Here is a 60948-nt window from a genome sequence, read left to right as displayed (position 1 = left end):
TGTACTAATTAAGAATGGGTGGTAGGGCATTCAAGGTATAGCTCTCGTGGGGGTGAACATAAAAGATTTTAAAATATTTAAAAATAATGGAAATAGGTGGGAAAAGAAAAATCTATATAATTTATTGGAAAGAACAAAAGGAAGGGGGAAGAAACAGAAAGGGGCTGGGGATGGAGGAGCGAGTTCAATACCTAAAGTTGTTGAATTCAATATTCAGTCCGGAAGGCTGTAAAGTGCCTAGTCGGAAGATGAGGTGTTGTTCCTCCAGTTTGCGTTGGGCTTCACTGGAACAATGCAGCAAGCCAAGGACAGACATGTGGGCAAGAGAGCAGGGTGGAGTGTTAAAATGGCAAGCGACAGGGAAGTTTGGGCCATTCTTGTGGACAGACCGCAGGTGTTCTGCAAAGCGGTCGCCCAGTTTACGTTTGGTCTCTCCAATGTAGAGGAGACCGCATTGGGAGCAACGAATACAGTAGACTAAAGTTGGGGGAAATGCAAGTGAAATGCTGCTTCACTTGAAAGGAGTGTTTGGGCCCTTTGACGGTGAGGAGAGAGGAAGTGAAGGGGCAGGTGTTACATCTTTTGGGGTTGAGGAGTAGGGGGTGATGGAGGAGTGGACCAGGTTGTCCCGGAGGGAACGATCCCTAAGGAATGCCGACAGTGGGGGTGAAGGGAAGATGTGTTTGGTGGTGGCATCATGCTGGAGTTGGCGGAAATGGCGGAGGATGATCCTTTGAATGCGGAGGCTGGTGGGGTGATAAGTGAGGACAAGGAGGACCCTATCATGTTTCTGGGAGGGAGGAGAAGGTGTGAGGGTGGATGCGCGGGAGATGGGCCGGACCCGGTTGAGGGCCCTGTCAACGACCATGGGTGGAAAACCTCGGTTAAGGAAGAAGGAGGACATGTCAGAGGAACTGTTTTTGAAGGTAGCATCATTGGAACAGATGCGACGGAGGCGAAGGAACTGAGAGAATGGGATGGAGTCCTTACAGGAAGCGGGGTGTGAGGAGCTGTAGTCGAGGTAGCTGTGGGAGTCGGTAGGCTTGTAATGGATATTGGTGGACAGTCTATCACCAGAGATTGAGACAGAGAGGTCAAGGAAGGGAAGGGAAGGGAAGTGTCAGAGATGGACCACGTGAAAATGATGGAGAGGTGGAGATTGGAAGCAAAATTAATAATTTTTTCCAAGTCCTGACGAGAGGAGGTGGACTGGAACAAGGAATGTTCCACATACCCCATAAAGAGACAGGCATAGCTGGGGCCCATGCTGGTACCCATAGCCACACTTTTTATTTGGAGGAAGTGAGAGGAGTTGAAGGAGAAATTGTTCAGTGTGAGAACAAGTTCAGCCAGACGGAGGAGAGTAGTGTTGGATGGGGATTGTTCGGGCCTCTGTTCGAGGAAGAAGCTAAGGGCCCTCAGACCATCCTGGTGGGGGATGGAGGTGTAGAGGGATTGGACGTCCATGGTGAAGAGGAAGCGGTTGGGGCCAGGGAACTGGAAATTGTTGATGTGACGTAAGGTGTCAGAGGAATCATGGATGCAGGTGGGAAGGGACTGGACAAAGGGAGAGAGAAGGGAGTCAAGATAATGAGAAATGAGTTCTGTGGGGCAGGAGCAAGCTGACATGATTGGTCTACAGGGACAGTTCTGTTTGTGGATTTTGGGTAGGAGGTAGAAGCGGGCCGTCCGAGGTTGGGCGACCATCAGGTTGGAAGCTGTGGGAGGAAGATCCCCAGAGGAGATGAGGTTAGTGACAGTCCTGGAAACAGGACTTTTGTGTTTTTTTGTCTTTTGTTTTTGTTTTGGATTTCCAGCATCCGCAGTTTTTTGTTTTTATTAATACTTATCTGTCTCTGTACACAGCTGTAAACAGCTAATAAATGTTTGGAATTTCCTGGATGCCTCATTTCCAGTAGTCTCTGTTAAATACACCCTGGGTCTGTTACTGGTATTACTTCATGGTGGCAACAGTAAACTAATCGAATCGCAAGAATCCCTGATGGAACTGCTGGTGGTAGGTAAGTAAAAGCCATTGAGAATACAGCAACAAATGAACGACTGCAGCAAGGAATTGGGATAGAAAGTATCAATGGACTCCCAGGACGCAAAACACCCTGCCTCTTCCCGACTTCTTTGACCATGTGGAACGCCCCGACAAAGCAGCACACTGGAAAAACTGGTGTCGTAGATTCAAGAGATATAGGGCCCTCAGTGCTTCTTCTGGTGGCGTTCAATATGGAGGAGTATTGATTCATCTGCTGAGCAGGGTGAAGGTGGGCACGGTAGGTGGTAATAAGCAGAGATTTCCTTGCTCATGTTTGATCTGATGCCATGAGGCTTCATGGGGTCCGGAGTCAATGTTGAGGTCTCCTAGGGTAGCTTCCTCCCAACTGTATGCCACTGTGCCATCACCTCTCCTGGGTCTGTCCTGCTGTTGGGACAGGAAATACCCAGGGATGGTGATGGTGGTGTCTGGGACGTGGTCAAACTCACCAAATCATACCTGACAGACAATGTCAGACTGTTGCTTGGCTAATCTGTGGGACAGCTTTCCCAATTTTGGCCCAAGACCCCAGATGTTAGTAAGGATTTTGCAAGACAGGGTTGGGTGTGCCATTGTCATTTCTGGTGACTCGGTCGATGCCAGGTGGTCTGATTGGTTTCATTCCTATTGACTCATCTCGAGCAGTTTGATACAACTAAGTGGCTTGCTAGGCCATTCAGAGTCAACCACGTTGCTGTGGGTCTGGAGTCACATGTAGGCCAGACTAGGTAAGGACAGCAGATTTCCTTCCCCAAATTCCCTTAAGTGCATTAATGAACCAGATAGGCATTTACAACAATTGACAATGGTTTCATGGACACCATTACTGAGGCTAGCTTTTAATTCCAGATTTATTAATTGAACTTAAATTCTGCCGGCTTCCATGGTGGGAATTGAACCCATTTCCAAGAGCATTAGCCTGGGCTTCTGGATTACTAGTCCAGTGACTTTACCACTACACCTCGCTTCCACTTTCCATAAATGTGAACTGATCCAAAGCTCTATTGCCCCACATTTGAACTCACATCAATGCCTAATGACCCATCACCCTTGTGATTGCCAATCTACATTGGCTCTTTGTCTGGCAAGTTCTAAAATTCTCATCTTTGTTTTCAAATCTCTCAATGGCTTCGCTCTTCCCTTTCACTGTAACCTACTTCAGTCCTATAAACGTCAGGGATCTCTGCACTCCTCTAATTATAGCCTTTTGTGCGTCCCTGATTTATATCGCTCCATCATTAGCTGTTCTGCCTTCAGCTGCCTGGACCCTAAGCTCTGGATTCCCACAGTAATCCTCTCTGATTGTCTAAACCACTTTAAGCTGCTCCGTAAAACCTACCTCATTGACCAAGTTTTTGGTCTATTGTCCTAGTATCTCCTTAAGTGGCTCAGTGTGAAATTTTGTTTGATAGCACTCCTGTAAAGTGCCTCATGATGTTTTACTATGTTAAAAGGCACTATATAAAGCCAAATAAGGCAGATTTCCTTCCCCAAATTCCCTAAAGTGCATTAGTGAACCAGATAAGCATTTACAACAAACAACAATGGTTTCACGGACACCATTACCGAGGCTAGCTTTTAATTCCAGATTTATTAATTGAATTTAAACTCTGCCGGCTTCCATGGTGGGAGTTGAACCCATTTCCAAGAGCATTAGCCTGTTTTGCCCCAAGAAAATGGAGGTGGCCAGGGACTTATCAATTGATAGAGAAAAGCAAATGTTGCTGCACTGGAATTTTCTCTGCTTTGTATCACAACATCAAAGGCCTTTGTGTGGGATGTATGGCATTCCAGCGGGTGGAAACAACACATCATACAGGAGATTGAAAGAAAGAAAAAGGGACTGAAGTAATAATTCCATACCAAAAAAGGACAGAAGGTGACTACTGACTTTGACTCAGGTACAGCAGTAGACATCAGCAAACTATCACTTCAACTGTTAAGGAGAACCAAGGACTGGGAAAGTGTTCTCCAAAATTACTCAATTAGTTAAAAACATCTTTGATTTTACTATATAGGGTAATTTTCAAATGAATTGTACTTATATTTTATCAGTCTCAACTCAGTAACATGGTCATTTTTATAAAAACTTTCTTCCATTTTACTTTTTCTTTGCGCTCTTATTAATCGTTCTATGACAATCCATGCAAGAAACCTTTGAGTGGGATATCAAAATTGTTTTGCTTTCATATGCATTGTACTTCACCCCTGTTTCTATATTGCTCTAAAGCATTTAAAAAGAATAATTAGTCCCTATCGAGTGGCAGCAAGTTAGTTTGGAATAAATGGCGAAAGTAAAAAGACAGGAAGATTGGACATCCCATTTATTAGATATTGCCTCATTGTATTTTCTTTCAACTGATCAATTTAAAAAAAAACAGGATTTTTATCCCTTTTTTGAACAAGGGTGTAATGTTTACAATTCTCCAATCCTCTGGGACCACCCATGAATCTAAGGATGACTGAAAAATTATGGCAAGTGCCTCTGCAATTTCCACTCACTTCCCTCAGTACCCTTGGATGTACTGGTTTCTTCTCAAATGCAACACAAAGGAAAGCATTTAAAAAAAAAATTAAGATTTACCACTTTACTCAAAACTGACATCTAACTTGGCAGTCCAGTTTAGAGAGAAGGTTGAAGACACCAACCAATCCCATAAGCAGGTACCTTCAAGTTTATGTTACAAAGATGCATTGTTTGAAAGCTAGTGGAGCTTGTAACAGAAATTAGTCTTCTGATAATTGAAGCTTATAGAATCATTGAATGGCTACAACACAGAAGATGGCCATGTTTTCTCTCTTTAAGAGCACTTTAGCTAAAACCTTGCCCCTTTCCTCGTAACTCAATTTCTTTTCCTGTTTGGGTGCTTATGAGAGCCATTATTGGATCTGCCTCTACCACCCTTTCAAGCATTGCATTCCAGATTGTAACCACTCACTGCATAAAAACAACCTGTTCCCCCATGTCACCTTTGGTTCTTTTACCAATCACCTTCATCTTAAGTCTATGTCCTCAACCTTTTAATCCTTGACCCTTCCACAAATGGGAACAAATATCTATACCCCATTACGATCTTGAACGCCTCCATCAAACTCTTCTTAACCTTCTCTTCTCTAAGGTGAAGAATCTCAGGTTCTTCAATCTATCCGTGTAACTAAAGCCCCTCACCCATGGAACTATCCTCATAAATCTTTCTGCGCCCTGTTTAAAGCCTCAACATCCTTCCAGACCCTCCAGTGAGGGTCCAGAATTAGACACAATACTTCAGTTGAGGCTGAACCAGTGTTACATAAATGTTCATTATAACTTCTCTGATTTTGTACTCTATGGCTCTACTTATAAAGCCCAGGATCCCATATGCCTTACTAACCATTTTCGCAACCTGCCCTGTCACATTCAATGATTACACATATACACCCAGGTCTCCCTGTTCCTGTACCCACTTTAAAATTGTACCCTTTGTTTTATATTGTTCCCCATTCTTCCTATCAAAATATATCACTTCACACTTATCTGCATTAAACTTCACCTGTCACACGTCCACTCATTCTGGATTATAAACAACTTCTTTATACAGTGCCTTCAACATAATAAAACATTCCAAAGTGCTTTACAGGAGTGTTATAGAACAAAATTTTACACTGAGCCACCTAAGGAGATATTAGGGCAGATAGTCAAAAACTTGGTCAATGAGATAGTGTCCTAAAGGTGGAAAGAGTGGTAGACAGGCAGAAAGATTTGAGGAGGGAATCCTGGAGTTTAGGGCCTGGGCAACTGATGGTATGGCCATCAATGATGGGACACTAAAATCAGAGATAATCCAAAGGCTAAAATTAGATGTGTGAAAATATTTCAGAAGGCTTGGGGCTGAAAGAGATTACAGAGTTAGGGAGGGGCAAGGCCACAGAAGGATTTGAAAACAGGGAAAAGAATTTTAAAATCGAGACAATGTTTAACAAGGAGCTAACCTAAGTCAAAGAGCACAAGGAAGATGGGTGAACGGGACTTGATAGAAGAAAGAACATGAGCAGAATTTTAGAGGGCATACTACGGGAGGCTGTTCAGGGATGCATTGGAATAGTCAAGTCTAGGAGTAACAAAGGTATAGATGAGGGTATCAGCAGCAAATGATCTGAGGTGGGGTCTGAATCACACGATGATACAGAGGTTGAAATAGACATTCTTAATAATGATGTGGATGTTTGGCCAGAAGCTTATCTCATGGTTAATTTTCACACAAAGCTGGCTAGCAGTCTGGTTCAGTCTCAAGATAGTTGGCAGAGAGAGGCCTGGAGATGGTAGCTAGGGAACAGTGTTTGTAGCAAGGTCCAAAGACAATGACTTCAGTCTTTCCATTATTTAATTGGTGGAAATTTCTGCTCATCCAGTAATGGGTCACTCAGCTTCTGACCTCATTACAGCCTTGGTTCAAAAATAGACAAAAGAGTTGAACTCCAGAGGTGAGACGAGTGAGTACCCTTAACATCAAGGCAACATTTGACAAGAGTGTGACATCAAGGGGCCCAAGCAAAACTGGAGTCAATGGGAATCAAGTGGAAAAATCTCCACTGGTTGGAGTCATTCCTAGCACAAAGGAAGATGGTTGTGGTTGTTGGAGGTCAATCATCTCAGTTCCAGGACATCACTGCAGGAGTTCCTCAGGATAGTGCCTGTGGCCCAACCATCTTCAGTTGATTCAATTATAAAGTTGAAAGTGGGTATATTCACTGATGATTGCACAATGTTGAGCACCATTCTTGACTCCTTATATACTGAAGCAGTCCAAGTCGAACTGCAGCAAGACCTGGACAATATCCAGGCTTGGGCTGACAAGTGACAAGTAATGTTCACGCCACACAAGTGGACCATCTCCAACAAGTGAGAATCTAACCATTGCCCCATGATGTTCAATGGCATTACCATCATTGAATCCCCTACTATCAACATCCTGGGGGGGTTACCATTGACCAGAAACTGAACTGGACTAACTGGACTACTGTGCCTGCAAGAGCAGGTCAGAGGCTAAGAATCTTATGGCGAGTTACTCACCTTCTGACTCCCCAAAGCCTGTCCACCATCTACAAGGCACAAGTCAGGAGTGTGATGGAACACTCTCCACTTGCCTAGATGAGTGCAGCTCCAACAACACTAGAAGCTTGACACCATCCAGAACAAACCAGCCCACCTGATTGGCACCCCTTCCACAAACATTCACTCCCTCCACCACTGAAATAGTACCAGTAGTGTGCACCATCTACAAGATGCACTGCAGAAACTCAGCAAGACTGCTTAGGCAACAGCTTTCAAACCGATGACTGCTACCATCTAGAAGGACAAGGGCAGTAGATGCATGGAAACACCACCACCTGGAAGTTCACCTCCAAACCACTCACCATCCTGACTTGGAAATATATCGCCGTTCCTTCACTGTCGTTGGGTCAAAATCCTGGAACTCCCTCCCTAACAAGACTGTGGGTGTACCTACACCATAGGGGCGGTAGTAGTTCAGTGAGGCAGCTCACCACCATCTTCTCAAGGGAAATTAGGGATGGGCAATCAATGCTAGCCCAGCCAGCAACGCCGACACCTTGTAAAATGAATACAAAAAAAGCAGGGCCCCATGTGTTAATATATGTAGCTTCTAGTAGACTGGGCACTTTCCAGGGCCGAAAGTGACATTCTTGGGCCTGTTCAAGAGTTTGCACAATATACAGCACAAAATGATCTGATCAGAGTAGTTATTATCCTGCAGGATGGCTTTGGTGCACCTATTTCAGCACTAAGCTCGCATGGTGAGCAAATAGCTCAGGCCCTATTTACGAGGTTGCAGCTAAAGCCGTTATGGTGGCACTTGGCACTATAAGAATCCCAGCATGTGTATTGACCAATGAAGGTAGGCTTGTCGTAGACTGTGGTAGAGAACCCCCCGGCAGATCTCTCAACTAGTGCGTCGAGTAAAGGGAATTCATTTGACTGCTTCATTTCAAAGGTAAATTTGAGTGCGGGATGGAGCCCATTAAAGACATGTTATTATTACATGTAGCTGTGGATTTAAACATAGCCAACATATCATCCACATAACATAAATATGCAAGGGGTAGGTGGTTAGGTGTCATTCCATCAAAGACATTTCTCATGGAACCCAACAAAGATGTTTGAGAGAGCTGGAACTAGAGGGCTCATCTGGCATTATCATCTATTTGGACATACATGGTGTCATGAAAGCTGAACTCAGCTGCACATTTTGCTGAGTTCATAAGCTCAATGAATATTGATTTACGCAATGGTGGTGGGTCTAGATCGCCATGATATAATGCTGCAGCGCAAATACGTTTGGCTTCCTTATGAGGAACATTGGTGAATAGGCTAGCAATGTCAAATGAGCACATGGACACAGCATTTCTATAGATGTGCAAGTTCTGTATTGTCTTCACAAACGTGAAAGAATCCTACACCGTGTGTCCAAAAAACAGGGCCCAAGATTGTCACTTTCAGCCCTGAAAAGCGCCCAGCCTACCTTGGATTACCCTGGAAGGGCAAGGTATCTCAAATTTGAGCAATAGGTGAAGCTAGCCATTTCACTCTGCTACTATGCAGTAGCAACACGAGTGGCATTCACCAATAACAAGATGCTGCCATCAAGCCAAAAAGACGTTCAGCCTATTGCACAAATGAGAATGTGGTATATGAATTTCAGTGTCAATGTGATGCTAGATATGCATGTCGTCCCAAAGACTGGCAGATCATTTCAACACAATGTCTCTTCCAATGTTCACAACGGGCTTAGTACAGACCATACCAAACTAGCCCATGCTTGCAAAACCCAAAACACAATGTCCAACATTAGATGTGATTCCACAATTGGACATTCGCTAAATAATCCTCAGTGTGCTAAGAACTGCACTGACAACCAATTTAAGATTGGCAGTCCAGCTCACATTATGGCGCATCTGCATGTACTGGAAACTACATATATTAATGCACAGGTCCCTGTTCTTTGCAGACAAATAACATGTACCCACATTGCACTGGTTCATTCCCCAGGGTAATGTCTTGACCAGAGTCAAGCTGCCCAGTTTAAATTTCAAACAATGTTTGGAAGTTAGCTGACAGTCACTATCAACTAGTGCATTCTCCATGGCAATACCTCTAACAGAATCCACTTGCCAACCAATCAGCACTCTCTTCATATACAGTATAAATTTGTTTCTCCTGACTGGCATTTTGTTGCAAGTGACCCTGAGTGCAAGATGAAAAACTTCAACAAAGTCTTTTTTCAGCAATACTCAAGTTCTGTACTACCAAACTATGAAGTTATTTAACACAACAATCATATCCTTCGGGTTACCAAGCCAACATAGTCTGACGATTGTATTACAGGCACCAAGTCAGCCCAAGTCAGGTTATCTGACACTGGTGAATTTCAACACCCACGCACCACAGTTCTAGCCCTAGATTTAAAGTTTACAGCCCTTCACTTTCATGCAATCATAAGGTATCCTCCTGACTAGACAAATATTATCATTCCACCGAGCTGCAGATTCCCCCCCACCTTTAAACATGGAATTATCAGCAGCTTCCCAAACGATGAAGCACAATCTTATCTGCATCTTCTGGATTTAATTCATTTTCCTTTTAATCATTGCACACTTATTAACAGGAATAATCTTGGCTCATTCAACTTGTCCCTTTGGCCTGAGCAGATTTCAGAGAATCTTCTCTGTTCCAATTTTCTTAAACATTCAAAGTGTTAAGCTCAATCATTAATGTATTCAATGCTTATCACATCCCTGAGCTAGTACTCCATGCTTTTGGCAAAGATTCCAACATTGCTTTGCATTAATTGTAAGCTTGCACTGCCAGCATTCAAGCAGCAGTATTTATACTTGAACAGCTGAAAGAGTACACTTTGTGCACATGGATAAGGTTGGGGCAGTTGAAAACAGTATTTGTTATCAAGTAGTTTGGCTTCTTGCTTTGAGCACTTAATCAAAAGGACAAACAATGCAACAAAATCATCTTAAATAAATTGATGTACGAGTGCACCGCACATTACAGAAAATCTCCCCATAGCAACTCACTATCCCTGCGATGGCTATCTTACAATCCTGCTTTATGCAAGATTTGCCTTACTGTAGAGAAACATGGCTTCCTCTTCATCATTCCCAAATCAGTGACAATTGATAGCAATGTCCATAGTGGACAAATATTTGCAGCACAAACTTTTTGGAAAATTGAATATTCACCACCTAAGTACAGATGTAGATCGAAAGCAATGGTTTCCAGTTTCTCTTTCTCAGCAGACTCAAAAAAAAGCCTTCAAAATGCCAATTCCAAGCTCAAATTTAGTGCACTGAATATCGCAATTTCTATCTACCATTATTTTACCCACAAGGAAGAAGGCAAATTAGACGCTTTCCATTCAACCAGTAACATTTCTGGCATTTTAATCCCGTTAACTCATTTGGATAATTCCCATTCTGGTCAGCAACTGTTACTTACCTGCCTACCACTACCAGAAATGTACAGGTAAAAACATCAGCTCCAATTTCTAAATACACCTTTATCATGGAAGCTAAGGTGGCAGAGTCCGGATGTCAAACTTGTGATGAAAAATTTGGATTCAATTGAAAATGACTGTAAATGCCTTACGTGAAGTTACATATTGAGCCATTGCACTAAACTGCTCATAATTCAACGACAGAACTGGTCACTCTTGACTTCAAACAATAGCTGGTTCCTTATCTTACCAATATTAACTGCACAAAGTTTAAATAGCTTTCATTCGGAGAAGTGGAAATTCATCATCTAAAGTACAAGGTCCAAAGATAAACAATTGTCAGGCGAGCTCTCTGATCATCAGTTGATGCTTTTTAAGTGGAGGGATTGTTTTGTAACAAACAAGGACAGGAACAGAGAACGCTATTCAGATATATGTGGTATATGCAGGTAAACGACAATGGATAGAGGTGGTAGTCAATGATTCTGAAGATTTTCCATGATTTTAATCAATAAAAAGCACCCAATTTATTCTTCACTAATGTCTAACCAACAAAATTCTTGCTCTGAAGGCAAGAAATTCATGGATGCATTTAATGAGTGCCAATATCATCTACAACAATTCCTACATTTCCTAAACACCAACTTTAGCACTAAATTCCAAAACTCAAACTGTGTCTATAGCACCATGCAGGGCCAGCTGGCCTTTCAATAGTCAGTCTGGAACTTGTGAAGCTTCAGAAGTGACCATCATCTTTTCACCAACGTTCCTCCTCTTCACAACTAAAAAGCAGTTCCCATCATTACCCCAGCTTTTACAGGTTCACTCAGCATGGACTAAGTAAGAGACCATATACCATACTTTGTCTGGTCCACATTCTCTCAATCTCTCATCAGTGTGCTATCCACTCAGCCATTAGCCAGCCCAAATCCAAATTTTCTTTGTACACATATACGGATGTTATATTTTTGCCCAACATAGACCCAGGGAGCTTACATCACTGGAGGCCATCTAACCTGCTATATGCCTGTGGCAGCTCTGAAAGTTTCCATTCATTGCAATTCCTCCAGTCTTATCCTGAAGCCTTTAAAGGGAGTCAGATATTTATACGCTTCCCTTTTATAATGGATTTTGCTATTCCCCAACTATTTTTAGTTGGGCATGTCCTGTCCCAACAACCTTCTGCGCAAATAAATTCTCACTACCTCTCCCTCTGTTTTTCTGATTTTAAATTGATGTTCTCTGGTTATCATTTCATCAACCAACGGAAAACAGCTCCCACCCCCACAAATCAAGAAGCCTCAATTTTTAGTTCTGAAGTATTTCCTTTCAGTTTGGGTTATTATTCACACCACTCCCAATAATCTTAAAAAAAATTGTTACTGTCAAGTTTCCAATATTTCTGCATAACCCTTCCCCTCATCTCTATTGCAAAACCTTGAAATCAGTTTTGGTGAAGGAAGTAACTGTTGTCAGTTAGTTTCTGTTCTACTTTGATTCTAGTTTCTGGTTATGTCAATTGAGGAACAGGGAAGAATAAAGTACCAGAAAACAAAGTCTTCAAACATTTGTGATCCTGGTACTACACTGAGTGCTGCATTTTAAAAAAGCATAATACAATGTTGTTTTTAACATAAGCAAGTTCAGCAGATCAATTCATGCCCTACAAATTGAAAACTGCTAAATATAACTAATTCCCAATGGACAGAAAACTTTTCATATTCTAAAAGCAAACTCAGCTGAAGCTCAGTTGAAAACATGGTATAAAATCCATTTTATTCAAAGAACGGAACAAACATTGCTTCGCAAGCAATTGAAACAGAAACAACATACAATGCATGTGTGGAGTAAGCTCCTACAAAAGCAATGGAAGAACTACTATGACCTATACAAGCTGCTTATCAGCAGTTATTGCTGTTTGTTACAGGACTATTGTTACGTAAAACTGCCAACACAGCAAAGTGCCAAATGCTGCTACATGACTTGGGTTTCATGTTCATGACCTGTGCTTGCCATTCCAGTGTATTTAAAAAAAAAATTTGTAAACCAGGTTTCTTTTGCAACAGCCAAATATTATATACAAACCATTTAAGGGTTAAGGCTATTAAGGAACTTTGGTTTGCACAGTTTAAAAAGTAACTGAATTAAGAACCAATGCAGCCCAGTTTAAGGCTTCCCAGCTTTTAATATTTTCACTACAGATTTACTCAGTCAGCCAGCCAAACACCCATCCCAAATGGTCACCTTCCCTGAACAAACACCACAAAGCCGTGCATATTGAATAAAGCAATCTACATTTATTTGTACAACTTTGCCAAGATTGGAATGAGAGATAAATAGAAGGCACAACCATACGCTTTACAATACAAACTAAACCAGAAAAGTTTTCTGCAATTTACAGTTTTAAAAAAAATTCACAATTCCAGAGGAAACGTGTCTTGATGTCAAGTATGCCAGAGTTGAATGTTTTTTTAAAAGTCCCACTGTAAAAGAGATTCTTCCAATGATGAAAACAAAAAAATTAAAAGAAAAGAAGTTGAAGACTTACATCTATTGTATTAGTCCACTCCTGATCTTAATAGCACAGCAGTTCTGCACAGGAACTGATAACTTTCTCCAGTTTACAGCATTGCAGCTTATTACCAACCATTTAGTGATCACCTCGGCTCCGTTCCAAATACAGATAGCACTGTGCTCCCTTTGTTGAATTGGAGAACACTGTGCCAAGTAGACAGGGTGCTTTAAAAATTGCTGAGTGCTACGTTTTTCCGAAGATGGATGTCTGTGCAAAACAAAAAGCAACCTGGTTTCCAATTTAAAAAATCTGCACCAAATTTCAGTCAATAAGGGCCAACACGTTCCTGGGAGGCAGCAGGTACTAAAATCCAGTTCATTGCTGTTAGTCACCCCAATCCACTGGAGTCAGAATCTGTCTTCAATAAAGAGATTCTGGTTTTAAAATCCATTTTTCTTAAACAAATAAAAATTTCAGACAGGATGTTTCGTGGGACGACGACTACTACACAAGTCGAGAACAAAAAAAAGGCCATTTTCTGTACTGAAAAAAATGATAATCTGTACAGGTCGAAATCACATTCCAAAAACAAAGCTGAATCACAAGAGCATGAGAGAGAACATCTGTACCATCAGCTCACACCAATAACCAGTGAGGATACTTTCAGTGGCGTGGCCCTGAGAACCGAGGCTCTCCTTGTCCACCTCCTCTTCCAGCTCCTGGTCCGGGTTTCTGTGTTAGCCCTCCTCTAGAAAGACCACCCCGGCCCTCCCGATCACGCATCATGCCACCACCAAGACCACCACGGGGTCCACCAGGTCCTCTTGGTCTATTTTCTCGGCGGTCATCGCCCCTACGTTCACCTTCACGAATAGGTCGGGTTTTCTTCTCCTCCACATTTAGTCGGAGCTCTCCTCGAAACTTTATGGGCTATAGGGAAGGAGAGAGAAAAAAAGTAGTTTTGGCAAAATGCTTCCCAGTCTCCTTCATGCAATCTACTTGGCTGTGAATTTTTAAAAATCAGTCGACAAATTCTCTCACAAGTATGAAATACTGATAATCTTCAACCCAATTTCAGTGCAGCACAGCAGTATAAATGTGGGGCTTCAGAGGAGTCATGCACTTTCTAATTAACTAGGTGTAAATCAGCAAGATCGGACTTTCTAGGTTTTATTAAGCAAAATGATGTTTACATTCTCAAATCACAAAATGTTAAGTTTAATGGGATAGGTTTCCCTCAATTGTATTTCACATTTTATGATGAATGATAAATAGGAAAACAAATCCTATTTCGAAAGTGACCATGGCTAAGGAGATGAAGGAAATGCTCCAGCCATATTAAACTCAAAAATAATCAACAGTAAAGAAATTGACAAACAGCATGTATTCCTGGAGTACAAGAGTGCTCTCTATTATACATTACCTTGCTGCTCAGGATCTTCTGAACTGGCTCTGGATCATCAAAAACCACAAAGCCAAAGTTGGGCAGTTTTCCACCACTACTCTTGGTGTTAATACGGAGTTCCACCACATTGCCATATCCTGCGAGAAAGGAATTGCCACATCATGAGACCCAATACCATTTCAACTTTATTATGCATGTCATAGCTTCAAAGGTACTTAGTTGATGTCCTGCACTGTGTGATGTGATTAGCTATACAATGACAAACTGTCCACATCCAGTTTTCTCCAAGCAGCTGTTTATAACCTTAAGTACACAGCTTTCACCTTTAAACTAGCCGGAGATCCTGTTATTCTACATATTCTAACAAGATGAATGTTATTGTCATGGCAAACAATTCAACAATAGGAGCAAGTATTCAATAGACATGTTAGTAGTATTCACTTCAATACGAGTTTGCAGTGCAAAAAATGTTGCTGTTTAGTTCATTTAGAGATAAAACAAATCCAGTTTAAATTCTAATCAATGTACAGTTAAAACAATAAATAAATATGAAGTCACCTCTTCAGGCATTTATCTTTTAAGAATCGCAAATAAATGTATATCATGCCATTATCTAAAAATAAGAGGCTGAGCCTGGAGATCCAATAAACTTCTGAGACAAGAACCAAGATCCCAAACTCAAGATCTCACCTACAATATCACTGAACATCTTAATGCCTGAAGTAGTCAACAATTACAAGCCAACACTTATCAGATTAATACACAGTGGACACGGAATTTTCCTGTCAATCAGCTCAGAAAATAAGAGGCATACATTTTAACCCATGTAAACATTGCACAAGAGTGCAGGCAAACAAAGCTGAAGAAACCAATAGGTGCTGACAACGCACGGTAACTTAAGACAATTAAATTCCCTAAATAAAATGGTTTCCTTGGTGGCTTCAATGATGCACCATGTGACCAACAGTCAACACATAACACAACAGTCGTTAGTGGTTATGGTACTGGGCTTGTAACACCAAGATCAAGAGTTCAAATCTCACAATGGCAAACTATGAAACAATGTAACTTCATCTGAAACAGATGGAAACAGGTTTACTCAAAAGAGTATCAAGAGTTCAAATCTCAAAATGGCAAACTATGAAACAATGTAACGTCATCTGAATAGGAACAGATGGAAACGTGTTTGTACTCAAAAGAGTTACAGCATTTAGCTTTAAGACACATGAACCAGAAGGTTGCAAGTATTGCCTTCAGCCTGTCCTTAATTAACTGATCTCAGCTAGTACAACACCTGCAGTGTGATAATTGCCCTGCATACTCCTGTGCATGTAGATCTCAGTTAAGAACAGGATCAGACTCAATTGCAATGTTCTCACATGACTAGCTTGATGGCAATAACTAGGTTCACATTTGAAGAATGGACAATTGGGTATGGTATTGGAAGGCTGCGTGACAGTGCAGCTTAACAACAGTGTCTTTAAAGGAAGTTTAAAAAAAAGGAAAAATAAATTAACAGGCTGTGACTGAAGTCTGCAATCTAATCTTGATGCTGTGAATACAATATTGAATTATATGTTAAAGTAAAAATCCAAACTAAAGAGTGATGCGACTTTAAAAAGCATGTCCTGCTTCTTAATACACTATAATCACCTACAATAAAAAAAAATTCAACAAACCTGTGAAAAATTCTTTCAGCTCTGTCTCATCAATATCATGAGGCAGGTTCCCGACAAATAACTGATGACTGTCTGGGTATCGAATTGTCCGCCGTGTTTCCGTATCCCCCGGTTCATTTTCACTGCGACCTGAAACAAAAAAACCTACTTTCAAGATCCTCCAGCGTGTCCTTGAGCACCAACTACAATAGCATGTTATCAAACTGTGGTGTTTAACCTGTTCTTGTGAATGCTATATATTTCTTGAAGATTGCAAACTTCCACAAACCAGCTGTATTTCTGTCTCCATTAGTTAGTTAACTAAAAATCACTTCATCTAACCTGTTCAGCATTTTGACACAGTGATAAAACTCAATTCACTAAATTAAGCTTTGAAATATAGAAGTGCACTCCATACCACAAGACAGTACTGTAACCAACTAGGAAAATATGGTGGATACTTTCACTGTTCAGTCATATCCATAACGTCTTCCTCAAGAATGCTTTCTTAAGATTATCCTGGGCCCATTTCTCTTAGAGCATTAAAAGATACTTCTGAATTAACAGTTCAAAATCATTTTTCGGAAAAATTCTAACATCACCTAACTTTTTGATCAGCTCTTCAACTCTCATAGCTCCACTTCTTTATTCTTTTACTTAATCCCCCATCACGTAAAATACTCAGGACAATAATAAGTTAAATGGTGCTGTACATATTACTTTTGTTATAATAAATTCATATTTTACTTGAAAAAGTGCCTTTAAAACTACTGTTTCATAAAAATTGAGACTCAGAGCGTAAACCTGGAGAATTCTGCATCTCAACTTGCACAATGTTCCATTTGAGGGATACTTTATTGGCCCATACAGGTAGGAATTCCCAGACAATCAGCAGGAAGCAGGTACAGTAAGCTGTGTAGTTTTAGGCTTGGTTCCTTCTACCTGTTCCTAACTCACTTCTAAGAATCCAAAGAGCTTATGTGCACAGTATACCAGACAAAATAGAAATCCTACATGTTTATTTTCATTTTCTTTATAATTAACAATTATCAGGTGTCAGGAGCTACTGTAGGCCCATCCCTCGCTATCCTGGGAAGCTGGTGATTGTACCACTTCAAGGACATGACAGTGTGAAAGTATTTTTCCACAATGCTGTCGGAGTTTTCCATGATTTTGACTGAGCAACGAAGGAACAGTACATTTACCTTAGGATAGTGTCCAACTGGAGGAGAAGAAAGGCAACAGCATTTTAATGTACCTGCTACCCTTCTTACATGTGTTGGAGGTTGCCATGGCACGTTGCCACTATGCATCTTCTAGTGTGTAGATGAAAGGGAGTTTACATTTAGACCAGTACACCATGTACCAATGAAGCAGATTGCTATGACCTCAAATATGCCCAGCTTTTTAACTATTATTGCAGCCACATCCATTTAAGCAAGTGGACTGCATTCCCTTCACACATTATGCATTAGGATGTTAGATAGTGAAGGTCTCGTGACAGAACACACAGCCATTGACCTGCTGTAGCCAGCACAGCTGAGATTCTGGTCAATAGCAAAGCACAGGTTGATGGCAGGTGACACTACAAATGTCAAGAGAAGGTGGTTAAGTTCCCTTGTGTTGGAGATGGTTACTGCCTGGCATTTACATGACAAATATCAATTGCCTCATCAGTCCAAGCCCGCATGTCATCAGGGGTGGCAGTGAAGTAGTGCTATTGTCACTGGACTAGTAATCCAGAGGCCCAGGCAAATGCTCCGGAGGAACAGGTTCAATTTCCACCATGGCAGCTGGTGGAAATTAAATTCAACTAGTAAATAAATCTGAAATTAAAAGCCCCTGTAATGGTGACCAAGACTGTCGTAAAAATTCACCCTGTTTGCTTATGTCCTTTACGGAAGGAAATCTGCCGTCCATTCCTAGTCAGGCCTACACATGACACACGGCAAGGTGGCCGACTCTTAAAATGTCCTCTAAAATGCCTAGTAAGCTCCACAGTTGTGCCAAACTTACTACAAAGTCAAAAAGGAATGAAACCTGATAGACCTCCCAGCATTGACTTAGGCACCAGAAATGCCAACGGCATTTCCAGCCCTGTCACAGTATTTTTTTTTAAAAACAGTGGAGGCCGTTCAGCCCATCGAGTCTGCACTGGCTCTCTGAAAGAGCATTCCATCTAGTTCCACTCCCCTATCTTATTCCCATAACCTTGCACATTTTCTCTTTTCGGGTAGCAATCCAATTCCCTTTTGAATACCTTTATTGAACCCACCTCCACCACCCTTTCAGGAATTATGTTCCAGACTCCAACCACCCTCTGGGTGAAAAACAATTTCCTCATATCACATTTACTCCTTTTGCCAATTATTTTGAATCTGTGCCCTCTAGTTCTTGATGTTCTTGAGTGGGAACAGTTTCTCACTATTTGGTGTCTATACCCCTCAGCCCGGGAATCATTCTTGTTAATCTCCTCTGTACTCTCTCCAAAGCCTTCACGTCCTTCCTCAAATATGGCGCCCAGAACTGGATGCAGTATTCCAGATGAGGCCTAACTACTATCTTATACAAGTTCAACATGACCTCCTTACTCTTGTACTCAATGCCTCTACTAACGAAGCCTAAGATACTATATGCTTTATCTCTCAACATGCCCTGTCATCTTCAATGACCTATGTACACATACACAGAGGTCCCTCTCTTCCTACACCTCCTTTAGAGGCTCTCCCTTTATTTTATACTGTCTCACCATATCTTTCCTGCCAAAACGAATCACCTCACACTTCTCTGCATTGAACTTCATCTGCCACTTGTCTGCCCAGTGCACCAACATGTCCTTTTGAAGTTCACAACTACCCTCCATCACAGTTAACAATATAGCCAATCTTCACATCATCTGCAAGTTTTGAAATCACACCCTGCACACCACAGTCTAGGTCATTAATATATAATCAGGAAAAGCAAGGGTCCTAACACTGGCCCGAGGAACTTCTCTGCAAACCTTCCTCCAGTCTGAAAAACAATCATTTATCACTATTCTGTTTCCTGACAGCCAATTTCTTATCCATGTGCCTACTTTCTCTTTTATTCCATGACCTAGAATTTTGCTCACAAGTCTATTGTGTGGCACTGTGTCAGATACCCTTTGAAAATCCATATACACATCAACAGCGTTTCCTTATCAACTTTCTCTGTTACCTCCTCAAAAAATTCCAGCAAGTTAGTTAAACATGATTTTTCCTTGATGAATCATTGCTGGCTTTCCTTAATTATCCTGCACTTGTCTAAATGATTATTGATTTTATCCGGTACTATAGTTTCCAGAAGTTTCCCTACCACTGTGGTCAAACTGATTGGCCTGTGGATGCCAGCTTTATCCTTGCACCCCTTTTTGGACAAGAGTGTAACATTCACAGTTCTCTAGTTCTCTGGCACCTCCCGTGTCTAAGGAAGACTGGAAGGTTATCACTAGTGCCTCTGAAATTTCCACACTCACTTCCCTCAGCACCCTTGGATGCATCTCATCCAGTCCTGGTACCTTATCTATTTTAAATAAAGATAGCCTTTCCAACACCACCTTCCTCTTGATTGTGAGTTCTTCTAGTGTACGAGTTACTTCCTTTCACCCCTCACCCTAGATAGCAAGTTTTCCCTTTGTAAAGGCAGGTGCAAAGTGCTTGTTCAACACTTTCAATATTTCTCCAGCCTCCACATACAAGTGCCCTTTTCTGCCCCCAATCCTACCTTTTCTTTTAGCACCTTATTATTTACATGCATATAGAAGACCTTGGGGTTCCCTTTCTTGTTCACTACCAGCCTCTTTTCATGCTTTTATTAGTTTCTTCACTTCCCCTCTGGTCTGTCTATATTCAGCCTGATTCTCCGTTGTATTTTCTACCTGACATGCCATATGTGCACTTCTTCCTTTTCACCTTTACCACTATCTCTCTCGTCATCCAGGGCATTCTGGATTGATTTGTCCTACCTTTCCCCTTCAAGGGAATATACCTCGATATTGGCTGAAGTACTTTTTCTTTGAAGGTGGCCCATTGTTCAGCCATTGTCTTTTCTGCCAACATTTGATTCCAACTCACTCAACTCAGATGCAAACCCATCCCATTGAAGTTGGTTTCACCCAATTAATTATCGCTGCTCTGGATTATTCCCTGCCCTCTTCCATGTTTAACCTAAACCTTATGTTGTAATGGTCACTGTCCTCTAGAGACTCCCACTGATATTTGATCCACTTGGGCCAACTCATTCCTCAGAACCAGGTCCAAAGGTGCATGTCCTCTCGTTGGAGTGGAAACATACTGCTGTAGAAAATTATCTTCTACACATTCCAGGAGCTCTCTCCCCTCGTCCTTTTGCACTATCCCTATCCCAGTCCATATTTGGATAATTGAAGTCCCCCATTATGATTACTCTATAACTCTTGTACCTCTTGTAACTTCTTTGCTAATTTGTTTCTTCACATCCCTTCAATATGGTGGTCCATATACACCAGTTATTGCACATTTCCTACTCCTTACCTCTCGTCAGAGAGATTCTGTCCTTGACCCCTCTGGAACATCCTCTCTTTCCAGTACTGTAATGCCATCTTTAACCAATACCGCCATCCCCTTCCCCACTTTTCTTCCTTTCCTGTCTCCCATAAACACCTTGTACCCAAGAATATTTAACACCCAGTCCTGCCTTTCTGAGCCAGGTCTCTGTTATAGCAATATCATAATTCCATTTGTCAACCTGTGCCTGCAGTTCACCAATCTTACTAATCACACTTCGTGCATTTGCATACATGCACATTAGCTCCGATTTAGGCTTTTTTAATTACCCGCTTATTCTGACCCCATCTAATGACCTACTGTTGCCTATTCCAATTCCAACAAACTTTCTAAGTATTCTGTCTTGATGCAACTCTGATATATCCTCGTTATCAGTTAATATTTTACTACTTCGCACTGCCAGTTTTTCTTCTCTGCACTCTGAACTTCTCCCTAGGTTCCCATCACCCTGCCATTGCAGTTTAAACCCTCCCCAACAGCACTAGGAAACCTCCCCGCGAGGACAGGTCCTGCCTGCCCCAGAACCGATCCCAATGCCTCAAAAATATAAAGCTCCCTCCTACTCCATTCTCCAGCCACGTGTTGAACTGCTCAATCTTCCTATTCTTATGTTCACAAGCACGTGGCACTGAGAGTAATCCTGAGATTACTACTCGCGAGGTCCTGCTTTTTAAACTCCTTTCCCAACTCTCTAAAATCTGCTTTCAGGACCTCATCCCTTTTCCTACCTACGTCATTGGTCCCGATGTGGACTACGACCTCTGGCTCTTCACCCTTGCTCAAAAGAACATCCTGCAGCCACTTTGTGACATCCTTGACTCTGGCACCAGGGAGGCAACATACCACCCAGGAGTCACGTCCACGGCCACAGAAACACCTGTCTGCTCCCCGAACTATGGGACCGCCTACTACTATAGCACTTGCACACTTCCTCCTCCCCTCCTATGCAACTGAACCACCTGTGGTGCCACGTGCTTGGCTTTTGCTACAGTCCTCCGAGGAACCATCTCACTCACCAATATCCAAAATGAAAAAGCCTGTAAAGTCCTCCCAACATCTGGAGGATTGTACCAAAATTGGGAAAGCTGTCCCACAGACTAGTCAAGCGACAGCCTGACATTGTCTGTCAGGTATGATTCAGTGAGTATGACTATGTCCTGTCCCACTGGCAGAGCAGGCCCATCAGACTGGCAACACAATGATATACAGTCAGGAAGGAGTTACCCTGGGAATCCTCAACAACATTGACTCCAGACCCCATTAACTCTCATGGCATGAGCTCAATCATGGGCAAGGAAACCTCCTGCAGATTATCACCTACCGCCCACCCTCAGTTGATGAATCAGTACTCCTCCATGCTGAACACCACTTGGAAGAAGCATCAAGAGTGGCAAGACATTGAGAGTGGCAGACTACAATGTCCGTCACCAGGAGTGGCTCAGTAGCACCACTACTAAGCAAGCTGGCTGAGTCCTGAAGAGCATTAACAGCTAGACTGGGCCTTCGGCAGGTTGTGAGAGAACCAACAAGAGGGTGAAAACCCACTTGACCTTGTGCTCACCAATCTACTTATTGCTGATGCATCTGTCCATGACAGTTTTGGTAGGCGTGACCATTGCACAGTCCTTATGGAGGTAAAGTCCCAGCTTCATACACAGGATAGTCTCCATTGTGTTATGTGGCACCACCATGCTAAATGGCAGATTTCAAACAGATCTAGCAACTGAAAACTAGGCATCCTCAAGGCACTGTGGGCCATCAGAATTGTATTCAACCACAATCTGTAACCTCATGCCCTGCATATCCCTCACTCTAGCAATACCATCAAGGCAGGGAATCAACCCTGGTTCAACAAAGATTGCAGGAGGGCATGCCAGGAGCAGCACCAGGCATACCTAAAACTAAGTATCAACTTGATGAAGCTACAACACAGGACTATTTGAATGACAGACAGTGGAAATATGCAATAGGAGAGCTAAGCAATCCCACAAGCAATGGATTAGATCAAAAGATCAACAGGCATGTGAATGGTGGAGGACAATTAAACTAACCAGAGGATGCTCCACAAATATCTCCATCAATGATGGTGGAACCCAGTACATCAGTGCAAAAGACAAAGTTGAAGCATTTGCAACCATCTTCCAGAAGTGCCAAGTGGATGATCTAAACCGGTCTCCTCCCAAGATCTCCAGCATCAAAGATGGCAGTCTTCTGCCAATTCAATTCATGTGATATCAATAAATAGCTAAAGGCACTGGATACTACAAAGGCTTTGCACCCTGACAACATCCCAGTAGTACTGAAGACCTGTGTTCCAGAACTAGCCACATCCCCCTAGCCAGGCTGTTCCTGTACAGCTACAACACCGACATCTACCTGACAATGTGGAAACAATTTGTCCTACCCATAAAAGCAGGACAAATCCAACTTGGCCAATCACCATCACATCAGTTTACTCTCGATCATCAGCAAAATGATGCAAGGTACCTCTGACAGTAATATCAAGAGCATTTACACAGCACTGCTCACTGGCAGTCAGTTTGGGTTTCACCAGGACCACTCAGCTCCTGAACTCACTACAGCCTTGTCCAAACAAGAGGTGACGTGAAAGTGACTGCCCTTGACGTCCAAGGCAGCATTTGACTGAGTGTGGCATCAAGGAGCACAAGCAAAACTGAAGTCAGTTGGAATTGGAGGGAAAATTCTCCATTGGAGCCGTACGTAGCGCAAAGAAACATGGTTTTTATGGCTGTTGGAGATCAAACATCTCAGTCCCAGAACATCACTGCACGTAGTATCTCAGGACCAAGCATCTTCAGCTGCTTCAGCAATGACCATCCGACTATCATAAGGTCAGAAGTAGGGGTGCTTGCTGATGATTGCACAATGTTCAGCACCATTTGAGTCTCCTCAAAACTTGAGCAGCAAGGCCTGGACAATATACAGGGTTGGGATGACAAGTGGAAAGTAACATTCGTGTCACACAAGTGCTGGGCAATGACCATCTTCAACAGGAGAAAATCTAATCACCTTCCCTTGACATTCAATGGTATTACACCATTGTCAACATCTGAGGTGGGGGGGGTTTAAATCATTGACCAGAATCTGAATTGGACCAATCATACAAATACAGTGGTTACCAGAGCAGGTCAGAGGCAGGGAATTATGCAGCGAGTAACTCACCTGACTACATAAAACCTGTCCATGATCCACAAGGCACAAATCAGGAGTGTGATGCAATCACTTGCCTGGACAAGTGCAGCTCCAACAATACTCAAGAAGTTCGACACCATTCAAGACAACACCTTAAACATTCGCTCTCCATCACTGACACACAGTGGCAGCAGTGTCACCACATACAAGATGCAGTGTAACAACACAAGGTTCCTTCGACATCATATTCCAAAACAACAACCTCTACCACCTAAAAGGACAAGGGCAGATGTATGGGAATGCAACCACCAGCAATTCCCCTCCAAGCCACACACCATCCTAACTTGGAACTATATCGCCATTCCTTCATTGTCACCAGGTCACAATCTTGGAACTCCCTTCCTAACAGCACTGTGGGGGCATGTACACCTCATGGACTACAGTGGTTCAAAAAGTTGTCTCAAACACCACTTCTCAAAGGGAATTAAGAATGGGAAACAAATGCTGGCCTAGCCAGCAACATGCACATCCTGTGAAAGCATTAAGTGATAGTAATACCATTGAATGTCAAGGGAAGATGATTAGATTTTCTTCTGTTGGAGGTGGCTATTGCCCAGCACTTGTGTGGCACGAATGTTACTTGCTACTTGTCAGCCCAACCTTGTATATTGTCTAGGCCTTGCTGTATATGGACACTGACTGATCAAGATACGAGACAACGCAAATGGTGCTGAACATTTTGCAATAGTCAGCAGAGACACCCCTACTTCTGGCCTTATGATGGTGGGATGGTCATTGGTGAAGCAGCTGAAGATGGTTATTCCTGAGACCAAGGGCTTGAATTCTGGGTCCTAAGGTCTTCCCGCATTTGGGCATGAACTGCTTCACGATCTGAGAAAATGCACATGGACTTGAACAGAGAAACGACCAGCATATGGCACCACTTCTCAGTTTATAATGCAAGGAACATGATGATGAGTCAAGTGAAGATTGCTGGGCCTAAGACACTGCCCTGAGAAACTCATGCAACGATGCCCTGGAGCTCAGAGGATTATCTTTCTTCCTTTATGCCAGTGGAGTTTTCCACTTGATTTCCATTGACTTCAGTTTAATTGGGGCTCCTTGATGCTACATTGGTTAAATGTTGCTTTGAGGTCAAGGTAGTGCCACTCACCTGACCTCTGGAATTCAGGTCCTGTGTGTTCTTCTCTTGGATCCACAATTGGTCCACAACCATTATAGGCTTTAGAGCCAAGCGATCCTGGCAGGACCCAACTGAGCGTCAATAATCACATTATTAATCATTAGTTGCCAAGTTGGGCTGGATGGCACCGTTGCCTCCTTCCATCATATTGGTGATAAACAGGTGTAGGCCAATGGTCATTTGTAGACAAGTTGGCCAATCTCCATTTCGATATCAAGTTAAACAGAAAAATATTAAGTTTTAGGTTCAGTAGGACACAACAGGACTATGGCATCAAACCACACTGAGCCTCCAGTTTAGTGTGAAAAGGATATCTAAATTTAAGCATGTGCAAGCTGGGCCTTAAAAGATTGCTGCAATAACTTGTGGCAAACAGACAGTTTTCAATTCCATCTTCACAAATTAATTTAATATTAAATGAAATTTAGCATATAAATGACAAGTTAATCATTTGGTATAAAATAGGCTGAATTATTTTTCAGTCTTAATCATGAACTGATAAGATTGTATCGGTGTACAATTCTACTGCTATTGCTGGCCAACAGCTTCTCATGACTATGGCCATGTCTTGTGCTGTTGAATCAGTTCTTATTCATACCAATTAGTATTGTGAAATTGCTACAAAATACAATGCAGCATATCCTTTGTGAATAGGTGTGCATGCAATTGGTAGACTGGCGTGGGCTAGATCAAGCAGGTTACTTACTCTCTTATATGTTTGTTCTCCGGATGCATGCTGTATGTTCAGTGGATATTTTTCAGCTTGACTTTGAACGTCAAATAGGGTCATGGTTTTACCATTTTTGGTAGATGTCCAGCCAACTCCAAATAAAAACTGTACTACTATCACTAACTTCTTACAGAACAACAATTTACCTGGTCTGGGACCCCGTGGTGGCACACCCTGCCGTTCCCTAATTCGCTGATCACGAGGTCTCGGGGGTGGAATCTGTATTTCTGGTTTTGCCTCCGGTCGGGGCTATAAACAAACATAAATAACTCTTCTCATACTGTACTACTTAAAAAAAAAAAATTCTCAAACCGATTCAGATAAAAATCACAAAAATGCTGTAAATTTGAGCTTTCGCACTTGGAGGATAGTGTTCGATATTAATTCAACCTTAAAGCAGCAATATACGTGTGGAACTGCAAGAGTTCCATTGACTTTAAATCTCATTCACTTTGAAAAAATTTAGAAACTTGCAAATGTTCGAAAAGAACTCAGCAGCATGAATTTGAGCACATCCCAACCAGAAAAGCATAACCATCAAAATGTACACAAGTGCTGTACTGTTAGATAAGTTTGAGAAATGAAAACAAGATTTATTAACAGAAAAGCATCGACTTTCACAGCAGAGTGTAACATGATTTTTCTATCCCAAGATGGCTTATATCAGGGGGCGGAGGGGCAGGGAGTGAAAAGCTAAATATACAGATCCCATTAGACCTCAAGTTCTTTGAGATATCTGTAACTCAGAGTGTAAATGGGTTTCAGGTTGGATCTTCCACCTATGCCAAGTGCTTGAGTTGGAGGTACTCAACAGTCAGCTTCAGTGGCTACGCAGTTAGTGAGGGGAAAATATATCTCAGGGTCACTATCCAGCAAGCCCTGTTACAAGTGGACATGTATACATTAACTGAAGGCGGGATTGGGCCTACAAATGATCAACAGCCGTTTTGGTGGAGTGCAAGATGGCAACTGGCACCCACTGAACTATACTCCAGTAAGCAGTCATCAGGGAATGAGTGGGAGAAGAAAACGGGAACGTATTTGTTTTAAGGAACTTTAGTGCCAGCATTAACAGGTTAATCATTACCTGTGGTGTTGGGGCTTTGACAACATGAGGTGGAATTCCAGTAGTGGGGACAATGCCACTAGGGGGCAGATTCTTACTTGTTACTGAAGCCCAGGAGAACGTCTGGAGAGAAAGCAGTTATGATATAGTCAGAAACCCAAAACAAGTTATCATAAAAATAATTGCCAACGATACACACAGCAATAATATACAATATCTGAATGTTCTGCATAAAGTAACAGCCCATGTATCTAACTCTGTGAAAGTGGGTAGGTTTTGAATAGGTAAAAAAATCAGGCCCAGTGTAATGATATGCAAATTAAAACTGTTATTTAAACAATAAATTCATAGATCAAGAATGTGGACACAAAATAGGAGCCAAAGTAGGCCACATGGTCCTTCGAGCCTGCCCCATCATTTAACATGGTCTTGGCTGATCACCTATCGCAACTTCACATCATCCTCATATCCCTTAATATCCAAAAATCTATAGATGTTTTTCTTGAATATACTCAGTGTATTAGCCATCACAACTCTCTAAGCTTGAGAATTCTAAAGATTCACAACTCTTTCCAGTGAAAATACTTTTAATCTCAGTCCTAAATGGCAGACCCCTTATTGAGATCATGAACACGTTTTGCATTCCCAAGCCAGAGGAAACATTTTCCTAGTATCGACCCTGACGAGCCACTGAAGAATTGTTAATTTCAATTAGCTCGCCTCAATCTTTTAAACTCTAGTTTAGGCCTAGTCTACACAGTCCCTCCTTACAGGACAATCCACACATCCCAGGAACCATTATACTGGGGTTGGATTTTTTTCTTAAAAATAAAAAAACGTTATTGTGCAAGCTCTGAAAAGTCATAAGGACTCAAAACATTAACTCTGTTTCTCTCTCCACAGATGCTGCCAGGCTTGCCGAGTTCTTCCGGCATTTTTTATTTTTGTATGCTATTGTGCAAATGGTTTCCAAACATGACGCAAAATGATTAGTGGCATACTGCTTAATAGAAGTGAAATTAAGGATACAAGAAATAAATGGCCCGTGGAACTGGAAAAGGGCTCTTCTAAAGCAACCAAAAGGAAATTGTTCCTACCCTGGAATCCTCAGCTACAACTGGTACTGGATCAGCTGGTGGAGGGGATGGAGATTTTACCACAGGATCCTCAGCAACTTCCTCCTCCAATACAGGCTCAGGCTTTACTTCCTCCACAGGTGGCTCTGGTTCTGGTTCTGATGGAACAATGTGTTCTTCCAAGGGTTCCTCTAACCCGTTGCTGTAATTGGACAGTGCAAAAAGTCAAGACACACCAATGCATCCTGATACAATTAAGCAGTTAATTAAGTATTGCCCAGCAATCCAAGTATTAGTGCTGTTAATCTAGTATAATTAGTCATAATGTGCCTTGTAGACCAAGCTAGCTTGGTTTCATGACTAACAAGATGCTTGTTTATCCCCAAAACTTTCCTACCACCTTTCAATAATGAGCATACTTGGAGAGAAAAAGCACAAGGGTTTAAATTATTCATTTCTCAGCCCTGATTGGAAATATACGAATTAGGAGCAGTAGCAGGCCACTCAAACTGAAGGAAGAGGAGGTTAAATACCAAGAACCACTGGTATCACCCAAATCCCTCTGCAAAACACAGGTAATGTACACCTGCAGCATATCATATGAGCAGTCAAAATTGTTGTGACATGCAAAATCTAGGATAACCTTATTACTGTAATCTAAACAAAAGTGGCTTCATTTTCTACTACACTGTCACAATATTGTTTGTATCCCCACCAAAATGAAATTCAATTGCCATGGCTTCTAAGAGCCAGACTGAGTTCCAAAAAACTATTAAATTGCACAACTTCAATTTTAAGAACAACCATGATAAAGAGAGAGCTCCTCTTTAATCTGTCAATCCATACATCCATTCCCCTGGTACAGGGTTGTCCCAGCTATACGATAAGATTGAATAATGAACAGTAACTATCTCTAGCACAATCAATCAGGAAGGCAAAGATGAACTATGAAATTAATTTATCAAGGAACAAAACAGTAAAATATTTTACAAGCACATCAATAAAATAAAAGGCGGCTGCGATGGCAACAGAGCCATTAAGGAATAGACAGGATAACACATGTAACATTGAGGATGTGGCAGAAATATTAAATAATTATTTCACTTCAGTATTTACCACAGAGATAGGACAAGTGGTCATGACATTGAATTGAGTAATGAGATAAGTCCATTTAAAATTTTAAAAAGGTGATGTACTGAATGGCTAAACAAAGTCAATGAGGTCAAGGGGCTTGGGTCTGGATGGATTGCATCCACTTTAAAAAAAAATCTAGGGGAGGTATAGCAGAAGAATTACTACTCAATAATTCATTAGAAAAAGGTGTAGTGCCAGAGGACTGGCAGATCGCTAAAATATACAAATTACATATGAAAGGACAGAACATGTCCAGGGAATTATAGACCAGTCAGCTTATCAGTGGTAGGAAAAATAATAGAATCTTTACTAAAGTATAGATGAACATCCAGGAATGAGAAATGTACCAAATAGTCAGCGGTGATTTCAAAAGGGAGAATCATGCTTGACTAATCTTATTGATTTTTTTTTTGAAGATGAGAGAGAGTAGACAATGGTAATGCAGTAGCTGCAATTTATCTGGATTTTCAAAAGGCCCTCCAATACGGTATCCCATAATAGACTAATGAGCAAGGCCACAGAAGGTGGAGTTGGGGCTAGTGGCAGAATGGATTGTTAGCTGGCTTCAAGACAAAAAAGCAGAGGTGGGAAGTGCGGGGACCACTGCTGTTCACAATTTACATTAATTACTTGGACTTTGAAAACAAAAACTCAATTTATAAATAACACTAAATTGGGGTAGGTGCAGGGGGGGCATCAATACTGGGGGCTGCAATTGCAATCTCGATAGGTATCATTTTCAGGTTGGCAAAATGTAACTACCAGATCGTAGAATAGGCAAATAAAGTTCAACACAGATAAACATGAGCTAATAGGGGTCATTGAATATATTTTTAAGGCAGAGGTAGATAAGATTCTTGACTAACAAAGTAGTCTAAGGGTATATGGGGTAGGCAGGTAGGTGGCATTGAAGCCACAATCAGATCAACCATGATTATACCGAATGTCAGAGTAGACTCGAGGGGCTGAATTACCTAATCCTGCTCTTAATTCGTACGTTTGTACACTTTGGCAGGAAGAGTAGGGGGATCACTTATTACGTAAAAGGTCAGGTCTAGGTGGGGTAGAGGAACAGAGGGATTTCAGAGTACAAATACATCAATCACTAAAAATTGCACCACATGTTAGCAAGGCCATAAAAAAAACAAACACTGTCCATTATTTCTAGTGGGATAGAATAGAAAAGCATAGAAGTTATACCAACCCTGTGTTCAGTTCTGGCTGCCACATTATAACTCTTTCGAGTCAACCAAATAAACTAAATAACCAAATAAACGCAGCCCCTTAAAGGGAAACTGCAAAAACAATATTAAAAATTTCAAGGAAACTTACGAACAATAAATCAAAACGTGAATAAAAGGGTCAATAAAGCACCCCAGTCCCCGCAGTGCCCACCGAGAATGGAAGGCCTCGACAGTGCCAGCAGACATCGCGTGCTCCTTCTTCTCCAGAGGCACCTGGCTACCAACATAGCCATGGAAAAGAGGTAGACAGTCGGGTTGGACGACCCCCCCCCACCCACCCACCCATATTATAGAAGCACTGGAGAAGGAGCAGAGACGATTTACAAGGATGATACCAGAAAAATGTGGGGCATATATATCAGGAAAGGGTTGACAGGCTGGGAAAGGTTTAACAGGCCGAGTGTCGTCTTTCTTGAAAAATAGCTGATGGGTGATCTTTAAAATTATAAGAGGTTTTGATAGAGTGGATACCAGAGAGAGTTTCCTCTTGTGGGGAGGAGCATAGCTAGAGGCCATCTATATAAGAGTCAGCAAGAAGTCCAATAAAGGAACTCAGAAGAAACTTATTCACCCAAAGAATGCTAAGAATATGGAACTCATTACCAGTTGTAGTGAGTAGTTGAATAGTATAGATGCATTTTAAGGGGAAACCAGACATGGAAGACGAAGAGAGTAGATAGTCACAATGGTAAATTTAAATGAAAAAAGATGAGAGGAGACTCAAGTGGAGCATAAACACAGAGGCTCGTTGGGCCAAATGGTCTGTTTCTGTGCCGTATAGCCTATGTAATCTAATGTCCCAAACTCAAGTACTCAAAACCCTCAAATAAGCAGTCCCAGAACTTAAAACTAAAAAGAAAAATCAACCTAAAGCAACGAACATTCCTCTACCTCACAGCTGCATCGTAGTAAACCCCACTGTCATCTTGGACAGCTTCTGGTGATGGCTGACGCTCTTCAGGTTCCTCTACTTCTTCCTCAGACTCTGAAATAAATAAACCAATAAGCAACTCTACTCTCACCATACAAACCCTCATACTAATACCTAAAGAGGCAACATGTCCATAGATGTTTGCGCAATGCCCAGATTTGTTCCCTTCCTGAACCATCAGACAAAGAACGGAGGCAGTGGCAAAGTGGTAACGTCAGTGGACTAGTACTCCAGAGGACCAGGCTAATGCTCTAGGGACATGGCAGCTGGTGGAATTTAAATTCAATTAATAAATCTAGAATTGGAAACTAGTGTCAGTAATGGTGACCATGAAACTATCATTGTCATAAAAACCCATCTCATTCACTAATGTCCTTTAGAGAAGGAAACTGCCATCCTTACCCAGTCTGGCCTACATGCAACTCCAGACCCATAGCAATGTGGTTGACTTATTACTGCCCTCTGAAATGGTCTAGCAAACCAATCAGTTCAAGGGCAATTAGGGATAGGCAACAAATGCTGGCCTTGCCAGCAACATCCCCATCCCAGGAAAGGATGGAAGAAAAAAAACTTCATTTTATAGTGCCTTTAATGCAGTGAAATGCAGACCAAGGAAATCCACAGAAATATTACGAACAAAATTTGACGCTGGGCCATGTAAAAAGATTTGAGGGAAGTTGACCAAAAGCTTGGTAAAAGAGGCAGATTTTAAGCAGTGCCTTAGAAGGAAAGAGAGAAAGACGGACATAGAAGCTCAGGGAGCAAATTCTACAGCTGAAGGCATGGCAGCCAATATGGACTGATTAAAGCTGGGGGTGTTCAAGAGGTTGGAATTGGAGCAGCACAGATCTGAGGTTTATTGGCTGGAGGAGATTACAGATATAGGGAGTGGCAAGACCATGGAAGAATTTAAAACAAACATGAGAATCTTGAAATTGAAGCCTTGCTGATCCACATTGACTCGCAATTAAGCAAACAGAGGTGATGGGTGAACACAAAGTGGGTTAGAACAAGGACAGCAGAGATTTGGATGATCTCAAGTTTAGAGAGGATTGAACATAAGAGGCCAGCCAAGAGTGCGCTGGAATAGTCAAGTCTAGAGGTAACAAAGACATGGATGAAGATTTCATCAGAGGAGCTGAGGTAGGAGCGAATTTAGGCAATGTTAGAGGCTGAAAAAGGTGGGATTTAATGATAAGGCAGACCTGTAGTTGGAAATTCATCTCAGGGTCAAACAGGCTGCAAACATTTTGGTTCAGCCTCAAAAGTAGCCAGAGGAAGTGTCAGAGAGTTTCCATGAACTCCACTCCTAAATTTTCAAATGATGCTGTTGAGGGAGAACATCATAGGTCAGATGTAAGGAGGAAGGGGTCAAGATTAGATCCTTGCAGGAGCTGGAAAAGCTGCAAGTGATTCTTGGGCCATGATTTGATACATAAAAATGGGATCAGGTGAGTATAGTCTCACTCATTGCACAACAGCAGAGGCATGGGTGGGTGGTGCGGTCAATGATGAAAATTTCAAGGAAGAATCGTTTACCACGGTCAGTCATATAGGATTTTTTTTGGCTCTGATAAGAGCCATGTTGGTATTACAGCAAGGGAAGGAAAACACTATTGGAGGGATTCAAACATGGAGTTTTCGGAAAGGCGTTCACTGATTTGGATGACAGCATGTTCAAGGACTTTGGAGAGAAATGGGAGGTTGAGATGGGGTCGAAAGTTGGTTTTCTGAGGGGTGGGGGGCAACGACTGCAGATTTGAAGGAGAGAGGCACAGTACCCAAGCGGAGAGAACTGTTAACAAAATCACTAACATCGGAGACAGGAAGGAAAATCAGGTGGTCAGCAGTTTAGTAGGAATAGGGTTGAGGGAGCAGGAGGTGGGTCTCAAGGGCAAGGTGAGCTCAGCCAGGGCATGAAGAAAAATAGTAGAGAAACTGGAGAAGGATGCAAGTTCAGGGCTAGGGCAGAGGGAAATCTTAGAGGAAATTTGGCCTGATGGGCTCGATGGAGAGAGTGAAGCAGCAGACAGAAAAAACTAAATGCTGCACCATAGTCTTTAAGGTGATGCACAACTGCTGCTGTATTCAACTGTATTGTGCTGTTGTTTAACTGCCATGAGAAACATTGTCTATCAGTGCATGAAACACTGCAATGCAGTGAATGAGTGATCATTGTAACATTTCCTCTATGATCCCATTTTCAGATCAGAGGAAGCTTTTTTTTATGGCCAAATCCTTGGTGAGAGAATGCCTGTAAACAAGCAATATGGCACAAAGGTATTTAAAAAGGGACTGTTGCAAATTCAATTACCGATTTCTAGTTCACAAGACAGAAAGGAATGTAAAAGTCAGTCAAAATTGCTCTTTAAACTTTCATTGCTAACGGAGAAACATTTGAAATCCTTTGAAATATCCTGACGTTTCAATGACATAAGTTTGACAAAATAAAAAAACATTCTACTCACTTATTTTGCACAAATCACAATAAAAAAGGTGGAAGCCACTATGTAGCAAACTAACTATGAGTGGCAGGGCAGGGTGGTTGTGGTGGCAGTGGCAATGTAGGTACACATATGCATATGGTCCATAATACTTTAACTTAAAACTTTGAGCCCTTTCCTGCACAAGAAACATGTTACCAACACCTTGCCTCTTCAACATAAGCTGGTCAATTTTGTCAAACGCTGAGCCAGATTTGAGACACTCGGACATAGTTTGCAAAAAATTTCCGTACCGGATCAGAAAAAAAAGGGTGGAATTAATATGTTTTTAATACATACTTCATGTCAAAATGACCAAAACAAAATAGCTGGAGACTGATGGGCAAGTTCAAATTGCTTCTAAATCTTCTCTGAACTGATCCTCTCGGAAAAAGGCAGCAATTAATTTAAGAATGAAACTGGCTCATTGAGGTAAAGTACACTTTGACAGAAAGGGCACAATAATGTGCCTTTAACACACACAGCATCCTTTGGAGGGTAATCTTTAATACAGTTCACATTCTTTAAAGGGTAGTTGGGGCTAATGTAGTTTTCAACATCCAATACATACGAATCACATTTACAACAACAGCCCGCTCCAAATGCTGTACACTGTGCCAATGTACTACCATTAGAATCACAAAGTTTGTTGATTTGAAATTTAGGCTCTACTTGTTTAATGTGGCAGTTCTTTTTCTAACACATCATATATATTGGCCAAGATGTATAATTGGTTCAGTGGCCATTTTGGAACTCCAGCTGAAAGCAGCTAGACTAGTCCAAGTAGCATTCTTTTACAGAGCAATGAATCCCATTTGTGGAAAATATCAAGCTATATATTCCAGAAATCCTGCAGGATCTGAAATAGTTAAAACATTTAAAAATATTCATAATTAGTATATAGAGTGGTTTAGAAAAAGCATGTAGAACTGATCAGATTTCATTTGAAGAGTTAACCAAGAGTTGATAGAAAAAGACATCCATTTCAAAATCATGAACATCCTCTTCAAGACATACAAAAGTAAACGTCTTTGCATGTCAGGTGAAATGATATACAACGTTCCACACTTGGACACTGAACTATGGCCCTGTTGCGTTAAACTTGATAAGCAGTTTTCCAGAAGAACAGGCTACTTCCTTGACAAAAGACCAAAGTCAGGGAGACAAAGGAAGTTGTAGGGAAGAATGAGGCCAGAGAGAAGGAGATAAAAACAAAGATGAGAATTTAAAATTTGAGCACTGAAATATCTCGAGCCAACACAGGTCAGTGAGGAACAGGTTTGCTGCAACCCTCTGATCAAATCACAGTCCAAGTGATAAAAATAAACTTTGAGAAAGAAAAACCCAAAATTAACACAATGAAAATGTCTGTTAGATGCACTAATGGTTAAGTGCTTTAAAAAAATCAGAAACAGGCTTTTTGGAACAGGTCGAGGACCTGCAACCCGCACTCTAAAGCCTTCCCATCCAAGGATTTCTCTGAAAAGCCTTTCCACTGGTCATTCGAAATATTGAACAGTTGATATCTTACGTCTATTTATTATGATCTTCAACAGCATTGCAGACAGTCATAAAACTATAGGTTAAATAAAGTGTAAAAAGTACAGTAAAGGTGACACTCAATTAGTGAGTGAACAGTATGGCTGGATTTGTTCACAGTTAACTTGGGAAATTATTGAGGTATATTTGCTCACCTTCCGGGGGTTCAGTATCAGAATCCCCAAACACTTCATCTTGATAGCGGAAAATATCATTGTGGACATAAAACTTGTTTGCAACTGAACCCTGAGAAAAGAAACAAAGATGGGGCAACAAAGAAAGACAAATCACACCAATGAACATTAATCATTTTCTTCCCCCTTACAAAATCTTATAGTGTGGACTTCACTCTGTACCATGCCCAATGTTAGAACCACAGGTTTAATACTCGGGTAGTATTGTATAACTGGAAATAAAGAGTGGGTATGGAAAGGTGAAGTCAGTTTTGGGCAATTTTCCTCTTTGTTCTTACTCCCCACCCCTGTTCTCAAAAGCTAAGATCCCTTGATGGAATAGGATTCCACACGTACACAAGCTGTGATCCTGTTCTCACAAACTGTGCTGTCAAGTGCACTTTCAGCAGTTTGGCATGGGTCCTTGTGTTTTAAGAGTCATTAGGAAAAAAAATTCTAACCAGACAGTACAGGAGATTCAATTGCACCAAAATAATCAACCCAACCTTATCAAGTACTGGCATGCATTGTTCAGTTTTTATGAAAAGGAAATGGTGTTTGAAAAATGTAGAGTTATTTGAGGATGTAACAAGGAGGGAAACAATAGATATAAAGTATCTGGATTTCTAAAAGGCATTTCATAACGTACCACATAAAAGATTACCACACAAGATAAGAACTTGACGTTGGGGGTATGATATTAGCATGGATACAGGATTGGCTAACTAACAGGAAACAGAGTCAGGATAATCCGGTCATCTTCAGATTGGCAAAATGTGGAGTGTCACAAGGATCAGTGCTGGGGCCTCAACTATATACGATCTACATGAATGGATGAAGGGACTGACTGAATTAAAGCCAAATTTGCTGATGATATAAAGATAAGTAGGAAAGCAAATTTCGAGGACACAAAAGTCAGTAAAGGAATCTAGGTAGGTCAAGTGAGTGGACAAAAATTTGGTAGATGGAATATAATGTGAGAAAATGTGAATTTGACCACTTTGGCAAGAAGAGGGGAAAAGCAAGTTATTTAATTGGAGAGACAGCAGAATGCTGCAGGACAGAGGGATCTAAGTATCCTTGTACATGAATCCCAAGAAGTTAGCAAGTAATTAGGAAGGCAGGCCTTTATTGCAAGGTGGGAGAAGGAGTATAAAAGTAGGGAAATCTTGCTACAACTTTACAAGGCATTGGTGAGACTGCAACAAGAGTACTCTGCAATTTGGTCTCCTTATTCCATATCTGCACTGGAAGCAATTCAAGCTGATTCCTGGGATGAAGGGACTATCTTGTGAGAAAAGGTTGAGCAGGTTGGGCTTATATCAATGGAGTTTAAAAGAACAAAGGCAATCTTATTCAAACACAAAATTCCATGGGGGCTTGACAGGGTTGATGCTGAGTGTACATTTCTCCTCATGGTGTAATCTATAACGAGGGGGCTCAGTTTAAAAATAAAGGGTCCCCATTTAAGATGGAGATAAGGAAGAATTTCTTCTGAGGATCATTAATCTTTGGAATTCCCTTCAGAAAGAGCAGGGGAAGGCTGGGTCATTGAACATATTCAAAGCAGAGTTATAGGCAGATTTTTGATCTGCAAAGCCAAGGGTTTGGGGAGGTGGGGGGAGGACAGTGGCGGGGGTGGCAGCAAGAAAGCAGAATTAAAGCCACAACCAGATCAGCTTTGATATTATTGAATGACAGAGCAAGCTCAATATGCTGAATAGCCAACTCCTGGTTCCTATTTCTCATGAATAAATACATTTCCCAGATTCAAAGTCTTTCAACTCCAGGCATGATTTCATTATTTAAATCATGTGTTTATAGAAATATAATAAAACCAGGGCAAAAATTAAATAAGAAGCTTCAGTGAGTCACTATATCAATTTCAATCAGAAACTATCAGGGGTCTTACACTTAAAAAGGGGACAAGGTAAATGCATTACAGTATATATAGAACCAGCTCTCTTACCTCAGGAGCTAGAACAAAAGTCTGCATGAAGCGTCTCATGGGCTGTCTGTTGTTTGATAGCTCACCCATAACCTGTACTACCACTCCGTCGTTCAACGTGGCATGAGCATCTACATGTTTGATCTTCGTGTGGCAGTCACGGAACTGAAGAGACATAACCTTCTTGTGGATCTCCTATAAAGGAAAAAGACAAGCTAAAGTTTTCAGATTATGGGATCATAAAACTTCAAAATCCTATCACTATTTGCAAAACCGTCTTTTGGTTATTGTTTTAAACACGAAGACTATCCAGATGGAAATAACGCAGTCAATCCTTAAATTTAAGTTTCATATTTCGAATGGTGTATCCACATGCGGATTCCTTCACAAGCTATTGTCTTTCATATTGTTACAATTCCACCTCATTTAATTGCCAATATGAACTGGCTACCAAAATAGAAAATAGAAGGACCAGCCACATCTGAAATGTAACCTGTCTGTTCTCTATAGATGCTGACTGACCTACAGTATTTTTTTTTTTAAGAACAGCATTTTCTATTTCTGCTTTTAATTAGCAGCATATGCATTATTTGCTTTTCACTTGCTATCAATTAGGTGTTGTTTTAAGAGTTTATAGAGTTGATAGTTTGTGGGGAGGCAGCAGCATAGTGGTATTGTCACTGGACTAGAGACCTAGGGTAATGTTCTGGGTACCCTGGTTCAAATCTCACCATGGTAGTTGGTGGAATTTGAATTCAATAAAAACCTGGAATTAAAAATCTAATGATGACCACAAAACCATTGTTGTAAAAACCCACCTGGTTCACGAGTGCCCTTTAGGGAAAGGAATCTGCTGTCCTTGTCTAGTCTACATGTGACTCCAGACCCACAGCAATGTGGTTAACTCTTAAAATGCAAGTTGTATCAAACCACTAAGCAGTCTATAAGGAATTATGACACCAGACTGACCACTTGGCATTGGCTTAGGCACAGAAACAACAACAGCAAACTCAGCCCTGTCGAACTTGGGAACATCTGGAGGCCTGTGCCCAAATTGGGACGGTTGTCTCACAGACTAGTCAAGCAACATAAGGTAGAACTGTGTCATACTCTCAGAATCAGACCTTACAAATAATGTCCCAGACATTGATAGCACAGTTGGAAAGGAGTTGCCCTAGGAGTCCTCAACGTTGACTCTGGACCCCATGAAGTTTCATAGAATCAGGTCAAAGAAAGGAAAGGAAACCTCCTGCTGATTACCATATACCGTGCTCCCCACCAACTGATGAGTCACTACTCCTTCATGTCACTTGGAGGAAGCGCAGAAGGTGGCAAAGATGCAAAATGTACTCATGGTGGGGGGGTTTGAACGTCCACCAAGAGTGCCTTGGTAACACCACAACTGACTGACCTGGCCAAGTCCTAAAGGACACAGCTGCTGGACTGAGTCTGCAGCAGGAGGTGAGGGAACCAACAAGACAGAAAAATCTACTTGACCTTGCCCCTCCCAATTTACCTGTCCCAGATGTATCTGTCCATGACAGTATTAGGAGTGACCAACGCATAGTCATTGTGGAGATGAAGTCCCGTCTTCACACTGAAGATATCCTCCATCGTGTTGTGTGGCACTACCACTGTGCTAGATGGAAAAGACTTCGAACGGACTTAGCAACTGAAAACTGGACATCCATGAGGTGCTGTGGGCCATCAACAGCAGCAAAATTGTATTCAATCACAATCCGTAACTTCATAGCCCAGCACATCCCCAACTCCAGCATTATCATTAAGCTGGAGTCAACCCTGGTTCAATGAGTGCAGGAGGGTATGCCAGCAGCAGTACAAGGCATACCTTAAAATGAGGTGTCAACCTTAAGTGACAACACAGATTACTTACATGCTAACCAGCAGAAGCAGCATACAATAGAGCTAAGCGATCCCACAACCAGCAAATCAGATCAAAGAAGCTTTGCAGTCCTGCCACACGCAGTAGTGAACAGTGATGGATAATCAAACCAGAGAAAGATGCTGCACATTGCTGGATATTCCCCAGCCTCAATAATGGAGAAGCGCAGCACATCAGTGCAGAAGATAAGCCTAAAGCATTTGCAACCAACTTCAGCCAGAGGTGCCCAGCATCACAGATGTCAGTCTTCAGCCAATTCGATTCACTCCTTGTAATATAAAGAAACAGCTGAAAGCACTGGTTGCTGAAAAGGCATTGGGGCCTGACAACATTCTGGCAATAATACTGAAGACCTGTGCTCCAGAACTAGCCACACACCTAGCCAAATCTGTCAACTATCTTGCAAGGTGGAAAATTTCCCAGCTATGTCCTGTCCACAAAAAGCAGGACAAATCCAACTCAACCAATTAACACCCCATCAGTCTATTTTCAATCACCAAGAAACTGATGAAAAGGGATGTCGACAGTGCTATCAAGTGGCACTTACTCGGCAATAATCTGCTCACTGATGCTCAGTTTGGATTCCGTCATGGTCAGCTCCTGACCTCATTGCAGCCTTGGTCCAAACATGGACAAAAGAGCTGAATTCAAGTGGTGAGGTGAGGGCGCCTGCCCTTGACATCCAAGACAGCATTTGACCGAGTGTGGTGCCAAGGAACCCCAGCAAAACTGGAGGCAATGGGATTCAGGAGGAAAACTCCCCACAAGTTGCAGTATACCTAGCACAAAGAAAGTCAGTTGTGGTTGGTTGAAGGTCAGTCACCTCAGCTCCAGGACATCACTGCAGGAGTCCCTCAGTGTAGTGTCCGTGGCTCAACCATCTCCAGCTGCTTTCTCAATTTTCTTCCCTCCATAAGGTCAGAAGCGGGGATGTTCACTGATGATTGCACGACGTTCAGCACCATTTATGACTCCTCAGATATTGAAGCAGTCCATGTCCAAATGCAGCAAGACCAGGACAATATTCAGGCTTGGTCTGATAAGTGGCATGTAACATTCACGCCACACAAATGGCAGGTAATGACCATCTCCAACATGAACAAATTTAACCCTCTCCCCATGACATTCAATGGCATTACCATTGCTAAATCCCCACCCCCCCACTATGAGCATCCTGGGTGTTACCATTGACCAGACACTGAACTGGCTCAGCCAAAGAAATCCTGTGCCTACAAGAGCAGGTCAGAGGCTAGAAATTGTGCAGGTAGTAACTCACCTCCTGACTCCCCAAAGCCTGTTCACCATCTACAAGGCTCAAGCCAGAGTGTGATGCGATACTCTCCACTTGTCTGGACGAATGCAACTCCAACATCACAAGAAGCTTGTTACCATTCAGGCCAAAGCAGCTCCTTCATTGGGACCACATCCACGACCTTAAACATTCACTCTTTCCATCACTGATGCACACTGACAGCAGTATGTACTATCTAGGAGGTGAAACTCACCAAGGCTCCTTTGACAAAACCTTCCAAGCCCACGATCTTTACAACCGCAAAGGAGAAGGGCTGCAGATGCATGGGAATACTACCAAGTTGCCCTCCAAGACGCACACCACCCTGACTTGGAACTACATTGACATTCCTTCACTGTCACTGGGTCAAAATCCTGGACCTCCCTTCCTAGCAGCAGTGGGCATTCATTCAACATTGAATGCAGCGGTTCAAGAAGGCAGCTCACAACTATATTCTCAAGGGCAATTACAAGTGGGCAATAAATGCTGCCCTAGCCAGCGAGGCCCACATTCCATGAACGAATAAATGGGTTGACATGCATATAAGAATCAGTGCTTGTGTCTCAGCTATTTATACTCTGATCAATGGCTTAGATGACAGGCCCGAGTTTAATGTTTTCACGTTTGCCAATGATACAAAATTAAGAGGGAACATATGTTGTGAAGAGTGCATTAAAAGGTTGCAAAAGGATAGACAGGTAAAGTGAGCAGGCAATAATGCAGCAGATGGAATATAAATAAAACTTTGAGAGTAGGAACTTATCTACTTTTGAGGGAAAAATAGAAAAGCAGATTTTTTTTGGATGCAAAACTGGGAAATATTGATATTCGAAGAGGTCTGAATGTCTTTGTTCATGAATCACAGAAGGGTGTCATGCTGGTACAGCAGGTAATCAGGAAACTGCCTTTTGTTGTAAAGGGATTGAAGCACAAGAGAAAGAAGTCTTACTGAAGCTGTATAGGGTCTTGGTAAGATCACACCTTTAATGCTGTGTATAGTTTTGGTCTCCTCAACCAAGAAAGGTTATACTTGCTTCAGTTCACTAAACAGAGTCCTGGTAGGAGGGAATCTCATTGAAACAGAATTCTTAAGGTGCTTGAAAGGCTAGATGCCAGGAGCTTGTTTCCTTGGTCAGGGAGTCTCAAATTAGGGTCACAGTCACAGAACAAGGGGTTTGCCATTTTGAACTGAGATGAGGAGAAATTTCATCACTCAAAAGATTGGGGATCTTTGGGATTCTTGGCTGTAGAGAGTTGTGGATGTTGTCATTAAGTATATTCAAGTCAGATATCAATACATTTATAAACATTCAGGGAATCAATGAGTATGGCAATAATATAGGAAGGAATAGCTGAGATAGATGAGCCCTGGTGTTATTGAATGGAGGAGCAAGCTCAAAGAGCCAAATGGCCTATTTCTCTTTATAATCTCATTCTGGGATCTTGGTTCTAAATATCTACAATTATCCAAATTAAAAAGTGAGCACTATCAAGTTGTTCCACAAAGGAGGGAGAGGAGCAAATGTATCATTTTGTTCTTAAGGATTGTTTCTACAATACTTTCCAGCAGTAAGTGAATTGCAAGAAATCACTTCCAAATTTGTGCTTCGTAGCTTGGGTGCCACTAACTCAAGTTTCTACATCTGTACTTAAATAAAGAGTTTAATCAGCATTTTAAGTAAAAAACAGAAAATACTGGTAAAACTCAGCAGATCTGGTAGCATCTGTGGACAGAGAAACAGAGTTAACATTTGAGCATTTTAATGTGGGACCCTGATGAATAATCTCATCAGTTTTAATTAGAATTAGATACAGAATTAGAATCTACATGTGGCCTTAACACTGCCTCTTGTTAATATCAGTCAGTCTTAAGGAGCTCAGTGGGAATTTTTATTACTGAATCCATTCCTACTGCCAAAGGTAAATAACAAAGTAAGTTGGGAGAATTGGCGAGCAAAATGTATCAACTGGTAAATTAGTATAAGTTTTCAAACAGGAATGATTAGATCAAAAAATCTTACTGCTAACTAGAAAATGTATAATTACCTAAAGAAATAGCAAGACAATTGGAACAAGCTCTCTTAAGCAGTCAATTAGGTAATGGAATATTAAAGTCTAGGCTATACACGCCTACATACATAAGTAATCCAGTAACAGAACCTCAAAGCAAATCTGGAGATCGCTCAGTCTACCAAGACATTTATAGCATTGAATCCGAAGTGCCACAATGACAAGTCTTATTTCAGGTAGCAGAGCTCAAATTGCAAACTCCCCCTCTATAGTAACAGTGCCTAGTGCACTCTGGTTTTAATCTAAAGCTACAGCAAGCAGCTGCAAATCTCACACATAGCTGGGCTTATTGGATGCTTTCACACGCAACTTTATACATCTGTAAATGTACGAGAAAGAATATTACCGCTTGTCCGTACACTGCCTCTGCTGGATCTCCATTTGAAGTCAAACCACCATGAACATATGAAGAATTCTTTCCATAAAACCTACAACACAAAACATTTTTTTTTGAAAGTGGAACATCCCCATCATTGTATACAAGAGGGAAAGTGCACATCACCATGAACGGACAAGTCTGCTATGAAAGGATACAAATTTTAAAACAATGTTGAAAAACAGTCAAATACAAGAAATGTGCCTCAAATTTGAATTAATATTTTAGCTTTTGATTTTAAAAACATATGCAGTCTGAAAGACATGTATGGATTCAGGAAGGTAGGGAAGAACTTCAGTTCTGTGCAAAAAAAAAAATTCTATCCATGAAGCTTCCCACATAATCATCTCATGGATAGTTTTTGAGTAACAGAATTTTAGATCCATTGAATGGAAGCTTCAACATCCATTATGAAAAAACTCTTACACCCTTTGTTAATAACCAAGTTCACAAAACATTACTGATACATTAAAATTGAAGAATTTCCTAATGCAGTTAATGTCAAATAAAAACAGCAAATGACAAATTGATCATAGCTCAAATGAAGATGGATAACAAATGCAATTGTTGGCTTTCGAATTATGACAACTTGCAATGAAAGTGAAGAGTGGTGGAAGCAAAGTCAATAGTAACTTTCTAAAGGGAATTGAATATATATTTGAAAAGGGAAAATAATTACAGGTCAATGGGAAATAGCAGTTGACTGCGACTGATTGGACACCTCCCATTCAAAAGAGCTGGCATAATGGGCTGAATGGCCTGCTCCTGTGCTGTATGTCTATGATTAGTCATCTTTTTTACTCGAGTAAAAGCACTATTTTCACTCACCAGCAATTCCTAACTGTAATGGATTACACCATCTGCAGGTAGGCTGGCAGCAGCACATTTTAGAACTAGTTTAGAGTCCCAATGAATTGATGAGTTAACAGAAACTATGTTATATAAAATATTAAAACTAAAAAATTACAAAGTGTTATTTACAGAACTGCAGACACACCAAAAACATGCAGTGGGAAAGAACACCCCACTCAAAACAGCAGGGTACTAGCGTACAAGGAAATAGCCTGTCCCAGAAGAACACACATTTTCTTCAAATTCATAGCTCAAGGGGCAACATTTCAGTAAGAAATTAGTTTGTATTTCTTCCAAACTGAAGTTTGCAAAATATCATGTATGATATGAGCATGTTGTAAGGAAAATTCATATCAATGTTTTTATTAGAGTGCCAGTTACACAGATCCAATTAAATAACTCATCTAGTCTATAATAAATAACATTTTTAAGTCCCATGGGCCTTTGTGAAATATAATTTTATTAACTTGCTACCTCCTGAGCCAGTAAGCATTTTCCTTAAAAGTTCTAATTAATTCTGCAAGGGCCTGACAGATTAGTAGAATATATGTTATCGACCTAGAAGAAGGTACTGAGCTGAAATGCAGATACTAGAATATACTGTAATTTAAATCTAGGTTTCAGAATGCAATTGGCATGGCCAAAATGAACCAGTATTAGCTACAGTTACTGACACTCTGGGCTGACAGAAACAGATCAAACAGGCTGTCTCATTTAGCATGAAACTGGTCACGCACTTTCACTTCTTTTTCTTGCTATAATTTCCACACCTGAATGACCTACAATCACTTTCCCAGGATTTAGCTGACTCGGTCACAAACGTGCCCTTGTTTTCCTTTAGCACAGAAAAGCACATGTTTGCAAAAAGTGCCAACTTACCTGTGTAAATAGTCAGGGGCCTGGTTCAGCAGCGTGTAATACTGCCTCACAAATTCCCGCCCTACAAGCAGGGGACTTGGCTTCTCCATCACCATCTCTTTGGTCAACTGAGAATTGCTACAAAAAGAATTTAGAAAATAATCAGGGATTACTTGATAGGGTTATATAAACTAACCTGCTCAACTAATATTAGTTCAAAAGGATCGTGCTGAAAACATAAAGCTACTTATTCAGTGAGAATTCACAAATGTAACTCAGACAGGCATAAGGATTGTAAAAACTGTTGCAATGGACTCTTATCCAGGATTGGATAGAGTGAAGGGGACTTCCTTCTGCACTTGACTATGGAAGCGCTAACCCACCCCAAGTACTCCAGCTCTATTATCCATTACCTGGATAAACAGTTATAAAAAGTCAACACATTTTTGAAGGCAGGGACTAGGTGCTCACTAATCTTGGCATAGATTTAATTCCAGCCTATATGAACAGAATGGCAGTTTTAAAATTCCTATGCAAAATAAGATTGGGAAGTTTCAGCCCAGCTTCAAGCAGACACAGATCCATAATACAAAACTTAGGAAAATGGCAATCTCATCTAAAGTCATCCCAGGATAAAGCTGAAAATAGAAAGCTGTCTAAATGCTTCAATAGTGGGTTCACCTGAGATTGAAGATAACAGGGAATGTACCTCCCTGTACAACAATTGAGAATAATCCACAAAATAACTTAATTTCACCCACAGCAGCAGGCAACACCAATTATAATCCCCATAATGCCACTGAACTAACATTTGGAACAGGACTCTAGGGACAATAAATAGAAGGTAGCCACTAATAAATCCAAGAAGGAATTTAGTAAATAGAAGGTAGTCACTAAGAAATCCAAGAAGGAATTTAGAAGTAATTTCTTTTCCCAGACAGTGATTAGAACTGGAACATTCCACCACATAAAGTAATTGTGACAAATAACAGATGCATTTAAGAGAAAGTCAGATAAGTATATAGAGAAAGGAATACAAAGTTATATATACTGATACTGTTAGACAGAGGAGTTGGAGGCTGCTTGGGTAGAACATAAACAGTAACATGGACCAGTAGGGCTGAAGGGCCTGCTTCCATTTTGTAAATTCTATGCAACCTGTTTTGAAATTCAATACTATGTCTTCTCTTCTTAAGTTAGAAAACATCAACTTTTCTGCCCGACAATAATTTTTGAATTCATTATATCTGACGAATTATGCAGTTGAATCACATGATGTGATCACATCTCCTCTACGCCAAAATGTTAATGAAAGTATAGGACAATAGGCTAGGCAGTATAAAAACAATGAAAATACATCTATTAGTTTATTACACTAATCACATAATGCACCTGTATTCCACCATAGAGCACTTTACTAGAAAGTTGTTACATCTAAGTCAGTCTTGCCTTCAGGTCACTGGAGTAATTAATGCCATGGTGAGCCCATTAGGATTGTATGTTACATTACAACAGTGTGTGGAAGGTGGATCGGACTGTACAGTACGTGGGCAGAAGGCAGTTGCAGCTCACTAAACCCGCCCAATTTCAAAAAAGGCTGCACCTGTAAGGTAACAGCGTTGAACATGCATCATTTTCCTCACCCTAGTTTGCACAATTTTTAGGTTTGCCTCTTTAATATTAGCGTTATTCATTTCATGATGTCTGTACCTTTAAATCAGTTAACTTAAGATTACTTTTGAACTTTCCCTGATATTCTCTAAGCTCATTTGCTTTTTGTTAGAACAAAGAATCACTCATCAGGGTATTCAGTAGCTAGAGAAATATTTACTTACTTTTATAATAAAACAAACTGTACGAACAGACCTGGAAAATCATTGCTCTGAAAAATACTACTCAGAAGGAAACATAAAACACCAAGTCACTGCCTGAAAGGGTGGTAGAGGCAGAAACCCTCATAACATTTAAGAAGTATTTGGATGTGCTTTTGCAGTGCCATGGCATACAATGCTATGGGCCAAGTGCTGGAAAATGGGATTAGAATGGTTTTGTTTGACGGGCACAGATTCCATGGGCTGAAGGGCCTTTTTCTGTGCTGTAGACCTCTGTGGCTCTTTGAAATTGGCACTGCTGTATTGCCAAGAAATGTTGAAACTTTCTATTATGGACTTTCAATAGTGAGAAATAAATGCAGTTATGTGGTTCTATTAGAAACACTTCTAACCAGTGTTCAAAGCCCCGCAGCACGTTGATTTCCTTCTGTTTCCCCCATTTCCTAGATTATCATGACAGACAGGAACAGGTCTTCTCAGTCTCTAATTTCATCCTGGACAATTCTGCAGTCACTAAAGGACTTCTGGAGAGTCCATTTCCAACGTTTGCTTGAAAAGTCAATCAAACATTGAAACTGCAACTCTCACACAACCAAATAATTAATTTACAAGGGAATGCCCTATACAGGATTTACATTTTGAGGAGCTTCACCACTTGAACCCGCCACCCAAAGAAATGAAAGACTCCAAGAGATTTGGCCATTTTTGCAAAGGAGTAACAATAAGATTTTTTAAAACGCTGAACAACAGGACCAGGCATTGTTCTCGCTCTTTCCAATTTGATCTGCAGGATTCATTCGCACAACTCGTAAGAGAAGCATGTTGAAGTCGAAGATTCCTGTTCCCCTGAAATAATCATCTGTGATCGGGAGGGGAATCGAGTCCACAGGAGACGGGGAACAGGAGGGAGAGAGAGATTGCCAGGCCCCCTCAACACCCTCTCCGCCCTGCCACATGTGGGCAGTTGATAAGGTGATCCCATTCTGAGTGCTGGGCGGCGATACCAGGCTCAGTGCGGCAAGAGGTAAAGCCGAGGCCGAACACGTGGGGGTGAAGCCAGGCCGCGGGGCCCATGGGGAGGGAAAGGGAGTGTGAAGCCGGGCCGCGGGGTGGAGGGGAAGCCAGGTCGATGGGGGGGGAGGGGGGTGAAGCCAGGCCGATTGGGGGGAGGGGGGGGGGTGAAGCCAGGCCGATTGGGGGGGGGGGGGGGGGGTGAAGCGAGGCCGATTGGGGGGAGGGGGAGGGGGAGGGGGGGTGAAGCCAGGCCGATTGGGGGGAGGGGGTGGTGAAGCCAGGCCGATTGGGGGGAGGGGGTGGTGAAGCCAGGCCGATTGGGGGGGGGGGGGGTGAAGCCAGGCCGATTGGGGGGGGGGGGGGGTGAAGCCAGGCCGATTGGGGGGAGGGGGGGGTGAAGCCAGGCCGATTGGGGGGAGGGGGTGGTGAAGCCAGGCCGATTGGGGGGAGGGGGTGGTGAAGCCAGGCCGATTGGGGGGAGGGGGTGGTGAAGCCAGGCCGATTGGGGGGGGGGGGGTGGTGAAGCCAGGCCGATTGGGGGGAGGGGGTGGTGAAGCCAGGCCGATTGGGGGGAGGGGGTGGTGAAGCCAGGCCGATTGGGGGGAGGGGGTGGTGAAGCCAGGCCGATTGGGGGGAGGGGGGGTGAAGCCAGGCCGCGGGATCCGTTGGGGGGGGGGAAGAGGGGAGGGTTCCGATGCCGGCTCCGCTGCGGGAATCGGGCCCCGGGTGTTAACCACGTGCGACCTGGATGCCCAACTCGGATGGAATGTGAAGCGGAGGCCGCCCTCCGACGAGGACTGGGACGAAGAGGGAGGGAGGAGGGGGTGAGCGGCTCAAGGGTCGCGCCGAGGTCCCTGCGCCATTACCCACTACCCGAGACAGGAACAAAGGCCGGAACCCTACCCTCTACCGCCCCCCCCCCCCCCCCAACCTCCCGTCCCTCACCGACTCTGTCCCGGCGGAAAGGCCGTGACAAGCTTGGATTCAGCACCTCAACCCTACCGAACCAAACCCACATACCACACTCGCTCGGCCAAGCCATGCAGCCGGGGGAATGGCCGCTCCCCTCAGGGCCGCGGTTCCCGCCGCGGGCTCTGTGTAAAATGGCGGCGGCGGCCTTCCCTCCCTCCCCCGGCTCCCGGTCCCCGAGCCTCACAGGAGCCACTCACTCACTCACCGCAAGAATCCGGGGAGAGGAAGGAAGGAAAGACCGAGCGAGAACTTTCGAGCGTGCAGGGAGGGTGAACCCTCTGCTTTCTCAATCCGCGCACTGAAATAAGTTGGGGATTTTTTTCTTGGCCCTTTTTTTTCAAAAAAAATAAAACACCCGCACCGCCGAGGAGAGTGCCGGCTCGATCGCACACTAACCTGCTGGCAGAAAAGGCGGCCTGATTGACGGCCCCCGCACTCAATGGCGGGTCGGCCTGCGCAGCGGGGGCGTGGGCTCTCGCGGTGGTAAGCTAATGGGAAGCGAGAGGGGCGGGGGCTCAGCCAGCAGGTTAGATCGACCGGCGAAGGCTGCAGGAGCTGCGGGGGGAGACCCCGTAGAGGGGGAGGACCACTCTCCCCGGGTAGCCAATCATATTCGGAATCAACTTTGACTGACAGATTAGGGGGCGGGCTCTGTCTTAGACCAGCTGTCTCCATATAAGGATTGTGTGCAAACTTGGGGTGGGTGCAAGTTCAGAGCCCAAATCAGTAAAATGTCGTAAAAGTGTTTTTTTAATATAGGAAGAATCGTGCAAGTTATGAAAGTAAATATGCCAAAAGTAGATTTGAAGCAGGTGTCCAACCTCTAAGAGAAGCTTGCAATTGCTTTTATACTTCTCAGCTGGGATGATTCGTTATGTCACAAATGCTGTAATCAGGCAAGCACAGCGTCACTAGTGAATCATTTCATATATCCTCTCAATGTACAACAATTTAACATATCAGCTCCATTGCTGTGCCTGAGTCAAAGTAGTTGCCAGTGCATTGCCTTCACCTGAGTAAAAAAAAAGATTCGTTCCAGAAGGTAATGGATAATAAGTGAGTTTGTTGCTTGAAGGAGTTATCATGCCATCTTTGCCAGTTAGGGTATGCTGTGCATGTTAATTATCACATTAATTTTTGATGTTGAAGTCATTTGGTACTGCTTCCTCTAATTGCTGGTGTTCATTCCACTGTGCTCTGCTCAGGCTGATAAGAAATAGGCCATTCAGCCCTTTGAGCCTGCTCCACCAATCTTTGCGATCATGACTGATCTACCTCAGATCAACACTATCCAAATATCCCTTAATTCTATTTGTACCCCGAAATCTAGTGATCTCTATTTTGGATAGACTGAGTATCCACAGCCCTCTAGGGCAGAAAATTCCAAAGATCTACAAGCTTTGAGCAGCATCCTCACATCATCTACCCTAACAACATCTTAACTTTATATGGTTCGATGTGATCACCTCTCAATCTTTAAAACTCTATGGGATATAGGTCTAGTCTGTTGAATCTCTCCACATATTTTTCTGTTATCATTCTTCTCTTTCTATCAGCCTCCATTGTTCCAAAGTAAACAACCCCAACCAGTCTTTCCAAAAAATCCTGCAGTCCTGGCACCATCCTCATAAATCTCTGTACCCTCTAGTTCAATCAAACCCTCCATGTAAAGTAGTGATCAGAATTGTACACGTAATATTTTAGAATATTTACAGCATAGGAGGCTGCCATTCTGTCCTTCGTGCCCATGCCAAACCTCTGCAACAGCAACTCAACTAGTCTCATTCCTGTGTCCCATAGCCCTGCAAATTACTTCTCTTCCCTTTTGAAAGCCACAATTGGGCCTGTCTCCATCACACTCTCAGGCAGTACATTACAGATCCTAACTACTCACTGTGTGAAAATATTTTCCTCGTGTTGCCTTTGGTTCTTTTCATCATAAATCAGTGCCTTCTGGTTCTTGACCCTTCCTGTCTACTCTGTCCAGACCCCTCATGATTTTGAACAACTCTATCAAAACTCCTCTCAACTTTGCCTTTGCTTGGAGATCAGAACCAGCTTCTCCAATCCATTCAAGTAACTGAAATCTTTCATCCCTAGACCATTCTTGAAAGTTTCTTTCTGCACCCTCTCTAATGTCTTCACATCCTTCCTAAAGTACAGTGTTCCGAATTGGACATGATATTCCAATTGATGCCAAACTAGTTTTTTTTAGAAAGATTCACCATAATTTCCTTGCTCTTGTACTCAATGCCTCTATTTATAAAAACCAAGATCCCGCATGCCTTATTAACAACAACAAATTGCACAGTACTCTAGCTGTGGTCTAACTAGTGTTTAGCACAGAAGCAAAAAAAAAATGCTGGAAAAACTCAGCAGGTCTGACAGCTTCTCTGGAGAAATTGAGTTTTTCCAGCTGAGTTTTTTCCAGCATTTTTAAATTCCACTCCACCCAATCTGACCTGCACTGGAGCCCCTGCCCCGACACTGCACTGAAAGCCAGCTGGGAAAATGCGACTTGCTTGTGCCCCCCGTGAATGCGCAGTCCTCTTCCTTGAAGTCCTACAGGTGATGCTCGCAAGTGCTGCACAAGGTTGTGTGCACTCACCTCCGAGTTTCTATTCGAAGTTCAGGTCACCTGGTGCACGCCTTTTAAGGGCAGTCTTAAAGCTCACCATTCTGAAGTCCCGCCGACTTGGTGATAAATTTGACATAGGGGGGATGATTCTGGCAAGCAGGGCTTATAATAAGATGCAAATGTATTACAATTATATTCCTGACGTGCAGAAACGGGAAACGCAACCCACCTTTGACGGTGGAGCGGACAATTGCAAACTGGTTTCACAACGGCATAAAACTGATTTTTGGCCTTCTCGCCATATTGTCGTCGTTCTATCCCCCCCCCCATCAATACCTGACACCAACAAGGCTGGAAAATCCGGCTTTAGTCTTTTAATTAATCAGTTGATATTCTCCCTCTATTCCCTTTGTTTCTTCTACATGCGATCCCTTTTTCTAAATTTGTGTATTAACCTCATCTACATTTATGCTTGCCCTTGTTTTTATTTTTCCTGCCCTCTTCCTTCTGACTTTAAATTACTGCACCATTTTTCTTGCACATTAGTCCCTCTCCTGTTCATATTAGTTCGTCTCCTGTTCAAATGCACCAATCTTTGCAAAAAAGCTCCCATTTTCTTCAGAGTGAAGTCAAAGGCATGTAAAACAGAACCCCTCTTCCAGAAATCATGCTATAACCACACACTGACTGATCGTGTCAGCCTGTTCCTGCCCATGGAACACATTTCTTGCTATCTTGACTCCATTCTTTCTCTCCTTGTCCAGTCTCTTCCCACCTACATCCGCGATTCCTCTCACGCCCTACATCATATCAACAATTTCCAGTTCCCTGGCCCCAATCGCCTCCTCTTCACCATGGACGTCCAATCCCTCTAAACCTCTATCCCCCACCGGGATGGCCTGATGGCTCTCCGCTTTTTCCTCGAACAGAGGCCCGAACAATCCCCATCACCACTACTCTCCTCCGTCTGGCTGAACTTGTTCTCTCACTCAACAATTTCTCCTTAAACTCATCTTACTTCCTCCCAATAAAAGGTGTGGCAATGAGTACCCGCATGGGCCCCAGTTTTGCCTCTCTCTTTATGGGTTATGTGGAACATCCCTTGTTCCTTTCCTACTCAGGCCCCCTCCCACAACTTTTTCTCTGGTACATCAGTGCTGCTTCAGGTTCTCGTCTGGATCTGGAAAAATTTATTAATTTTGCTTCCAATTTCCACCCCTCCATCATTTTCACATGGTCCATCACTGACACTTCCCTTCCCTTCCTTGAGCTCTCAATCTCAATTTCTGGTGATAGACTGTCCACCAATATTCATTACAAGCCTACCGACTCCCACAGCTACCTCAACTACAGCTCCTCACACTCCGCTTCCTGAAAGGACTCCATCTCATTCTCTCAGTTCCTTCGCCTCCGTCGCATCTGTTCCGATGATGCCACTTTCAAAAACAGTTCCTCTGACATGTCTTCCTTCTTCCTTAACCGAGGTTTTCCACCCACGGTGGTTGACAGGGCTCTCAACCTTGTCCGGCCCATCTCCTGCGCATCCACCCTCACACCTTCCTCTCCTTCCCAGGACCATGATAGGGTCCCCTTGTCCTCACTTTTCACCTCACCAGCCTCCGCATTCAAAGGATCATCCTCCGCCATTTCCGTCAACTCCAGCATGATGCCACGACCAAACACATCTTCCCATCTTCCCTTCACCACCCCCCCACCCCAGCGGCTTTCCGCAGGGATCATTCCCTCCATGACACGTTGGTCCACTCCTCCATCACCCCCTACACCTCAACCCCCTCCCACAGTACCTTCCCATGCAACCGCAGAAGGTGTAACACCTGCCCCTTTACTTTCCCTCTCCTCACAATCCAAGGGCCCAAACACTCCTTTCAAGTGAAGCAGCCCTTCACTTGCACTTCCCTCAAATTAGTCTACTGCATTTGCTGCTCCCAATGCGGTCTCCTCTACATTGGAGAGACCAAACGCAGCCTGTGTGACCGCTTTGCAGAACACCTTCGGTCTGTCCGCAAGCATGATCCAGACCTCCCTGTCGTTTGCCATTTCAACACACCACCCTGCTCTCATGCCCACATGTCCGTCCTTGGCCTGCTGCAATGTTCCAGTGAAGCTCAAAGCAAGCTGGAGGAACAGTACCTCATCTTCCGACTAGGCACTTTACAGCCTTCCGGACTTAATATTGAGTTCAACAATTTTGGATCATGAACTCTCTCCTCCATCCCCAGCCCCTTTCTGATCCCCCTTTTTCCAATAATTTATAATTTTTTTTACAAATATATTTTTCTTTTCCCCCCTATTTTTAAGTTTATTTCAATCTATTGTTTCATCTCCACCTTTTAGCCCATTTTGATCCCTTCCCCCCACCCTACCCCCACTAGGGCCATCTCCCACTTGCTCATCCTGCTTTCTACCCTTAATGTCCCCATTAGCACACCCTTTAGATAATATCACCACCATCAACACCCCTTTGTCCTTTTGTCTATGATGTCTTTGGCAGTCTCTTTTTGGCCTCCTATCGAGCTCTACCTGTTCCACCCCCCCCCCCCCCCACCCCCTTCCAGTTTATATTTCATCTCATTTCTATATGTCTTAGTTCTGATGAAGGGTCACACAGACTCGAAATGTCAACTGTATCCCGCTCCGCAGATGCTGTCAGACCTGCTGAGTTTTTCCAAGTATTTTTGTTTTTGTTCATTGAGCTCCCTATAGCTTTGCAATCCTCTCTTTTAGTGCATAGCTGAGGAAGTAATCTGCAGATTGACACTTTTGGATCTGCTTCCTCATTTCTTAAACCAGTTTTGCAGGATTTCAGGCCTTTCCTTTGTTATATTGTCATCCTAAATGGGATCACAAAGGCTGGCTGCTCTCCCTCCCCTTCCATAATCATCGCAAGTCACTCTGAAATGTCTCTTACATTAGAACCCGGGAGACAACAAAGCATCTGGGACTCTTGGCTGGACTGCAAATGATAGTGCCCACCCATTTAACTGTGAAGCATCCTTGACCTGCAAAAGAGAGGGAAGAATGTCAATGATTATAACACACTGCATTTGGTTGATGTGCCTGCCATAACTGAATAACTGGTGGTATGTGAAAGTACTGAGAGTTGGGTGTGAGGCTGGCAGTATTGGTAGGTGAGGTGGACTATCTGGATGTTAGGTGTGAATCCTGAGTATTAGAGTGCACTGCTGTGGTTTATTGAGTAGTGTGAGAGGATGGTGGTGTGACGGTTTGGAGATGTCATGTGAGGATGCAATAATTGACCTTGACCACTGGTATGAGGTTATTAGACTTCTTGTGGCACTGCTGCGAGGTCTTCATGTCTTTGATTCTGGGAATTGACTTCCCTGGTCACCTGCTCCTAATCCCTTCTGAGGGGGCCCTTGAGGGCTTCCTGACTGCCCGCCCCCGAATGGCGTCACCTGTCCTGTCCAGGTCCACCACAAAGGCCTCCAGCACTGCATCCACAACCCTAGAGTCCCCTCTCTGTCCTAGTGTTCCATTTTCCTTGTTTACAATTGTGGCAGTAGTATTCAGCAGCAGCCCCCTGTAACTCAGTGCAACTTCCCTTTAAGAGGGATAAACTGCCTTTAAGAAAGAAGGCTGGCTATACCATGTGTGATTAGCACACACTGTTTGGCTCTCTGCTGAACACTGAGGCACCCAGAATTGCAGAACCCCCTCAGCCCAATGCTACAATAAGGTAAATGAAGTAGAAGCACTAAATTTACATGCTGTCTACTCTCACCTCGCTGGGCATGGGCAGGTTGTGAATCACAACCCCTTGCTCAGAAAATGGTGCAGTCTAAATTCTAACCCCTTGCTCAGAAAATACTTTCAGTTGGAGACAATCTCACACTTTGGCCAAGTTAATATCTGCTACTCAAAACTCCCACATCCTGTAGGAATTAATCCCCCATGTACTGTTATTGTTGCTATAAATGTTAGTTACAGTTTAACATGGGCACTGTAGGTTGAATAGCTTCCTCCTGTGCTGTTTGATTCTGTGATCTGATTTCGACATTTGGTAATAATAATTCTCCATGGACTATGAATTAATGAACAAACACTGGAGAGTAATTTAAACTAAGTTACTAAGAGATACCATAAATCAGAAAATAAGCAAACATGGAGCTTTGCCTACAGTACTCTTTATTTAGTTATAATTTCAGTTACATTAATTGGTTTCTACATCTCCCTACACATTTAATTCCCATTCCAGCCAAATTTAGAAGTACTGCTCACTCAGGTCCCACGTCAATTCATTACTACTTTGTGGTCTGTTCGCTGCACGATTTACACCATGCTTTCTCATATTCTTTTCAACCAAGGTGATATTTGATGCTTCACCTTGCCGATAAAAACAAACAAATTGAAATGCATGAGTATAAAAGGCATATTTCGCTGATGAATGGTGATGTCAGGCAAAGGCATTTAGGAGCACCTACCTGGTTGCAACATATTAACATTGTCTTCCTATTGTTACTTCCTAAGTCATTTTAATTATGGTTTTTCTCACCATGACTAAAGTACAACATAGGATTAAAAGGTTATGGGCCCTGAAATATCCGCAACACATTACCATGAACCATCTGTGTTACGGTTTTAAATGAGATGCAGGAACAGAGATGAGATGGGGTTTATTATGCATACAATTCTTGAAGGGAAAGAAAATGTAGGACAATGGAGAAAGTGCAAAGGAGTGATACAAATTAGAAACCTCTTTCAAAGAGCCAGCATGGGCACCGTGGGTTGAATAGCTTCCTCCCGCGCTGTTTGATTCTGTGATCTGATTTAGACATTTGGTGATAATTCTCCATGGACTATGAATTAATGAAGAAACACTGGAGAATAATTTAAACTAAGTTACTAAGAGATACCATAAATCAGAAAATAAGCAAACATGGAGCTTTGCCTACAGTTAGTATAGTAACAACTGGTTAATGACTAACAATGTGAACTTAAAGTTTCAGATCATCCTTGCTCATGACCAGATCTACATTAGATATCTGAGCATGGCAGCATTCCACATGGAAGCCATAAGAAAGCAGCAATTCCTTGACAGGAGGATTGCAGCCATGGAACATTTAGAAGTAAGGATGACTTTTAGCTGAGCCTTATAATAGTAGAAACAGGAAATGTACAGATAACTCTGGATAGTTGACAGTTATAGTTATATAAATGCTAATCTAAGAAGAATAAAGATTGATGATGATAAACTGAATAATGTTGTCAACTCTAGATAGATCCAGTTCAACAGAATTCAAGATTGCAGATGTTGGTAATGTATTTCACAGATGCATCAAGTTAGAATGAATGCCAAGATATGTATTGGGATTTTACCAATCTGGATTTGCTTTGTTATTAACTCAATGCTAAAACAATATATTTTACGGTAAAATCCAAATTAAACGTGACTTATACAGATTGTTATTCCTATTAGGTAACAAACTTATTATTTTAGATATGAAAATATAGTAATAGATACAATTATGTTTGAAAAATACTGAAAAATATTACATCACACAAGTTCAAACAGGAACTAGATGGGAGTTGCAGAAGGAGACGCACTGAAGTGAAACATTAGAATTTTAATCAAATGTTCAAGGCAAACTTCCTGAGTACATACAAAAGGCTCTTACTGTGTTTTGATAGTTGATTAATGCTGCTGAAAACTCATAAAGGGGTACAGTAGTGCAGTGGTCCTGTCCTGGCTCAACTGGAGCATTCTTGCCCCGAGTCAGAAGTTTGTGGGATCTAGTTCCAATCTAGAGATATACTCCAGAGATTTCAGCAGAAAATCTAGGCAGATATGCCAGTGAAAGAATGTTGTGCCGTCAGATTTGCTGTGCTTCAAATGAACCATAAAAGGAAACCTCATCTGCCCTCTCAAGTGGATATAAAAGCCATGATGCTTTTTTGAAGAAGAGCAGGAAGATGCTTAAATCTCACCACAGCATATAAGAATTTGAACCATTTATTTTTTAAAATATATAAGTAAAAAGCCAACACAAGTAAGGGCATTGTTGAAAAGATGCAACTGGTTCACTAATATGGCCTTCAGGGAAGGAAATTTGCCTTTGTTACCTCGTCTGTTCTATACATAACTCCTGGCCCACAGAAACATGATTGACTCTTAACCGCTCTCTAAAGTGACCAAGTGAGCTACTTGATTATGCTACAGCACTTTTTAAATATTAATTCTTGGGAAGTAGATGTCTCAGGTCGATGTAAATGACTCCATAGCATTGTTCAAAGAACAATAGGGGAGCTCTTTCCAGCATATGAGCATAGGAATATAAGAATCAGGAGCAAGAGTAGACCATTCGAGCCTGCTCTGCCATTTAATAAAATCATGGCTGATCTGATTATGGCCTGAACTCCACATTCCCACCAACCCCCAATATCCTTTGACTCCCTTGTTAGCCAGGAATCTATCTACTGCTGCCTTAATAATATTCCATGACCCTGCCTCCACCATTCTATGGAGAAGAGAGTTCTAAAGACTAATAACACTCAGGGAGAAAAAAAAAATTCCTCATTTCATTCTTAAATTGGAGACCCCTTATTTTTGAACTCTGTCCCCTAGTCCTAGTCTCTTCCAGAAGGGGAAATATCCTTTCAGCATCCATCTTGTCAAGTCCCCTCAGGATCTTATATGATCACCTTTCAATCTTTTAAACTCCATTGGATACAGGCCCAACCTATTCAACGTTTCCTCATAAGATAAGTCCCCACCACCACCTCCCCCGACCCTGCTCATCCCTGGTATCAGTCAACTGCTTCTAACAGATTTATATCCTTTCTTAAATAAGGAGACCAAAACCTATTGTACACAGTGCTCCAAATATGGTCTCACCAATGCACTGTACAACTGTAACAAACCCTCCTTACTTTTATGTTCCATTCACCTTGCAATAAATGACAACATTCCATTTGCCTCCCTAATCTCTTGCTGTACCTGCATACTAACTTTTTGTGATTCATGTACCAGGACACCCAGATCCACCTGCACCTCAGATTTCTGCAATCTCTCTCCATTTAAGTAACATACTGCTTTTCTATTCTTCCTACCAAAGTGAACAAGTTCACATTTTCCCATATTATACTCCATCTACCAAAATTTTGCCCACTCACATAACCTACTTCTAACCCTTTGCAGGCTCCTTATGTCCTCTTCACAACTTACTTACCTACCTATCATCAGCAATTTTAGCAACCATACTTTCAGTCCCTTCATTCAAGTTATTGATATAAGTTTTAAGTAGTTGAGGCTCCAGCACTGATCCCTGTGGCATTCTAGTCATCACATCTTGCCAACCTGAAAATGACCCATTTATACCTACTCTGTATTTCCCATTAGCTAACCAATCCTCTATCCATATTACCCTCTACACCTACTGAGCACTTATTTTGTTTAGTAAACTTTGATGTGGCACCATGTCAAATGTCTTCTAGAAATCTATGTACAGCATATCCACAGGCTCCGCTCTGTCCACTTTGCTTGTTACTCCCTAAAAGAACTCCAATAAATTAGTCAAACATGATTTCCCTTTCACAAAACCATGCTTGACTCTGCCTATTGTGTTGAGATTTTCTGAGTGCCCTGCTATAACCTCCTTAATAATAGATTCTACCATTTTCCCTGACAGATGTTAAGCTAATTAGCCTGTAGTTTCCTGCTTTCTCCCTCCTTTCTGGAATAGAGGAGTCATATTCACTATTTTCCAATCTGATGGGACCTTTCCAGAATCTAGGGAATTTTGGAAAATTGAAACTAATGCATTTACTGGTATCTAGTAACATTTCTGGTAACATTTCTTTGTCAATCAACTACAACAATTACAACATAACTTGCATTTATATGGCGCCTTTAACATAGTAAAACATTCCAAGTCGTTTCATAGGATCGTTATCAAACAAAAATTGGCATTGAGCCACATAGGAAGATATTAAAATAGATGACCAAAGTCTTGGTCAAAGGGGTAGATTTAAGAAAAGTCCTAAAGGAGGAAAGAGAGGTGGAGACATAGAGGTTTAGGGAGAGAATTCCAGAGCATAGGACCTCAGCAGCTGAAGCACTGAAGCAAGAACATTGAAATGATAAATTGAACTTTTAGCAAAGTTTCATCGTGTCTGTCAAGCTAATAAACAGATTTGACCCTTCAATTTCTGTTTTGGCTGTGAAGTGTATTGGAATATCCTGAGGTCATGAAAAGTGCTATATAAATGGAAGTTCTTTTATTTATATCCACAAGACAGAGTTGGAACAGACCAAGACTTGAGGCCTAGTAAAGCCATTATTTCTTTCCAAGTTGTTGAAGTTGGGGACCAGATGTTGAGCAGCAACTTTTGTGAGTAGCAGTCAAACAGGATAGGGGATGCCCAAGGCTAAGGCGCAGCATCATCAGTCTTTTTTAGACCAGAAACTTTTGTGGCAGAGTCAGAGCAGTAATTCAGCCCTGTAGCACCTGTTATTTGCTGTTACAAGTGTCATTTTTCCTCAAAATGGTGTCCGTGGCACATGCATATGCTTCTGGTGCTAGCTACCCTGGGTGCCATTTTAGTGACCATATGGAATGCTGATTTGACACCAGCACAGCCATTTTGGAGCTTAATGTCTTAGCTAATGGCCGCTCATAACGTCACAAAGCTGAGCACTTGTTCAGCAGGAGGAAACACCACACCCTCACTGCCACCCTTCACGATCAGTGCGTTTTAAAGGAAATATCAGCAACTTTCAGTTTATTGCTGATTGATTTCAAGAGGTTCTTGCTGTGATTGTGGAGTTTTTGACCATTTTCAGAGCTCTTTAAAGTTGCTAAAGTCTACAGGGAGTGGTGTGACACATGCAGAACGATGTTTTTTCACCCCAAGGATTCTGCACAAACTACTTGCTCCCAGATATACAAGGTGAGGATGTCAGGACTGTTCTCACTGCATCTCATCATCATGCTTCATGAATCTTGGCTATGGGGGCCTCCCAAGTGAGCCTACCTCATCTGGCCAGTGTGATGGCCTCATTGCCGGCATCCTAGCCTTCGAGGACGCCATCCTCTTTCACATCCTCCTCATCGGACGGGACGTGCAGCTCTTCAATCTTCCCATCGGTTAGGTCCTCCTCCTGTTGCAGCACCAGGTTGTGTAGCATGTAGCAAGCTACAATGATGCATGACACCCTTGGCAGACTGTATTGCAGTGCTCCACCGGACCTGTCGAAGCACCGGAACTTCATCTTCAAGATGCCTATTGTTTGCTCCACCAAAATCCAGGTTGTGGCATGAGCCTCGTCATATTGTTGCTCTGCTGCAGTCTGAGGCCACTGCATGAGCATCATCAGCTACGTACTCTGTGGGTAGCCCTTGTCCCTGAAGAGCCAACCCTGCCTCGTTTGTGGACCCTGGAAGATGTCAGGGATCTGAGACCTGCTAAGGATGTAGGAATTGTTGAGGTTGGACACCAGCTGAGCATTCAACAAGTGGAAGCTCTTGCAGTTGACGTAGTTGACTGCTTGTTGCCATGGAGATCTAAGCACCTTATGAGTGCAGTTGATGGCACCCTGCACCAGTAGGAAACCTGAGATCTGTGCAAATCCCAGCGCTCTTGCTTCCTGCTTTTCCTGATCCCGGTCGGAATACACAAAGTTCTGTGCCTTCGCCAAAATGGCGACTGTGACCTCTTGGATACATTTGTACGTGGAGGCTTCTGAGATCCTGCACAGGTCACCTGTGGAGCTCTGGAAGGAGCCACTGGTGTAAAAGTTGAGCACCATGGTCACTTTCAATGGCCACTGGCAGTGGATGCCCTCCAAGTCC

At 42.3% G+C, this 60948-nt stretch overlaps 1 protein-coding gene across 6 annotated transcripts; it reads right to left on the bottom strand.

Moving 5' to 3' along the window:
* Positions 1 to 12825: 12825 nt before the first annotated feature.
* Positions 12826 to 48981, bottom strand: g3bp1 (GTPase activating protein (SH3 domain) binding protein 1). Of its 6 annotated transcripts, none has more exons than XM_041193201.1 (12): positions 48937 to 48981; positions 44744 to 44860; positions 42983 to 43064; positions 37394 to 37567; positions 35407 to 35497; positions 31190 to 31283; positions 27942 to 28122; positions 26866 to 26967; positions 25925 to 26027; positions 16148 to 16291; positions 14487 to 14605; positions 12826 to 13993 (listed from the first exon to the last, which is right to left on the bottom strand). In XM_041193201.1, exons 2-12 carry the CDS (start codon positions 44836 to 44838, stop codon positions 13727 to 13729), a joined length of 1452 nt encoding a protein of 483 aa, XP_041049135.1. In that variant the 5' UTR covers positions 44839 to 44860; positions 48937 to 48981; the 3' UTR covers positions 12826 to 13726. The 6 variants fall into 6 exon arrangements, with proteins under 6 accessions (XP_041049135.1, XP_041049134.1, XP_041049137.1 ...); XM_041193200.1 differs by lacking the exon at positions 48937 to 48981 and adding an exon at positions 48746 to 48930; XM_041193203.1 differs by lacking the exon at positions 48937 to 48981 and adding an exon at positions 48746 to 48930 and having other exon boundaries at positions 16148 to 16276.
* Between the last annotated feature and the right edge of the window lie 11967 nt (positions 48982 to 60948).

This window comes from Carcharodon carcharias, chromosome 8 (assembly GCF_017639515.1).
Source record: "Carcharodon carcharias isolate sCarCar2 chromosome 8, sCarCar2.pri, whole genome shotgun sequence".
NCBI lineage: Eukaryota > Metazoa > Chordata > Chondrichthyes > Lamniformes > Lamnidae > Carcharodon > Carcharodon carcharias.
This window is presented reverse-complemented; position numbering and strand designations above follow the sequence as displayed.

Coding starts and splice junctions, on each gene's coding strand:
- g3bp1 (XM_041193201.1), bottom strand. CDS start 44,838: ATGGTGATGGAGAAGCCAAGTCCCCTGCTTGTAGGGCGGGAATTTGTG. Junction 28,123..31,189: donor TACTACGATGCAGCTGTGAG/GTAGAGGAATGT, acceptor GTCCAATTACAG/CAACGGGTTAGAGGAACCCT. Junction 13,994..14,486: donor AGAAGATCCTGAGCAGCAAG/GTAATGTATAAT, acceptor CCTTCCCTATAG/CCCATAAAGTTTCGAGGAGA.